The following is a 72,089-nucleotide window of genomic DNA, read 5'->3' on the forward strand; positions in this document are numbered from 1 at the left end:
GGAACCTTCTATTTGGTCGGTGGATGCCTACTAGCACTTTCTAGAATGTACTCCTAGTCCTTAACCCTCCGGGGTCTATTTAAGGAATTTTTGGCATTGTAAAAGGCAGTTCGGAGTGGAGTTTGAGAGGAGGTACTAAAAGGAGAAATTATCTCCAGATTTATGCTATTGTAAGCCCTTAGGGCATGTTTTGAAGTTTACTTTCTCTGCACTGTTTGTACTAGCTTATTTTCTTAGTTAATATAATTTTCCCTTTCTGTTGGTTCCATTCTGTTCTTGGGTCGTGTCCCCATCAAGTGGTATCAGAGCGGGTTTTCCTTAGTGTGTAGACAGAACGCCGATTGTGAGGCAGTTTGCACCAGGACTGTGTGGTTGTGGGTTCGAGTTAGAAAATGCCTCCACGAAGAGAGCGTGGTGGAAGGGCTAGAGCTATTAATCCTAAGGAGGTTAGAGCCCTCCAAAGGCAGGTGCAGGCATTGCAAGAGGAGCTTCGTAGAGGAGCAAATGTTGCCGCAGGTGACAACAGTGAGGATGACAATGAAGAACAAGCAATGGGACCAGAAGAGGAATTTGACAGGGAAGTTCTAAATCCTGTAGAGGAAAGGCTTTTTAGGGCCATTACTAAGTTTGGGAAAAGACCTACAATTGAAGTGGGTGTATTTTCAGGAAATTTGAAACCAGATGAGTTGATCGATTGGATCAATGAACTGGAAGAATACTTTGAGTATGAGGATATCAGGGACCCAGATAGGGTTAAGTTTGCAAAGGCCAAACTGAAAGGCCATGCCAAAATCTGGTGGCAAGAGGTTCAATTGGAAAGAAACAGAAGAGGAAAGGAGAAGATCACAAGATGGGATCGCATGGTGGACAAATTGAAGAAGCAGTTCATTCCTGTGGACTACGAGCTGGATCTGTTTAAGAAGATGCATGCGTTAAAGCAAGCAGGAAGATCAGTCCAAGAATATACAGAGGAGTTTTACCGACTCTTGATTAGAGCGGGACATGCAGAAGCAAATAAGGAGAAGGTTGCTTGTTATATCAGTGGGTTGCGACCTAGCATCCAGGAGGAATTAAGTCTGGTAAGAATGACCAGCGTTGAAGAGGCATACCAGTTTGCCCTACAAGTTGAAGAGAAGCTGAATAAAAGGTTTGAAGGAAGACAAAGAGGGCGTGGTCAAGGAGGAAGGGGAAGCGGTAGATCATCTGGAGGCCACAATGAAACCCAAAAGAAAAATGAAGATATGGGTACTAGCAGAAACCAGAGGAATGAGGGTTTCAACCGCTCCCATGATCAAGACTTTGGAAATCAAAGAGGAAGAGGTAGAGGACGTGGACAAGGAAGAGGAGGCTTCCATGGAACCTGTTTCCATTGCAATGAAGAAGGTCATCGTGCCTTTGAATGCCCTCAACGACAAGGAAGGACAGATAGGAGAGCTGAGGGCCAAGCTAGGGTTGCTCATGTGGATGAGGATGCACAATCATCACATTCAGAGGATGCAGAAAGAGGAGAGACCTTGGTAAATGAAAGAGTCCTACTAAGTGGTGAGAATGAACTAGGACAACGAAGGAGTTTGTTTCGTACCAGATGCAAGTGTGAGGATAAATGTTGTGACGTGATCATTGATGGTGGTAGCACTGATAACTTGGTATCAGAAGAGATGGTCTCTAAGCTGAAGCTCAAGAGGGAGAAACATCCCCAGCTCTATCAGATTTCTTGGGTAAAAGATGATCATAAGGTCTTGGTAAGTGAACAATGTTTAGTAAAATTCAAAATTGGGAATTACCATGATGAAGTTCTCTGTGATGTTATTTCGATGGATGTTTGCCATCTATTGTTGGGTAGACCATGGCAGTTTGATAGACATGCAATACATGATGGACATGCAAACACATACTCTCTGACAAAGGATGGAGTTTGCCACAAATTGAAGCCCATGAAAAAGGAAGGTGAAAAGGTATGTAGCAGTGCTAGGATTTGTCTTGTTGATGGAAGAAAGTTTTTAGATGACATGAAACATCAGCATATGTGTTATGCTTTGATTCTTAGGAAAGATAAAGAAGGTAATAGTGAAATACCATTTGAAGTTTCCGATTTACTAGGGGAATTTGGAGATATTATCTCTGATAATGTTCCAGATGGATTGCCACCAGTAAGGCAAATCAGTCATCAGATAGATCTGATTCCGAGAGCTAGTTTGCCTAACAAGGCTGCTCACAAGATGACTCCTACTAAAATAGAGGAGCTAAATAGACAGATTCAGGAGCTGTTGAGGAAGGGCTTGATTCGAGAGAGCCTGAGTCCATGTGCAGTACCTGCAGTACTTGCACCAAAGAAGGATGGAGAGTGGAGGATGTGTACAGATTCTCGAGCTATAAATAGGATAACCATCAAGTACTGGTTTCCTTTACCAAGGATGGATGATCTTATGGATTGTTTGAGTGGAGCTCAGTACTTCACAAAGATAGATCTGAAGAGTGGCTATCATCAGATACGGATTCGAGAAGGAGATGAGTGGAAAACAGCCTTCAAGACCAAGGAGGGTCTTTATGAGTGGTTAGTCATGCCCTTTGGATTGACGAACGCCCCAAGCACCTTCATGCGGCTCATGAATGAGGTACTTAAGAAGTTCTTGGGAAAATTTGTTATTGTCTATTTGGATGATATTTTAATTTTCAGCAAGACTTTGGAAGAACATTTACTGCATATTCTAGTGTCCTTGAAAGGCTAAGGGAAGAGAAATTGTTAATTAATCTAAAGAAGTGTGTCTTTGCAAAAAAAGAGTTAGTCTACTTGGGATTTGTTATATCACCTGAAGGTCTCAAAATGGATCCAGAGAAGGTAAAAGCCATCTTGGAATGGCCTACTCCAAGGACTGCTACTAAGGTAAGATCATTTCATGGTCTGGTTAGTTTTTACAAGAAGTTTATTAAGAATTTCAGTGGCATATGTGCACCCCTAACTGATACAATAAGAGGGGATAGAAAAGAGTTCAAATGGACTGCAGCAGCTACAAGAATTTTTGAATTGCTGAAGAAGAAGGTGACTGAACAGCCTGTGTTGGCACTTCCAGATTTTAAAAAAGTGTTCCAGGTGGATTGTGATGCTAGTGGTAGCGCTATTGGGGCTATATTAAGCCAAGAAGGTAAGCCTATTGCATATTTTAGTGAAAAATTAAATGATGCAAAGAAGAAGTATTATGTTTATGATAAAGAATTCTATGCAATAGTTCAGGCCTTAAAGAAATGGAAGCATTATTTATTGCCAAAGAAATTTGTTTTGTATACTGATCATCAGGCATTACAATACCTAAATAGCCAAGGTAAATTGAATCAGAGGCATATGAAGTGGTTAGAATTCTTGCAGAGTTATACATTTGTGTTGAAGCATAGAAGTGGAAAATCTAACAGGGTTGCAGATGCACTAAGTAGGAGACAGTCACTGCTTACAGTAATGCAGGTTGAAGTAGTTGGGTTTGACGAACTCAAAAATTTGTACCCCGAGGATCCTGATTTTGCTGAAGCATGGAAAGCTTGTAAAGAACCTGTTGCTGTAGATAGAACCAAGTGGTTAGACTATTTGATTCAGGATGGCATGTTGTTCAAAGGTAGTCAATTGTGCATTCCAAGGAGTTCCATGTGGGAAAATCTAATTAAGGAGAAACACAGTGGAGGAATGGCAGGACATTTTGGTCGAGATAAGACCATTTCCATTCTTAGAGAACATCATTTTTAACCTCAAATTTCACAAGATGTGAAGAAGTTCGTACAAAGTTGCCAGGTTTGTCAAGTTGCCAAGGGGTTTAGTCACAATACTGGTCTATATCAGCCATTGCCTGTTCCATCAAAGCCATGGGAGGACATAAGTATGGATTTTGTTCTTGGATTGCCAAGGACACAAAGGGGTAATGACTTAGTATTCGTGGTGGTTGATAGGTTCTCCAAAATTGCACATTTCATTCCATGCCACAAAACTCATGATGTTGTCCATATTGCAGACTTGTTTTTCAAAGAGGTGGTAAGACTACATGGTCTTCCAAGGAGTATAGTTTCTGACAGAGATACTAAATTTGTTGGGTATTTCTGGAAGACATTGTGGAAAAAGTTGAGAACAGACTTGAAATTCAATTCCACGCATCACCCACAAACTGACAATCAAACAGAAGTGGTAAACAGAAGTCTGAGCAATTTGCTGAGATGTTTAGTTGGGGATAAGCCCAAGGGATGGGATTTAATTCTACCACAGGCAGAGTTTGCTTATAATGACTCTATAAATAGGAGTACTGGAAAATCACCATTCCAAATTGTATATGAAAATAGCCCAAAGACTGCACCAAAGTTGAGGAAGATAGAACAAGGGGAGAGGACAAGTGCTGAAGCAGAAGAATTTGTTGAACATATCAAGCGTCTACATGAGGAGGTTCAAACACACATTACCAAGATGAATCAAGAATATAAAGCTAGGGCTGATCAAAGGAGAAGACATAAGGAATTCCAAGTAGGAGATTTAGTCATGGTACACTTACGAAAAGAAAGATTTCCAGCAGGTACTTACAACAAGCTGAAAATGAAAAAATTTGGCCTCTGCAAAATTTTGAAGAAACACGACTCAGGAAATGCATATGAAGTGGAGCTGCCAAATGGTATTCAGATTTCTCCCATTTTCAACATTGCAGATTTAACAAAGTATCATGATGATAGTGCAGATGAGGAGCTGGTGTTAGAGCCATGTCCAATTCCTACTTCTAAGGAGGAGATAGAAGACATTCTAGATCATCGTGTGGGTAGGAGTACCAGAAACAGGCAGTATGAAGAGTATTTGGTCAAATGGAAAGGACGGTCAATCGAGGACTCTCGACCATCCATAAAGTGATAGGGTCACTTTTCAATCTACCCTGGGTGTCTGATGCAGGAGCATCCAGAGGTATAAGAGCAATCCTGTGTCACCCAAAAAAATGTACTTAGACTTAGTTTCTGTTTCATGTCTTTACATTTTTGGATACCCATTTGGGTCAAATAAAGGTTCCAACTCTCACAGTTCCATTATCAATGTGTTTGAAAATCTCGAAAAAATAGGAGCATGCAATTTGGCCATCATTCTGATGACCTAGAAAGTGTGAATTGGCTAGATGAATGTAATTGTGATTTAGAGCATTCCAGAAAAAGAATCAGGTCAAAAGGCCCCACAGTTTGAAAGTTATTGCAATTTTTCAAATTTTGGAAACCTCCTAAGAGTGCTTCAAAGTCAGGGTAGGGGCATTAAATGACCTCGAAAAGGGCCGAAAAATGGGAGACGAGCAAAGCTTGTCCATAGGGCTATAGAGCGCTTCGAGAGCTTTCCGAAAATGTAAACAGTTAGTCAATCAGAGCTACGATTCAAAAGTTATGCCTCCCAAAAGTTCAGTTACCGTTTCTGAATTCTTCTAAATTTGCACCGACTTCTAACGCCGCTTCTGGAACCTTCTATTTGATCGGTGGATGCCTACTAGCATTTTCTAAAATGTACTCCTAATCCTTAACCCTCCGGAGTCTATTTAAGAAAATTTTTGGCATTGTAAAAAGCAGTTCGGAGTGGAGTTTGAGAAGAGGTACTAAAAGGAGAAATTATCTCCAGATTTATGCTATTGTAAGCCCTTAGGGCATGTTTTGAAATTTACTTTCTCTGCACTGTTTGTACTAGCTTATTTTCTCAGTTAATATAATTTTTTCTTTCTGTTGGTTCCATTCTGTTCTTGGGTCGTGTCCCCATCAAAAAGATAACATCGCAATCACCAAATAAATGAATAGATTCAAATAGTAACAGAAAAGAATGTAAAATTCTAAAAATCGTCGTCAAAAGCTATATATCAGATGGAATATAAAATAGACTTTCGAACCAGAAAAAAGTGGGTTATGTAGGTTGTAAACCGAAGATCTGAATCGAGCAACAAACCTTAAAATAAGAGATGAAAAGGAAAAAGGTAGAATGCATACTCGAGTGTGAGAGAGATGGTGAGAGATTATCATAATGAGAAAAGTAGATCAGGTTATTCATTTTTCTACCAAAAACGTAGATGAAAGAAAGATCAAATATGTGTACCGAAGTACAGAAGGAAACATATTATTCTTGGTGCAAGTTAATCCAACGCATTAAAAACCAAGTTAATAAATGATAGCTGAATCTAATAATCAAATATCTGCAATACTTGAAATATTGGTAAAACAATTAGCACTTGACTTAAAAATCAGAGGGGGAATGATCCACGTCAACATAACCTGTACTATAAAATTTGCAAACATCTACTCTATTTCTTTCGATATTTGCGAACTAGCAATATTGTAGAATACTTTGGAAGGAAGCTGTAGGCAACATATTGTCCAAGGCCATCGATATTATGCAACTCTCAATTATACATATGCTCCTAGAATATTTTATCCCATACACCAATTGAAATGAGAAATGTGAATGAAATGGAAACACGGCTGTCAATATTTGAATAATTATAAATAAATTGATTGCATGCCTTCCAATGACAGCAACACATCAGTCGGCACCAGCAACACATCAGTCGGCACCGAGCAAGAAAGCTTTAGGAATGTCAAGTAAATTCGAATTTTATTTCGAGTTTTGACTCGAGAAACGTATCCTAGTAAATGATAGGCACCAAACCAAAGAGGTCATTGTGTGGACAAAAGCGAGAATGCATAACAAACAAACAAATATGATAAATTAAGAACCAAGCCATATAGAAATGTGTAATGAACACGTTAGTGACATTAAATTACACCATTTCGCAATACATCCGTATCATGAAACTCCACTCGAGACGCTCATAAACGGTGTGGGAATACAAACTCAACCTCTACAACTAAAAGAAATTAGGAAGCTCGTTTAATATCCATGTTCTATAGCCGATGCAAAGCAAGATCTGATCTGTGTGGCAATCCAGCTATGCTTTCTAAACTTCTAAGACAGTTTACACATTATTTTACCATAAATCCTAATATATTAGGATTTAATGCACCGGTGACAATTACCAAGACAATTCCAGCCATATGCCAATCTGGAACAAAAATAACTCCTCAAAAAGGGCTGATCAAATTTTATTATCTTGGAAACTAGACATTTTCTCCATATGCAAATCCGGAGCGAAAAATCTCTTGAAGGGCTGATCAAATTTGACAATTTAATTGACTTAGAGAAAGACATTTTTTTCCCATGTGGTCGATGAATTTTAAACTTCTATATTGAACTTGGCCAGCCGAGAGTGCCCTGCTAACCGTTTGCAGTGGCTAGTTCTCCCTGCTATCAAATCGCAACGCTCAAGGACAAGAAAGAAAGTTCCTGTTGCCTTCCTGTAATACCAGTCAGTAGGAAGTTCATTTCTTTGCATCCTTTCCTCCACATGCTATATAACCATTCAAGATAGAATTAATTTATCAATGAGAATCGAAAACCATTGTCCACCTTATTTCCCACTGAGTAAAACATTAAGCGTACTTGGGCACAGATAATGAAAGGCAAAATAAACCTCATATTTTGTCATGACATTTTTGGTTATTCAGCAACTGCTAAACATACACTTGCGTAAGCATGTTTAATCTATCCCATAACTTTTACCTATAAAAAGAGATTGGCAAACCATTTGCTTTCTACTTAGTACTACCGAGCTAAACAAACTCTATAGAGAAGGGTACAAGACTAGGTGGAAGGGTGGGGGCGAGCAGTAATTTTTGTCAAAATTCATTTTAGTCCTTAAGATTTAATACCTCAATTTTTCAACATTACATCAAACTCAAAGGCAACTTAAATAATAAAAATGCCTTAACAGCATTAATTTAAAATCTCCACACCAGTTTTGATCTTTCTCAAAAATTGCATATGGCACATTAGTCAAACTCATCATAAGACCTCGCCCAGAACAATCCCTAACATTCTTGTACTGGATCTTGAAACACAAATTTCTCTTAACGAAGTATGGCCCAGTAGCTAGCCTATATTTTTTGTAGGGTTCACTGCCGTAATTCTGGCCTAACATAGTCTGCATCAGCTGTAACAGCAATGTCCAAAGTTGGCCGTAGTTTTGCACAACCTTCTATAGCATTGTGCACTGGATCTGAGAGGAAGTTGCTGACGAGATCTTTGTTAATGGGCAAGCCTCCATCAACAGCTACAAATGCCTAAAAAGATAACTAAAAATGTCAGCAGCACACAAATATATATACCATACCGTTAAACCAAGATGAGTAGAATGCATTCAAAAATGTAAAGAGACTGACCTGCTGAGTTAGAATATAATCAAATCGAGGCGCCCACTTTCTTGCCCCAAGCCTTGCTGTTGTTGAGCAATTGTCAACCATAAAAGAGACACCACGAGCATGCATGAAAGGATTTAAGGAGTCCACAGCCTCAATAACACTTTCATTAACAATCTCGGAGTATGAATGACCTTTCTTCTTCAGGATCTCAATCTAAGTCAGCATTCAATTCACATGGAACTTTTTGAGGTTAGATTCAAACAAGACCAGACTTATAATCAAGCTTGATTTTATTTTCATAACATCATTGACATGAATGTATTTAGAAGTCAAAGTGATTTAAAAACACAGCTTGAAGTACATTTTAAAAGAAACAAATAACCAAATAAAAAGACAATGTGCTCACAAACTTGCAACACCAACAGACGAGAAATCTACCAGACGTATGGAGAGAAGCATGTTAAAAATTGCTTAACAAGAGAACTATTTTTTAAATGACCTAAATGAACAAAATGAATAGAAGAAAGAATTCTATGCTGCCAATGCAAAGAAAGACCAAATATTTTGAGCCTACTAATGTTCAACTTGAAAACTCCAACAGATGAAACAAATCTAGCCAAGGTATGGCACTATGGAAAGAAAAGTGTTAATAACTGCTTAACAAAAAGCCAATATTTTTTTAAATGACCTAAAACAAGATGAAGAGAAGAAATAAGTTCCATGCTGCCAATGCAAGGAATGAAAGACCCAATGTTTTTTAACCTATTGATGTTCAACTAAAATTAAAAATTAACACACCAAAAAAACATGACAAGTGCATATACAGATTTTTTTAATTTAAAATACTGGGCCAGTGTAAGCAATGTAACCTTCAAAGTGGTTAGAATTAGGTGTCGAGATAGAAAATATATGACAAAAAAATGCAAGAAATGATTTACATTTCACATATGCAAGAAATTGCAGTATAGATCAGTATTAGTTCTTACCTGTGCCATCATCAATGCTACATAAACACCAGCAGTAAACGGATTAAGAGGACCCAAATCACCAGTAGGTCGAACTGCGCGCACCCGTTCACCAACTCTCCACATCCAAGTTTGATCAATTTTTCCCATTGGAAATGCTGGAAGACCATCCTTTTCCTGTCAAAGATGTAGGCAATTAGGATGCTCTTGGTCAATAAAGATATTTCTCAAGCAACTGAAATTCTTATACTTCCAATATCTCCAAAATGACCAATAACATTAATTAGGATGCAGCCAGAAATAAAAGAAGCTTACGACACATCGACGCCCAGCCATGACTACACTCCGAATCTCATTACCAGAAGCTACATCCTCATAACACTCGTACAATATTTCCATGCAAGGGTAATATGAAGCACTGTATGCTGTCTCAAATTCTTTCTTTCCTTCTTCACTAAGAGAATTGAATATAGCAAGCATTCCCTATTTGTCCAATATGAAATTACATCATAAATTCAGACAGCTTCAGTGCAACAAAATCTAAAAAGCTTATAACAAGTCTGATAGGATAGAAAAGAGCATCCAATAATCATACACTCAACTGACCAAGAACCCTAAATACTATTTCATTTTGAACATATTCAGTGAATACCTTTGTGGAAATAGTTTTTGATATGATCCCAGTTATGCCTTCCACAGTGTTTTTGTAAGCAAGTTCTTCATTCATTCCACGTTCAGTATATCTTCTGAACAAGGCTTCAACTATACCATGTACAGCTCCCAACAAAATTCCTGTAATATAAAGAGTCAAGAGAATCCTCGTGTACACCAAACAGTGCAATTTGTCTCCACTTACAAAAAGTGCCAAATCACCTTCAAATATACACTTACCACGCTCTCCAAATATATCGCTCTTGTACTCATCCTCAAGGGTAGTTACAAATGTAAATGGCGAACCTAAAGCAACTGACCAACCTAAAGCAACATCAGTTGCTCTCCCATCAACATCCTGGGTAAGCACAATATAAAAAAAAATTCAAGTCCATGACAACTCAAAACATAAATTATAAAACTGCATTTTATTCACTGCCAGTATAAACTTAAAAAGATATTTCAAACTTGAGCAAATCATTCTGTCATGAACAGAAAAGTGCTTGGGACATGTGGGACAGTCTCTCCTCCATTTTAAGTGTACACTTTATCAGAAGACACATTTTTTGTTTGCAATACTCTTAAGTACTTGGTGTTTGTGTGTTTTGGTCCTTGGACGAATATAATTGCATGCACATGAATTTCAAACGTGCATGCAAACTAATACAGCTAATAAAATATATAATTAAACAACTGTACATGCAGAATTTAAAATAAAACTGTGGAAGATTCTTATAGTGAGCATCCCCTGTATTCTTTCTTTGCCCTAATGGTGGATTGTAGAGTGTAACCGAACAAGTTACTTTTTTTTTTCCAACAGCTTTTCTCACTCATTCACATGGAATGTAAAAATCTCGTGTTCTTAGTAGCTTTTAATATTTTTCAGAAATAAGCAAAGACAATATTAGACACTAGACAATAGAGATGTAAACTAAGAACGTGTATTGCATTTCTTCAACTTATTAACTCGTGGTTTTAACTTTTCAATTACAAAGTCAGTCAAAAAAAATATGTTGGCAGTCCAAACATCCCTATTACAATAATCCATGTTGACCAAAATATCTTTTTAAAATGTGGTTACAAGGCACCAAAACAATTGTTGGTCAAGAATAAAGTTCAATAGTTTAACTGTTAACATTTATATTCAAATAAATAACACTTAATTTTAAAACTATAGTTTAAAATTTTGGTAGATGACCTACAAATTTTAATTAGATGGGGAAAAACTTTGCAAGTTTATCAAACAAAACATACTGTATACATTAACTTTTGGATATATGCTTAAAAAGCATTCATATTACTGAATTTATGTACCATATTAGTGATTTCCTTCATCAATAGATCATAAATTGAACTTGATACATTTTTTAATTTCATAGACCAATAAACAAGTTCAAAGTTCTACAACATAGAGCAAAACAAAAAGCTATCACAATAAGCACATAAATATTAATATTACTCACCTGAACAGGTTACATGACCACACCAATAGACAGCATATTTTAAAACTGGATTACAGCTTCACATTGTATGAAAATGCTGGATGTAGTGGTAATACCCTAATTAATGAGTTGAATCAGTCCGCATCTACAAGAATCCTTGATATGATTATAAATGAGAATCCTACGAAGTCTGCAAGCCTTTTGATTAATTAAACCGATCCAGAATAGTCTCTGATCAATCTTTGATATCTTTTATTGGCAATCAAGTTAAACTATCATCTTAGTCTATGGAATATTAAATATATATCCATGCTACCTACTTTTAATCAATATCACAAGTTTGGAGTTCGACAACAATAAATTTTGGATCACTAAAAAATATACAATAAAAGTCAATATATATATTTGATATTTTACTAAGTTGCCGGTTCAGATTCTGGTATGGATGCAGATTTGAGATTCGGGTTCAAAATTTGTCCAATTTTTTTGCATTGGATTTGATTTGTTTTGGGTTCGTGCATACAATATATATACATATATACACACACATATACATAAGTATACACACAAACACACACATACACTTCAACTTTTCCTGATTCTTAGAAAAAAATAATACATGAATGTGGATAACCCTGTTATCTTTGTTTGTAAGCCCTACACAGCCTTCTTTTCACCCACACACGCAGCTTTCCAAAACTTAGAAAAGTCTATATTAAAATACAATTACATACTCCATTTTAGATTTAAAAAGGTCAATGTTAATAGAAAGAGTCACAAAGACATCCCAAATTTTGGAATACGTATGGCATTTGCTGCAAACAGGTTAGCTTTTTCTAAAAGAATAGAGACACAAAGGTCAGCTCCCGTAAGCATTTGCACTGATTTTAAAAATAATAATATGGCAATATTGGCAATGCACAAGGACAATATACACAGAAAAGTCCAAAGAATGGACTATAAGACAATTTAAAACTGCTCAAAACTCTATTTTCAGACACAGAAATATACGCAATCACATTTTGGCAGTTTTGTCTACGTGTAGAATTTATGAGATGTCGTTTCAGTCAGGAATCGCAGCGGTCATAGACCTAAACAGAAATACAAATGGAATTAGAAAAGTCAAAATCACTGACATGGCAAGCAAATTCATTCCACATTTGCTCAAATTCCATCCGGGATCCTGTAGTATGGGAAAAAGTTTTGATTAAGAAAAAACAGGTTTTGATACGACCCGAAACTTTTTACAAAGAGCAAAACATATAAGCATTAAAAGTCCAAATGAAACTATGCATCAGCACCCAGAGTAGAAGCATCCAGAACCAAAGAACCCTTAACAAAAGGGCAAACAACAGAGACAGCAAAAAAATAAAAAATAAAGAAAGACGGCAAAAGAACAGCTAGAAAGTCCACAGGTCCACAGCCTGATCAGCCAAAATGTTCATTTTAACTGTAGAAGCCCTTAGCTCATCAAGCTCTTTATCTTCCATAGCCTCAAGTTTTTGCCCTTGTATGTTTACTAGGTCCTTGATCATCCCTCAGCTCCTTATTGCCATGGTCTTTTCTCCCCTGTCAGATATATTTACTCTCCTCATTACCAAGATCTCTGAGTTGAGCCACTACAAAGCAATCCCTTAAAAAGAACTACTACCCTACTTTTATTCAAGATCGCCAGCCACAAGTCAGCTTATCCAATCAACAATCTCCAAGACAAAAAAATGTATTACAGACAATATAGATCAAGACCCAAATCCATAAGAAAATTCCCAATTTGATACATCATGATGTGTGAACACACGAAGAAGCTTGCCACGTATATAACAACATATAATGATGTACTATTATGTTTCGCATACATGGATCAGAAACCAAATATAGGACCACACCAATCTTAAATAACTTCATTTGGGAAAATTAGATCGAGTTGTGAAGCTAGACATAGGATCTCCATGATGCGTATATCAGACCACATGGATCGCATAAGATAATAAGCCGATTGGACCGATTGCTACCCAAAACACAAAAAAAAATGTCCAACTGGAAATCTTCATGCATTGAATAATGTATTGAAGGACATAGGGGCATTAGATTAGGCAAAGCAATGAAGACAAGCTAGAAATATTTAAAAGTTCATTTGCAGCCACCACACATCACTTGCTTTCTTTAGGGTTTTTTCAAAGGAAAAAGTTTGCAAATCGATAGGGACAAAATATGCCAATTGCTTCATTTTGTCAGTAAGATGATTGAAGCACATGATGTAGAGACAAATGATGGTGGTGAATCAAAGTGGAATAGATAGCCCAATGCAAACATTCCTGAAGGAAAACTCATAAAACAAATTTCCTTGATGATGACTAGTGGTCCATTGTGAAGCAAAACGTTGCTGATTTTTAGATTTACTTTAAAAAATTCTAGCTTTCAAATTTCATTTAATTAATACTAATTTCAAACTTAATTTAAAAAATATGATTTTGTCTGTATTCTTATTTGGATTTGTTGTTTGCGCATTGCAGATATGTTTGCTCCATCATCTCACCTGTTGCAAATGTCATCAGATATGTTGATAAGGACTCCCCAAGTCTTGGAGAGATATATGAGACTTTGACAGCATGATTCAATAGATGAACAAAGTTAATTTGGCTAAGGATGATCCCTTGTATTTTAATTAGTGCATTAAGCCGATTGTCATGCAAAGGTGGAACACTATGAACACTCTACTTCCCATGGCAGTCTTTCCACTAAATCCAAAATGGTATGAACCCAAGCCTGAATTTGGCTAAGGATGAACGAAGTTAATTTGGCCAAGGATGATCCATTGGATCTTAATCAGTGCATTATGCCGATTGTCATGCAGAGGTGGAACACTATGAACACTCTACTTCCCATGGCAGTCTTTCCACCAAATCCAAAATGTTATGAACCCAAGCCTTCAAGGTCCCCCCTCCTTGTGATGGTGCCAAGGTGAGACATGGGTTGATGAAGGCCCTTTGAAAGCTGTGTTCACCAGAGCAATCTAGTATATTTCGTGCACAATGTGTTGGCTTCTCAAATCTTGATAGTTAAAACTTCAGCATACGAAAGGCAAAGATGGATAGGGCAATAATGGCACCAAAAATCCCTAGTAGATAGTGGCAATGGCATGACCCAAATGCAACAACGTTGAGGACACTTCTCACAAGTTGCTAGTTCTTTTGTTGTAAAGAGGAATTGATCTACACATGGCTTTACCCACTCCATCAAGATGACTAGGCTTACCTCTAAACAAGTGAAGATGTTAGTATCTGTGCATAGTGCTTTGCAACTAAGGAATTATCAAACTCCAACATATCAATGGACCCAACTTTATAGTGGAATATAAGTTTCAAAGACACCACTCAGGTTGATAAAAATGACGAACCAAAGAGATGGGTTAGGATTGCAACCTTTGAGGTTGAGGCTAATAGTGACAGTGACACTAATTTGGATGAAGATCAGGGGCAGCAGCATACCATCTTTGTTTACTTTTTTGACTATTGACTTTGAGTCTTTTGACATTATTTGTCTTACATCACTTCCTCGTTCAAGACTTTCAAATAATTGTAATAATTGTGTCGTGGGAAGTATAAAGTTAGTTACTTATGTGGACTTTGATGTTTAATTAAGAGAGTTATGATTAACATGATTATGCTTGCATGAATGAAGATTACTTAATTAATAATATTTTAATGGAAATCACATTTGTATATGAATAATGCTTAATGACGCTATTGATAATTTATTTGCTTAAACTATTATGAAAAAAATGTGAATATAGCTAATCCTTTACTAGTCAACAAATGCAAGAGAGGATCAATCCCATGAACAGAAGGGGGGCATATCATCAAAGAGAGAAGGGGCAAACATGGGGTGAAAGTTGGAAATACCTTTCGAGCAGGTTACCGTAGCTAAGTATTTTGGTCATCGAGTCCTGGGATAAAATAGATAGCCTTGGTCTTCCTTAGTCATGTCGAGTTCCTTGTCATTTTTATACTTGTCCATAATAAAAAAAGTAATGGCTCTTGATTATTAGTTGTTGATTGTTATCTTCCTCTATCCATTTAAAGGAACAACCTTGTCAATCTCACCATTCAACATTTGTTCTATTGTATATATACATAACACGTGTGTAAGTTACACACACACACAAATGTTTATATGTACATATATATGTATGTATGTATGTATGTATTTGCAACCTTTGCACGTCATGAGCTTGGTAGAATTATTTATATTATGTTTTGTTAATCAAGATGGCCTTCAAATAGTGTTGCATTTAATCATCTTCTCGTCGCCAAGATATTTTTCCTTGGGTGGCAAATTTAACTCCTCCTTGCCACCAAATAGTCAAGAAGAAGTTACTCACTCCTTTCCCCATTGCTCATGCTAAGAGAGAATTGGCTTCTTTGAAGGTCATTATGCTGCTCAGCAATACTTTTGGCAATTATCTTAGGAAATCAATATCAATTTATTATCACTCGGTGATAGCTCTAAGGGGTATTTTAAATTTGTGCTCATCACATCAACAAGGAAACTCAGGAAGTGCTTGAGACTAGAGGAATCATTTCATTACATTCACAAAAATAATCAAGAAGGTTTCTTTCTATTCTTGTAGATATAGCCACATTATGCTATCATTATCATGCATATTGCTCGATTCATTGTGATCACAAGTATTGATCTACTCTCAGTGTATACAATTGAATTAAGAGCTGAGATGCAAGCAATAAATACTACTATTGCCGAAGAATGCTCAATATATGTGCATACCAAGGTCACCAGTGGACAGGCAAACTTGGAGGTCTTTGCAACTGGTACTGGTACCAATATGACAATTTTTCAAAAACAGGAGATGGGGGTACTTGGAGATGGTGGTATTTTTTTTTAATAGTTTAAAGAGTCTAATACCAAATACAAAATTTGAAAATAGTAATACCATAAAACTAAAAGACTAAAGCAAATAATAATAGTAATGTCACATTTAGAGTCAAATATTTCAAAACTCACATAATCAAAATATTGTATCTCATTGGTCTTAATTTTTGCATTAAAATACTAAAATGAGGGCTAAAATATATAAAATTATTTAATATTATATTTTATATTTATATCAAGAGATTTCAACGAGACTTCACTTTTTGGATTAGGAGACTTTAGGAGACTTTTTCATGAAGTCTCCAACCTTTTTTGAGGTCTTTGGAGACGCAAAAAGTCTCTAAGACGAAACTTTTAGGGGGGGAGACGATGTTACATCCTAATTTTTTACCTAGTTTGAAATATAGTCGTTGAGGTTCACATGAAGTCAATTGGCAATTTAATTTGTTATAATCTAACGAAATGTTAAGATAGTTACTCGTTATGATTTCAAGTGAAGATAACATGTTAGTTGATCGTTAATCAAGAATTCATGAAATTAAGAAGATGGTTAACCGTTGTGATTATTTAAATAATTTATTATGATAATATAATTTAATGGTGTAGAATTTCCTTATAGGAAGCATGTCGGTGGGGTGGAAGCATTGTCAAAAAAGAATTAGGCAAAAGCATCACCATCATTGAGCAAATGGGTTGAGAACCTAGCGACTTGAAACAGGATACATCTGTGGGACCCGCATGAGCTATTTAAATAAATAAATTGAGAAAATAATTGGGTTGAAAATATAAAGTATCTTAAAGGATTTTAATTTATCTTTCATCATATTATTTTAATAAATATTTATATACGTGCATATAATATAAAAAAAGATTTGGCACCATTGTAATTTAATAAGGTGAAGTTTACATGTACATATAAGATTATAATAATATTCGAATTATAATAACATTTGAATTATTATAACATTCGAACTATAACCTTCCAACTCTCTTTCCTTTCTTTTATGCTTTCCTTATTTATAATCGATTAAATAGTTGGAAATTTGAATCGATTATAATATTCTAACTTTATATTATTACTTTTAATCGATTTAAATCGAATTAATGATTGGAATTCGTATAGTTTTCTTGATAACTAATAGAAGTCGAGGAGCCATGGCTAAACCTTTAAATCAAGCCATAAATCAACCACGACGGCAGCTCTCTATCTCTCTCTCAATTCTATTCCTTATTGCTACGTTTTTCCAATCCAAGCCAAGCTCAATTCTTTCTAAATCACGGTATGAGAGTCGGATTGATTAGACCCTACCTATTTTCGGATCGCATTATCATTACAAGTGGGTGGTGCATTAAACCGAGCAAGAATACTAGTTGGTGGACAGCAGGAGACCAAGGTCCAATTTAGAAACCAACAGGTTCTTGTTATTCTTCCATCTTTCCGATTTATGAATTCCGATTGCAGTAGGCTAGGTCAAGAGAGATTAATAATAAAAATGGAATCATTATATGAATACTTGTTGATGGCTTTCATGAACTCCATAACAATAGATTGTAGGTTATATTCGATCTTCTATAGCAGTCGGCTAGACTGAGAAATGTTCCTTCTTGATCAAGATCACGTTATAAGCTTTGTTGTATAATCAATGTAATTGATAATGATTTTCTTCAGAACTTTTATAGTTTTCCAAAATCATCATAAAAAGAGTTAAATAGCATCTCTTAAGGGGAGTTTTCCATATATAATAAAACTTGAAATAAAAAGTACAATAACATTGAAATTCATAGCAGCAATTCTCAACATTTATCATGATGATATTTAGTTCGACATTTACAAATTGACCACCTTTAAATTTAACCTTGTTCCTGGCAAGTGGAAGTCAAGTAACCATGGTATGGATCCATGAATTATTATGCCACTAGAAATTAGAAACAAATTCTAGAATCCTTCAAGAACGTAATCATGTAATCACAAATTGTGAAGTGTTGGATGCATGTAATTTTCTTGTATATTTGACAAAACCGGTTGTTCTGAGAATCCCAAACACTTAAGACTCACCTGGCTATAATTAGTTATGACATTTCAATGTTTATCATTTTAATATGAATTAATGTAATAGCTCATGCATGATTCTGTTTAATGTAATCTCCTACTGCCAAGCCGAGGGGTATGGTTAGATACCAAGTTGCTCGGCTGATGAGAAGATGGTCCCTGACTATTTTGGGTAGGGAGGGCCTTTCTCGTTAAAGATCGTGAGGATAAGATTGGTCCGAAGTTGGCTGGTTAAGCCCCTAACAATGTTTCACCTCTCTATAAGTTGTTAGACGTGCATCGGACAAACATAAGTCATACATTCAATTGGTTGTCGGAAACAAGTATTATCACTTTTCTAATTAATATGCAAGCTGGTAAGATTAATTGAGTTAACTCATCATTACACCTAGATGCAAGAGATAGATTCATGGATTGTTTTTCATTTATATGAATATCGAATATAATTATATTTTCTAATCTTGAGTTATTGTCACAGTTAAGTAATCGGAAGGAAAGGAATTTGAAGCCCTAATTGATTGAGTGATATAACTAGAACCGTAAATGATACAGTGGTATCAGAAGCCCTAATTGAATCCGTGGTATTGAAAGCCCTAATTGAATCAATGGTATTGGAAGCCCTAAAATATTCCAATGGTAATTGATGCCCTAATGATTACTATGGTAAGTGATGCCCTAATTTTACATAGTGGTATTTAATGATAATCGTCATTTGATTTTAAATTAACAATTTTGGATGGAAGTCATTTCATGATATTGTTGTAGAGGTATTTGTGGACTAACCCGGTTGGTTGCAGAAGCATCCCTAGTTTTGATTTCAATCTCAGTTTTCATGGTATGCGGATTTCAATTTCTGTAGTAATTTCATTTGATGGTGTTTCAAATTTTTAGTTAAGAAATTTTGTTTAACTGATTTAACTGTCAATCCCTTTCATATGAACGAAACTGATTTAACTGACTTCCTATGAAGATGAAGTGATAACTATATTTTTCTTTGAGTATGTTGGTTGTTAATTAAGACCCGAGAAACGGGATGTTACAGACGGGTCTCCCTGTAACCATGGTGCATACCTAAGAATACTTGTATCTGTGCATATGATAAATCAGCATCCAATGGAAAACAGATTTAAATGTGCATCCAATAAGAATGCATGATTGATTGTGTGTCTGTAATGTCTCCATTCATATACTATGCATAAGAAATATACTCGTCATCTATATATTCAAACAGAATGAAATCAATGTACATTTGCATATAAACAAAGAGTTCATTTTAATGAATGAGGAATTGTCTCTTTACTAAAATATAAAGGAAACATAATCTTATCAAGAGAAGAAACCCTCATTATCTAAATGATGTATAGAATTAAAGACAGTTTAATATATATACCATTTATCTATAGTCAAAGAGTAACTTGAATCAGAATCAATCGTTAAACTAAAAATAGGATCTGAAACTTACAGAGAGATAAGGTAGTCAATGCCTTATTATGTTTTTAACTAAAAGAAGAGGAAGGGGTAAATAAGAACAGCCAAGAGAATTAGGAATGCATTCACATGGCCTTGGTGAGTTAAGTACTATAATCGCCATTTAGGACAGCAAGTTCTAAGGGTCAGTAGACATAAGGAAAGTGTTAAATAGACTCTTACACAAGTTTGGACAACAATGACAACATGAAATACAGCGCTTGCATCTATAAAACCTTGGCCAAGGTGGTACTATGCAAACAGGTAGTAACTGTCAGTCACTAGAACCAATAAGGAATGTCTACCTAGAAGGTAATTCTGACAACATGAAATACAGCACTTGCATCTATAAAACCTTGGCCAAGGTGGTACTATGCAAACGGGTAGTAACTGTCAGTCACTAGAACCAATAGGGAATGTCTAGCTAGAAGGTAATTCTCATAGGTGAAGATTTCTATAGGGTGTAACTAGCTACGACAGTTGTGGGTTCTAACAATGAGTCTCAAATGGCATGAAAGACGAGATCTCATTCCTATATCCCTCATATAGGGTCGGGTCATTTCCAAAAGAAAGTTGGGTGGGAGACTATTAAAGTCGAGATTGTAAGATCAATGGATGGGAGGTAAACCCTCTAATCGTACTCTTAATCCCCTAGAAGTAGTCAAGAGCTTAAGCAGAAAAGAAAACAGTTATCAAAATCTATGGTTTATGCATTGTTAGTTAATTCAGTTAATGAATTATTTTCTTTCCGCGTTAGCGAAACAGAAATTGTTATTTTAACTCTTTTGCATCTGAAGTTAGTTATTCAAGTGATATTATATCTTTCTTTCAATAAGTTAATGAACTATTCAATTATTCTGAATTTATATTCAAACAGAAAGTGGTTATTTCTGTTAATAAGGATTAAAAGTTAAAAACTTACTTCTCATAAATTGTTCATTATTAATAATATTAATGATATTATTATTTGGTAGTTAGTTTGTATGTTACAATATCATGCATTGATGCAATGATTATTTGATATGATACTTTTAATTTTGTTAAAACTAGCAGCTGTTGGGCATTTTGGTTCCAGATTTAATGAATTATATCTGAGTATGAAGTTATTAATATATGAAATTGAAATCTTAAACCTCACTTCAAGTTTCAACTCAATAGCTGTGCATACTGTAGTCTATGATGAATGATTTTAGATTTATCAATGTTATCATATGAATATATTTGCAATTTCAGATTTCCCATCTATTTTTAATGTTCCCTATTTTTCATATACCCATCCCCACTGCAGTTCCCGCCATCCCCTTATTTCCAGAAAAAACATTAAGTCAACCCGTTTCCCTATCCCCCCTCCCAGAAACTCGGGGTAACTAAGAAAATTTTTAGTAACTAAGTTGATATAGTTTTGATATCACACAAAAAACCCATGCACAATACCATCAAAGTTTTGGATAACAAATTTTAGCTACAAATAATCTGTTTATAAAGAAAAAAGCACCTGATGAACAGCAAAACTAGAGTTTATTCCTGCACCATTGATCTCTTTGCCCTGTACATATAACCGTCTCACAGATGGGCCCATACCCTTGGGACATACAGCTATTACACTTATATCCTTCGGAAAATCAGCACCACTGGACTTCAGATGTCCAAGTAAAAACCCATGTGAAAGACCAAGAATGCTCTTTGGTTTCATAGCAGAAAATATCTGCTGATAATTGTCTGCCTGCAAAAGATCAAATCAAATAGGAAGCTTTATTTTGAATTCTGGGCATGGTCATTAATCAAACATCATTACATTGCATGTTATCTATCCCAGCAAGAGATAACGTACAAAATCTTCTACTCTAAAATGGGTAATAAGGAGTCACCTGCGCAGCATCAGATATCAATAGCAATACAAGGTCACTGCCAGATATAGTGTCAATAATCTCACCAAGTGTTCCACTCTCTTCTGAAAAGCCTGCTGCACGTGCCTCAGCAAAAGACTTGGAACCTTTCCTTAAGCCAATCTACATGCAGCAGCACCTTCCAATTTAACATCTCGGTGTACAAAAATTTGAGCGCAATAATTGCAATATAAACATCTTTGCAATGTAAATAATAGACATCAATAACCAAAACCTATAGTTCAATGTGATTTTATAATAGTGTAAACTATCATGAGTCCTATCAGATAATAAGATTGGTGAAGGTACAATCTTGTTTGTTTGGTGTAAGTACCTGAGCTGCGTAAGTTTTTATTACATAATCTAATTTCGTGTACATGAAATCCATATAATCACATAATTCAGTTGCCATCAGAGTGCTACAAAAGCCAAGAACAAAATCAGTGAGAGTTGTTGATGGGTTGGGCCCTACTATTTCTTATTCACTTATGTCGTTCTGGCAGGCTGATTATTACCCCATATTTAAGCATGTAACGAAGAGGAAACGTGAAACCTGATATGACCTTCACAAAGTCATTACAAAGACTCAAATAACCCGAAAAAGGTTCTCAGAGCAATGAAGCTAAATATGGTCCAAAGCAGAATTTATCATTAAAAAAACTAAAAATAATGAGATGTCGATAGGAATAGAGCAGCTATCAAACAAGATTTAAAAGGCCGAATACTAAGCAACTAGAAGTACCAGAACAAAATACATCGCTTTAAGTCTTATAATATACTGAAAACAGATGGCAAACATTCTTTCAAAATATTAATGGTAATGAATAAATAAAGGAAGTCTAGACTATATATTTCGAGCAGATAGATGTACAGACATAACTGAAAAGTATAAACAGACCCACTTTGGACTATCATATGTGATGACAATCAGCAGAGGCATTCCATTTGTACTCATATTCCGTAAAAATGGAATTTGACAGTTGACTGATGAAAAAGAACATCTCAAACATAATATTAAGCAACATAAAAAAAAATGTTTCAACCAATTCAAGTCTCTACAAGTAGAAGCACCCACCAATATGAAATATTGAAATTGCCAGCTCTCGCTTCTTTAGCATATTCTAGAAACAGGGCACTTCAAACAACCGTTCCCAATTAAAAGCCCTAAGAAAATACCATGAAAAGTTTGCTTTGAATAATTGAGTACATAACCACTGTTGATTAATTAGAAGATCAGTATCCCATATTAATTTATTCTAAGCACCAATAATTAACCAAAACAGCCACAATAGAGATTTGACAATCAAATTGATAGAATTGGATCACAATGATAACAAACCAGGGCATCACTACTCTAAAGAATATTGACGAATTAACATTCAAAGCAGATAAACTATGCTGCATGACTTCACTTTCTTAAAAGAATTTCATCTCCAACTCTTCTAATCCATTGTTTCCCCAATACAATCTAGATGTGTCTTGAAGGTATTGTATATTAAAACTATTGGTGTATTCAGGAAATATTAATACTTGTGACAACAATCTAAACATCAGAAGCTATTTCAATTTAGAATCTTAATTACCTTCACTTTAATGTCAGATTTTGCCTCTTCCAAAGAATCCCTCAAGTTTTGAGCCTGAGCTGGACCCTGCCATATGTTTCACACTCAGGTCATTAAATATAATTTTCCATAACCACAATATAAATGCATTCTTCTCAAAAGAAAGAAGAAATTGAACTACCACTTAATAATAATCAATTTTAGAAACTGTCTTCATGAATTGATAACATGATATGTGACAAACATTCACAGTTCTAGATCAAAATATTTAAGCTGCCAATACCAAGTAAAATTGGCCAGACATTACTCCTTTCCCTATACTTATTTGCCACCAGTAACCTCTAGACAGTAAAGTGGTCATTGTTCTTTAATTTCTGAAACCAGGTAAGCACACTGATTTGAGAGCAGTCATGTCGACTTTGCATAAATTCTAAAGAATTGCTAGGTAAAACATATTTCTTGGAAACCCTAGTTAATAGGGTAATAAAGAAAAACAAAAATTGTCGAGCAAGCTGTTGAAGCCCTCCTTGGCAAGGCTCCTCAAAGCTCAATTTCAATGGGGCAGTAAAAGGCAATACAGGTCTTGCAGGAGCTGGGTAGTCATCCATTCTCCTACAAGATCTTTGTGTGAAAGGTGGATCTTTCTTGCTTATCCATAAATCTGATATGAAGCAGAGGCTTAAGTGCTTCTTGAAAGTACAAAAATAACAAAATTAAAAAGAATTAGTACATTAAGTGGACTAAAGAGAGTATTGATGTGAAATTTCCAGATTTGGCACTTTTACTTTGCATATGTATTGGATGTGGTGCTGGTCTGGAAATGGATCCAAGACAGTCCTGGGTTCATTTAGGTTTCCATTGAATATACAACCACAAGTACTTCATGGTGCAAAACCTGATCAAACTTGTGGCCTTTCATGGTGGCACTCATGTGCATCTGGGAGGGAACTGGCATCTATTCGCATGAATTACATCATTGGCTCAATTATATGCCACTTTAGCCTCCTACACATCAGTTGTAGCCCCTGCTTGAAGTTAATTCATTGCCTAAACTTCCACGAGGCTGACTATATCCTGCACCATCCAAACAAGGCCTCCTCGCCATTCAACTACATAATCTTCTTTGTTACATCCCAAATTTTTGACGTAATTTAAATTTATCATAGCCGTTGAATTGAATGGTTTTCTTTCATAATCATGTGAATGGGGTAGTTAAATATAACCACTTTATTCTATGAAAATGGTCGTTGTCAATTATTTGTTTAACTATTTACTGATGATGGCCGTTATCCATTATTTATCATATGATGATGATAGTAGTTAACAATTACTTGGTTTCGGAATTTTGGTTAATAATTAAATTCCTTGCTAATATCTCCATCAAATGCTGTTATAAATTTATCATGGAACTTGTTATTATTGTGGAAATTGTTGCACGGGTGATTGCAAGAGAAGACGAAGGTGAGAAGCATTGCTAAACGGGATCAACGGAATGGGGTACTATCTTAGTCCATTTATCTGGTCGACAGGTATGACCTCTAACTATCTTGGTAAAGACCTAACGGCTTCTATAGCAGGGTATAATGATTTGGACAATGCATGAGCTATTAAATAAACATTAAAAACATTAATGATTTAACTTAATTAAAGTACATACCTTTAAATAGCTTATGATTGACATTATTGTTTCAGTGTAACACCTATTTATGTACATGCACATAAATATAGAAATAAAAGTAACACCATAGTATCATTTTTATACAAGATTCTATCTAATACATACATTTAAATACATGTGCAAGAAGATAAAATTATATTCCAAATAAAACATGTATATAGATATACATAATAAAGATATGACCTTGGATAAAATATATAGTATGATGCCATCTTATAAATACATCTATGTGCAAGTAGATAAATATACTATAAATTATTCTTGATTTATAACCTTCAAGATCTTTCCATATTATTTTCAATTCTTTTCTAAAAACCGAAATATTCATTTGGCATTCGATATCAAAGAATCAAGAAGACAATCTTTAAAATCGTTCATGAGTTACAGCTGGCTATTTTGGAAAGTCTTTTATTTATGGAAGCCGCGAGAAACCAAGAAGATACAAAAACATTGAGTCGCATTCCTCACGATTTTCCCTCTACATTTTTTTTGCCACAACATTCCCATCTCAATAATACCTATGTTGAAAGTCGTGATTGGTAATCATACTAAGATTGTATTCGAAATTACTTCCTTGAAGGAACTGGTTGATAGCGTCCAGCCAAGGCTCAATTACCTTCAAAACTTACCAGGTTATGTGATTGGCTTCCCATATCCAAATGATTTATAATGTGTTTTATCAGTTATTATTGCATTTGTATTTACAGCAGTAAGATATAGTTCCTTGAAATGTCGTACATCATCTTTGTTTGATCTCACCAAACAGTTTCTCATTACATCAGAACTTCCCAAGTCGAGTCAAGAACCATCGATCATGATATGTTTTTGCATCTTTATCTTACTATTGTATGATAGAATCAAATGATACTCTTTTGCAAGTCTTACATTTTCCCCGAGTCATATAAGTTGGGATGTATTGACTGATGAATCAGCAAAATGAGTTGGCTAAACTCTAAGATTTAAACACCTTGGACTCACTCGGCTGTATGGCCATGGAAGAGGTGAAGAGGTGAGAAAGAAATCTGCAAATAATATGGAAGTAAAATCAGACGTGCCATAACAAATATTATTTTAAAATAAGGAAATCATTTAATAGCTCATGCATGTTCATATTTATTGTTTCCTGTTGTCAAGTCGAGCGATGGTGATCGATTAATAGAACCCATTCAAAAACCTTGGCCAAGGTCGTTAAAGGGGCATGTTTGCCTTCATAAGATCACTTGATGTCAGTAGTGCCATTTATTCAAACACGTATGTCCATAACTATGCAGACATTCTAAACACCGAAAATGCTCAAGTGGTTGCACTAGTAGTACCCCAAGCCCAATCCTGGAATAGGGAGGGCCTTTCTTTTCAAAAGATTGTGTGGGGATGGATATTGGTCCGAGGTTGGGAGGTTAAGCCTAAGTCAATGCTTCTCCTCTTACCGAAAGTCGGGGCTTGCACAACTAGTTAAAGACTCGCCAGTTACTTCTTGTATGTTTCTTGTTTCCTTTCCCGAAATGCATTTATATTACTCTTGTAACTGATCATGTATCTACTTTACTATATGCAAGATAGGAAATCGTTATTTCGATTACTTCAATCAATCGTTATTTCAGTTATCTCAGTTGAATGGTTATCACAGTTAATCGTTAGTAGTTAAATCAGTTAAAGTCTCATGAAAAGGATTTAAGATGTTTTGTTTCAAAAGTTAGTTGAAGATAACTCTTTCATTTCTATGTGAAATCAGATATTAATTCTTCTTTATTTTGTTATGAAAATTCGTTTGTTACATATGGTATTAGAGCGTTGGGTTCGACACTAAACCTAAGGCACACTGCTTACATAAAGATCAGTAAACATGAAAAAATTTAGAGTAACTGTACAAGATGCAAGTACGCAAAACTCCTCACAAGAAAGCAAGGCATCCATCTTTTTATACTTAATTAGGAACATACCAAACTACGATACACTTGTTGTTCCATGCCTCAGGACAATAAAACCCTAAAGCAAGCTTTGCACCGAAAGAGGAAGGAAAGAGTCAGGTGTACTCCTACTAGTAAAGCAACTTATAGAAACAAACTAATTCAAAATTGGAACGTCCATCAGGCCAATCCTCTTATGCACTTCCATAGATCTTGGATGGTGCAGGATATGTTCAAGTCTGAAATTGAACTGGACACTAAAAATAAAGAAAATTCAGAATGATTGAATCTATAATGTAAACATCCTTTGAGGAGGAAATTTTTGCAAATAAGGGCTGTTGTAAATGCAGCATAGAAGTATTAAAAATTGATTAAATAAATTGGTTTATCCTTGTGTTTTATCTACTCACAATCTCTTTATCTTGTACAAATCATGTTTATAAAAAACAATATAACACAACAAATTGACATAAGATCTTGATAATTTCTAGGTAAAATCAGTAAGAAAAAAAAATGAGCAGCAATAAGAATGTTGCAGGCCATGACATGGTCCATGAAAATAACCCACAATCTTCCATTGATTTATTACTTCACATTTTGCAAGAAATGCAATTGAAGTTGGATAATATGGAAAAAAGAATGAATGAAATGGCAGCCCAGATGGGGCATGACCAAGAGGAAATGCAATCCTCGCCCCCTCTCGGAACAGAAACAAAAGTCTCTGAACATAGCAAGGAAACCCCTCAAACTTCACCTTCTCAAAACGAAAAACAGAAGAAACTCGAAATAGTAAATGACCTATCCACAGATATTAAGAAGATCAAACCACCTAAATTTTTTGGTTCTCAATCTGGAGAGGATGCAAAGGCCTAGCTAACAGAAATGGAACACTTTGAAATTAGGAATTTTTCGGAAACCTCAAAAGCAGTTTGGAGAATATACCACTTTACTGCAGAAGTTATTACATGGTGTGAAAACACCAAGGTTGAGCTAAATATTAAAACCACTGAGATTACCTGGGAGAAGTTTGTAACCATTCTTAGGAACCGTTGGTTACCCCAAACCTTCTATAACCAAAAGTTGTTGGATTTCCAAAATCTCAAGCAAGGATATATGGCCGTACATAAGTATTGGGAGAAGTTTACCCGACTAGTGAAGTATGTACCACCATACCAACAGGATAAGAACCTGGAAGTGAGGAAATTCAACATGGGATTGAATAATAGGATCAGAGGGGCAGTTGATTTCCTACTCCTCAAACTATGGAAGAAGCTCTAGAAAAGGCTGTCCCACAGAAATATAAAATCAAGAAAGATGATTCCATCCAAGATAATAAAAGAAAAACAAATTGGAATACAAAAAGTATTGTTACTAGATCTCAGAAGAAACAGTTTAACGATTATAAATTTAACAAGCCAGAAACAAAAGGGAATGGAATCAAAGATGTAAAAGTAATTTCAATACAAATAAGAATAATAAGGGCAGTGAAAAGAAGGGGCCACCTTCAGGATGCTTCACTTGTGGAGGAGATCATTATACTAATAAATGTCCTATTAAAACTAACACCAATCAACCACCACAACCGCCCCTTCCACCTCAACAACATGTATATCAGCAAATAATTCATGCAGCACTTGACAATCAACAAGCAGAGCAAGCGATAGGCCCAATCGAAACTCCGAGTAAGATCTATGGGAACCCTGTTTCTATTTTAATTGATACTGGAGCTTTTGAATGTTTTATATCACCTAAACTATTAAGTAGAATTCCAAAGAGATCTAGTTTTATGGCAAAACCATGGACAGTCGAGTATGCAAACGAGTCAAGGGCTAAGGTAGAGCAGTGTCTATTTCAAGCTCGGGTTGATTTTCCAAATTTCTCCACTGAATTGAACTTGTGTGTAGCACCTCTTGGATCTTACAATATCATTATAGGCATTAATTGGCTCAGTGAGCATAAGGCTAAGGTTGATTGTCTTGCTAGAATTGTAGATTGTTTGGATGACCAAGGCAAACCTGTAAGCATTAAAGGGGTTATACATGAAATTAAATCAAAACAGATATCTGCCATGCAACTCAAGAAATGTGGAAGAAAAGGTTGCAAGATTGTTGCAATAAAAGTTGAAGGTTTGAGAAATCCTATAAATACCACCTATGGAGATGATTACATTTTTGAAGATGGAGAAATTAGAGAAAAATTAAAGGAATCATTTGAAGAGAAGTATCATTACCTAAAGAAATATCACGATGTGTTTCCTGAAGAACTCCCTGGATTACCTCCATCCCAAGTTTTTGACTTTACCATAGATTTATTACCTAGAGTAGAACCAATTTCTCGAGCTCCACATCTGATGACCACCACAGAATTAATGGAGTTACAAATGCAATTGCAGGATATGTTAAACAAGAAACTTATTCAGCCCAGTGTTTCACCATGTAGAGCCCCAGTATTGTTTGTCAGGAAGAAGGACGAAACTATGAGGTTATGCATAGATTAGAGAATGCTCAATAAGGTCACCATCAAGAACCGATACCCACTTCCTAGAATAGACAACCTCTTTGATCAAATGGAAGGCGCTACAGTATTTTCAAAGATTGACTTGAGGTAAGGATATCACCAGCGCCATATCAAGGATGAAGGCATTCACAAGACTACATTCAAAACTAGGTATGGGCACTATGAGTTTACAATATTACCCTTCGGGTTAACCAATGCTCCAACAGCTTTCATGAATTTGATGAATAGTATATTCCAAGATTGTCTAGATAAATTTGTACTGATCTTCATAGATGACATCCTAATCTATTCGAAAAATGAAAAAGAACATCAAGAGCATCTAGAAAAAGTCTTGCAATGGCTGAAAGAACATAAACTATACGGGAAATTGTCTAAATGTGCTTTTTATCAAAAAGAAATTCAGTCTTTAGGACATATTATATGAGCACAAGGAATAGTTGTAGATCCTTCAAAAATCAACGCAATTAAGGAATGGCCTATACCTAAGAATGTGACAGAAGTTGGGAGTTTCATGGGATTGGCAGGATTCTATAAGAAGTTTGTCAAGAATTTTTCCAAGATAACTTACCCAATCACATCACTTCAAAAAAAGGGGAAAAACTTCGTATGGACTGGAAAATGTCAATCAGCTTTTGAGTATTTGAAAGAAAACTCAACTACTACACCCATACTAAGAGTACCCAATCCAAAAAAGAAATTCGTAGTCATAACGGATGCATTAAGGGAAGGAGTAGGAGGAGTACTAATGCAAGATGAGCAAGTGATTGCATATGAGTCAAGGAAATTGAAGAATTATGAACAGAATTACGGCCCCCATGATTTAGAATTGGCAGCTATAGTACATGCCCTCCAAATGTGAAGACATTACTTGAGTGGGAAACCTTTTGATCTTCGATCCAATCACCATGGTCTAAAATACAACTTTACTCAACCTAACCTTAATGCTAGACAGAGGCGATGGCTGGAATTTTTAGCAGATTATGAATTTGATATTAATTACATCAAGGGTAAGGAAAACAAGGTGGCAGATGCCTTAAGCAGAAGGAGAACCGCGATGGCTATCATAAATTTCAGATTAAAAGATCAGGTTTTGCAACATCTAGAGCATGATGAATTTGCAAAGATTAGCCAAGCTCTCATTAGAGACCCACAGTATCCTAAGTATTCGGAATTTAGGATAGAAGAGGATGGATTGTTAAAATATCATGACAGGATTTATATACCCAACAAAACTGAACTTCGAAGAATGATCCTATAGGATTCCCATTCAGCTCTATATTCAAGACATCCTGGAGTGACTAAAATGTTGTCAGATATAAAATCTCTATATTTTTGGAAAGGAATGAAAAGGGAAATAACAGATTTTGTGGCAGGATGCCTAGAATGCCAAAGAGTAAAAGCAAAACATCATTACCCAACTGGCCTTTTACACCCAAACGAGGTACCAAAATGGAAATGGTAGAGAATTTTCATGGATTTTGTACAAGGGTTACCTATGACACGAAATAGACACAACACCATTTTGGTAGTAGTGGGTAGATTGACCAAGGTTGTTCATTTCATACCAAGAAACTTAACCAATGGGGCATCAAAAATCGCTCATAAATTCATAAAGGAGATTTTTAGACTACATGGAATACCGAAGAAAATTATCTCCGACAAGGATGCTAGGATAACCTCCAGATTTTGGCAAACATTGTTTTCAGCATTAGGAACAAAACTAAATATTAGTTCAGCTTATCATTCCGAGACTAATAGTCAAACAGGAAGAGTAAACCAAGTTTTGGAGGATCTTTTAAGAGTTTACTGTATGGATCAGCAGTATTACTGGGAAATGTATCTACCCGTGGTAGAATTTGTTGGAATCGAGTAGAGGACAAGGTAATTGTTGTACCTGAAATGCTTAAGGAAATGGAAGAATAGGTAATTCAAATTCATCAAAGATTGAAAGAAGCCAACAATAGACAGAAAAGTTATGCAGATGCCAAAAGAACACCTAGAGAATTCTTAGTGGCAGAGAAGGTGCTATCAAGAGTAAAACCTCAAAAGAGTATCATCAAGTTTGGTAAGAATGCCAAGTTGGCCCAAAGGTATGTGAGAAACTTTGAAATATTGGAGATCATGAACCCTCATCTTTTCTCTAGGGCTAGAGCCCAAATTTTTATTTTCAGTTCTTTTATTATTGTAATGGTTTGGATAGATATTAATTTTAAGTTTTGTTGTGAACTTCATCAGGTACAATGAAAACATAACAAGGAGGATATGTTACATCCCAAATTTTTGACCTGATTTAAATTTATTATAGCCGTTGAATTGAATGGTTTTCTTTCATAATCATGTGAATAAGTTAGTTAAATATAACCATTGTATTCTATGAAAATGGTTGTTGTCAATTATTTGTTTAACTGTGTAATGATGATGTTCGTTATCCATTATTTATCATATGATGATGATAGTAGTTAACAGTTGCTTGGTTTTGGAATTTTGATTAATAATTAAATTTCTTGCTAATATCTTCGCTAAATGTTAGTATGGATTTATCATGGAACTTGTTATTATTGTGGATATTGTTGCACAGGTGATTGCAGGAGAAGACGAAGGGGAGAGGCATTGCTGAACGGGATCAAAGAATGGGGTACTATCTTAGTCCATTTATTAGGTTGATAGGTATGACCTCTTAACTATCTTGGTAAGGACCTAACGACTTGTATAGCATGGTACAATCATTTGGACAATGCATGAGCTATTAAATAAACATTAAAAACATAAATGATTTAACTTAATTAAAGTACGTACCTTTAAACGGCTTATGATTGACATTTCCATCATTTCAGTGTAACATCTATTTATGTACATGCACATAGATATAGAAATAAAGGTGACACCATAGTATTATTTTTATACAAGATTTTATCTAATACGGACATTTAAATACATGTACAAGAAGATAAAATAATATTCCAAATAAAACATGTATTTAGATATACGTAATAAAGATACAACCTTGGATAAAATATATAGTATGATGCCATCTTATAAATACATCTACGTGCTAGTAGATAAATATATTATAAATTATCCTTCATTTATAACCTTCAAAATCTTTCTATAATTTTTTCAATTCTTTTCTAGAAACCAAAATATGCATTTGGCATTCGATATAAAAGAATCAAGAAGACAATCTTTGAAACCATTCATGAGTTACGACCGGCTATCTTGGAAAGCCTTTTATTTATGGAAGTCGTGAGAAACCAAGAAGATACAAAAACAGTAAGTCTCATTCCTCACGATATCTCTCTGCATATTTTCCTCACAATTTTCCCTCTACATATTTTTTGCCACGATATTCCCATCTCATTAATACCTTTGTTGAAAGTCGTGATTAGTAATCTCACTGAGATTGCATTCGGAGTTGCTTCTGTGAAGGAACTGGTTGATAGTGTCCAGCCAACGCTCAATTACCTTCAAAACTTACTAGGTTATGTGGCTGGCTTCCCATATCCGAATGATCTATAATGTGTTTTATCAGTTATTACAACATTTGTATTTACAGCAATAAGATACAGTTCCTTGAACTATCATACATCATCTTTGTTTGATATCACCGGATAGTTTCCCGTTAAGTCAAAATTCCCAAGTCGAGTCAAGAACCATCGATCATGATATGTTTTTGCATCTTTATCTTACTGTTGTATGACAGAATCGAATGATACTCTTTTGCAAGTCTTAAGTTTTCCTCGAGTCATATAAGTTGTGATGTATTGAAACATGAAATATTATTACATCAGCTAAGGAATCAACAGAATTAGTTGGCTAAACTCTGAGATTTAAACACTTGGGACTCACTCGGTTGTATGGCCATGGAAGAGATGAAGAAGTGAGAAAGAGATCTGCAAATAATATGGAAGTAAAATCAGATGTGCCATAACAAATATTATTTTAAAACAAAGAAATCATTTAACAGCTCATGCATGTTCATATTTATTGTGTCCCGTTGTCAAGTCCAACATTGGTGATCGGGTAATAGAACCCATCCAAAAACTTTGGCCAAGGTCGTTAATGGGGCATGTTTGCCTTCATAAGATCTATGTCAGTAGTGTCAGTTATTCAAACACATCCGTCCATAACTATGCGGACATTCTAAACATCGGAATTGCTTGGGGGGTTGGACTAGTAATACCCCAAGCCTGATCCCGGGGTAGGTTGGGCCTTTCTTTTCAAAAGATTGTGTGGGGATGGATATGGTCCGAGGTTGGGTGGTTAAGCCTAAGTCAATGCTTCACCTCTTACCGAAAGTGGAGGCTTGCACAACTAGTTAAAGACAGGCCAGTTACTTCTTGTATGTTTCTTCTTTCCTTTCTTGAAAAGCATTTATATTACTCTTGTAACTAATCATGTATCTACTTTACTATATGCAAGATAGGAAATTGTTATTTCAATTATTTCAGTTACTTCAATTAATCATTATTTTGTGTAATATTATGAACGTGAGTTTAATAATCAAAATGCTAAATATGTGTATATATTTATTACTAAGAGGAATTTTGTCAAACAATTCTTAAACAATTTGAATATACTTCTATTCCAATATTTAAAAAAACTTCACCAGCTCTCATCACAAGTCTCGAATTTATGTTTGGGTATTTTATCGAAGGTCCACGAATATCATGTATTTCAACAATAAATATAAGTTCAAAATACAAACACCACTACTCAGAATTTTCTCTAACTCGGAACCGATGACTGTAACCATTAATAGTTTAAGGAGTTTAGACACATACATTCACCCTGAGACCTTGCATTATCACTTTCATTACTTCACAATGACAACAACAATCAACCTTTAACATAAATGAAGTGTAATATCAGTGCAGAAATTTATGTCAACACAATAAGAAGTTAAAGAATTTCAAACCCGTATTGGCATGCCGTCCCGAACAGGTATGAAGCTGGCCGAAATTCCACCACCCAGTATAGTCTCTACTGGAATTGATAGCAATGCACATAAGTGTCCACGCAAGCTGAGAGCAATCGGGCTCATGACCACCCTGCTTGCCATAATACCCTGCCAATCACATTTTTTAAACCAACCCACGACACCACAAAGTCTTACTCACGTCTTCCCAAACCGCCTGTGAAAAATCCAATGTTTGCTCTCACTGAAACCTCAGCAAATCCCGACTATGTGTAACGTATAGGGCTTCCAGCCTAAGTTGCGACTTCTAGAAATAATATCCCACGTGAGCCTATTAGAATGAAGCGTAGTTGTTCCAGATGTGCCAACCAATGAAAAATGATAACAGTGACCTCTACACAGAATTTCTTTTGGTTACTACGCTAGGTACCAAACTCTTCAATAAATTGCTTTATCATTGGAAGTTTATGTTAAAACTAGAGTCCAGAAATCCATGAGGATAACCATCAATAAAAGAGAAAACTAAAACAAAGAACACCAAAAATATCCTGGGAAAACCCTTCAAGAATGAAAGGAAAAACCCAACCACACAACACAAATATATCTTTATTGATAATGAAAATGTTCAAGTGTACAATGCCTATCACTTAATGTGATATATATAAATATGACTCTTCACATTATAACTGAAAGTCTCTTGAGATTCGTATTACTCGTATAATTAAATATGACTCTTCAAATATTCATGCCTCAATCCATGAGAATGACATGTCTTTTACATTTAATGTTACATATTAAACTTAAGTGTCCTTTTAAGCTAAAGATGACAATAACGGTAATAACGTCCAGAATTCAAGATATAAAGATCTCTATCGTAGCTACAAACTTTAACAATCCCTCTTAGCAAGAGAGAAATCTTTAGTTGGACAGTCATATAAAGCTGCAACCAAAAAAATGCCAATGATAAATTCTGATCATAATTCATGGAGTTACTCAACATGAAAACCTGTAACAATGAGCTATATTCATGGAATCACTCAACATGAAAACCTATAACAATTACTTATATTCTTCATGGAATCACTCAACATGAAAATTGTAACAATTACTTATATTCATGGAATCACTCAACATGAAAACCTGTAACAATGAGTCTCATAAAATCAGTCAACATGAAAAAATTTGTAAAACTCACAGCTAAGCCTTTATTCACGAACTCTCTCAACGTGAACTGTCATGGTATCTCTCAACATGACATCCTACTCCCATCACGGAATCTCTCAATGTAATGACATCATGGACTCTCTCAACATGATGTTCTAGTGAAAGAGTTATCACAGCTAATCTTACAGTTTCATTTATTCATACAAGAATAAAATAGACAATAACAAACTAAGACTTGATTTCAGTTAAGTCTCAAATTTAATAAATACCACAAGCATCACAAGCATCTATGAGAGTGATAGGGATTCCATAAGTACTCCCTCTTAATTATGAAGCCTCCTTCTGAAGCTAAAATCTCCTTCTAAATCTTGATGCATCCTGCAATCAAGAAGGATAAATAAAATCAACTCATCAAAAATGTTGAAGGCAAACAACAAAAACAAAAAATAATTATCTCCTAAACCCTTGGGATTTCCACATATTTAACCTTGAGAACAATCCAACACAACTACAACTCTATTCAACATGATAGTGAATGTCCTTACAAGTTCCAGAGATTAATCATACTATCATGGTCATCACATTTAGGCTTCAACTTATATTCATATAAAAACAATGAGAGCTTAATGGAATTACCCAAATAATATTTTCCAAGAAAATGATTGATCGACAAAACTAACCGACCATATACTCTTCTTGAACCAGTTTCAATACAATACATACTACATAATACAGTAACTTATGCGCCTCAAATAGTCATAACGGAAGAGTGATGTATCATGACAACAACAGTGATGAATGATCTTCTTCCATAACAAGATGACAAGATATAACCATGCAAGTGCAATCTAAATATGCATTCAAAATAATTTACCTATCACATATACAAAGTAATATAAGGCAAAGACAAAGACACATGCGGCTTAATGTTAAATAAGGGAGATGCAACACACAACAATCAACAATATAAATTGAAGCCTTCACTTCCATAACGTATTGAATAAAATTAAAAAACTCGTCGATCGAGAATGGTGGAGAGCATCCAGAACGCGTAGGTCTTGAGCAAGTAGAGCAATTCGATCCATGATGGTGTGTTTTCCTGCTCTGACCCCCTGTGATCTTCCATACCCATCAAGCAATCATGCTTGCACACCAAATCTCTGCTTTCTCAACACTTTGTTGCCTTTCACATACCAATAGTGCTTCATTTCAACAATACTATTTGGGCAGGGAGAGCTCCACCTACAGACGTATTGTTAGATAATGCTAAGAAGAATATGAGATTGAAGGAAAATTGCGAAGCTCTCTGAAGACCAAATAACAGAGCATGATAAATGCAAATCCCGACAAGGATAATGCCGATAAACCCACGTTAAGCACGTTCAAAAATCTACTACTCTCCTGCGGTCAAGCCTGCCGCCATATCGCCCCAATATCCGAGCGACAGTCTCACCAGTTTTCAATTATCCTAATCCCAAAGATAGTTGCTCATTGTTACAATCACCCTAACTTATGCTTCAATTACACTACTATCTAACATCTGTCAAAGCTTGACCCTGAAAAATACTATGACGAAAGTAAACCAAGAGACATTTGCACGATAAACACTTAACGATAGATACAACCTATGTCATTTTATGTCATCATCCACACAGTCTCAATCATTATTAAACCTTTTGTATGAAACAATAGTGTCTGATAATTAATGGTAGACAATTACAACACAACCACTACCAAGAAGCACGAAAAACTCAATGGTGTTGAATGCACGAAGATTCTTCATTATTGACGGTGACAACTATGAGAGAGCAGTTTCACCTTAATAATCTACTAATTCTCGAGAACAATGACCTTCCTATGATAAACAGCTGCTCCAAACCATACTCACGATGGCAACAATAAAATGGGTAAATGACAGATGCAACAGTGATTGAACTCAATGTAGCACAAACAAAGAACCATATAATGATAGAACAAAACAAGGCTTGCAAAGAAATCAAAAGAATGATAAAATGAAATTTCATATTTACTAATACAATCCAATAAAACACGCCATCCTGCAACTTCAAATCCAGATTTAAAAAGCTAAATTACCAAATACGAAATTTATGTTTTCACAAACTATGCGAACATGATCAAGGTAAACATTCAAAAGAAGCAGTCACAATGCACACAAAAATAAATGGCTCTGATTGTAGTGCCTGCCCCTAGGTTGCATGTTTGTCAAACTCTTTTAAGGCTAGTTTTATGTTGATGGTTAGTAGCATTGTTTTGAGACTTTCAGATATTATGTTATGGATTCAGTTAATATGTGATGAGATTTCTTAAACTCTACATTTCAGATACATATGATGATTATTTCAGTGATTTCAGTTATTGAAGATGATTAGTTAGAAGATTTATTATTATATGTGTTTTCTTATGGATACTTACCCCATACTTGCATGTGTATGGTGTGTGTGTTTGTTTCCTTTCTGTATGGCATTTCTAATGTGGTTAAGGAAGGGAGTCGTAGTCACCTGCTAATCGGAATCTACGCGATGCACCACTTCCTGCCATTGCCTGTTTAGTTTAGTATATATATATTGTACTTGTACATGCATGGTTTTTATTTTCCCTGAATTTCCAGGATGAGCGTACCCTATCACATTATCTCAATGGTAAGAGAAGGGAGATAAATTCTCAAGTCCAAATCCCAACCCTTTAAGTCATTTGTCCTAATTGGAAATTAAGACAAGTATCTAAGTTGAGTACCCTCCGAATACGTCGGATGACGTAATTTGTGATGTTAACCCTTTTAGTTTGATTTTGTGTGTGTTTTGCTATGATGGGTTTTCGTATTTTATTTTATGAGTCATTGATGTATCTTCTATTAATTAAAGCCTAATTAAAAGATTTAATTAATGGCTTAATTTAATAGAAATTAATATGATATTTTAATATTTATTTTATTTAATTAATTGAAAAATTAATAAAATAAAATAATTAAATTTGAAGATAAAAGTTATAATTTTAAAGTTGGAATGTGATAATATTTATTTAAGTTAATAAATATTTTAGCAATTAAGTTTAAAAATAAATTTAAAAGTGGAAAAGATATTAAAATTATTAAAAGATTCTAGATTTCATGTGATTAAGATATAAATATATTAAGATAAAATAAGTGGAGTTATTAAAGTTAGTGCATGAGATTTAAAATTTAATAAATGAATAAAGTAAATATTATATTAATTAATGTCCATTATTTTAATATTTGCCCACATAGGAGTTGCAAATTCTCGAGAGTTGTCATGTAGACAATACAGGAGTTTGCACTCTAAGAATGCACATGTTGTCTACACTTAGGAGTTAGCATATTATTTGAACACATGGTGTCTACAACCTTATGACTCATCTAGAAGATTGGAGAAGACTCATGCTTAGTTGTCATGCTTATCTTCTAGTTCTTTCTAGATGCATCTTTAGAGGCCTTTAAATAGAGGCTCTCCTAGTGTGTTTCAATCAAGCTTCAAAGCTTACATGCATTTGAAAAGCTCATATGCTTCTACATGCTCATATGCTTTTACAAGCACTTCTAGTCACTTGGAGGTTTCAGTTGGCTTGGATCTTGGAGGAATTGCGAATGTTGGAGAAGGAAGGGATTTTCTATGGACTTCTGAAGCATGACAAATTAGCATCAATGTCCAGGTGCACTCGTAATTTTCGCATATTCCCTTTTTACACGCTTTCTCTTCCTATCTTCATCATGTTTGCTAGATGACTGCTTGGATAATTCTTGTGATGAATGTTTAATTCAAATTTGCATGTTGATTCTCTTTTTGTGTGAAGAAATCAATAGAGAACTCAATTAGAAAACCCTAGCTTCCATTCATGAAAAAAAATTAGTTTAAAACTCGAGTTTGGGTTCGAGTTAAAATTAAATTGAGCTTTTGATTGGACAAAGATTGGATTGAAAATGGATTGGAACTTAAATGGAGGTCCTACGTTAAAATTTGAATGGTTTGTTGTAATCTTCCATTAGACTATTAGCAAATGATTATATATATATAATGATTATTATTATTATTTTGGAAAGATTGTTTTAAATCAAACAAAACCACAATTGAAATTATGGATTTAATGCAATAATAAAATTATAAGGGGAGGAATTTGCTATATTGAATTTGATATATTATAAAAAAGATAAGTTTATTACATATATATATATATATATATAAAATAAAATATGCTTAAGGCTAACAAGCTTCCATATAAATATGAAAGTATTCATTACAAATCTATGAAATCAAACATATGCATACTCGGATTAGGGAAAGTAGGATTATGGCTGAGCTTTAAGGACTCAACGATTCATAATCGCTTTAAAACTCTACTTTAAAAACTTTAATGTCATAAAGTTTTAATAGTATTCACATTATTAATTTTGTAGTAGAGGTAATAATATTCTTTCCTCAATTTGTGTCATATGCAATTATCTCTATCTCATACTCCACGCCAGATTTCCTATTCTGCACCTCATAGCCTCTAATGCGTGTCTATAACTTTTGGTCTATGGAAACCTAAAATGAAGAACAAAGTTTATAATATCATTCATAGGCGTCATCGAATTTTCTCGGTATTAAGAGTTCTATCACGTATTTGGCACACCCGTTCAATTGTGGAGTCAATTCAAAATGTTCACTCACAGGGTACCTCGTGGGTACCTGCACATCACAGAGTACCCGACGAGAGGGCGGAGGTCCAGAGGGTTGCCGTATGTCACCTCTGGCTGGACAAGCCTAAAGCACCCAGCGATCATGATTATTCATGAACTTTAAATCGCTTACAATAGCGTGGGTTTTATGAAGTTTTTAACATGGTTAATATGGTGGCGTCTGATCATAGCGCCCAATGTTATTATCGCTCAAAAACCTTTAGAAAAGCTTGCGCATGTCCTTTGGACCGCACGGCTTCAAATTAATGGCAGCACACGATTTGCTGCACTCATGTAGCAGCGATTCAAATATCGCTTAAAGCTTGCCTTTGAAAATTTTTGTGGTTTAATAAATAAGTTAAGTTGTAATATTGCACCCTACCCCCGACCACCTCTGATTGCCATGCGGCCCCTGCGTCAAGTTGCAGGCACGACCATTATACGTGTTATCAACGATTGTAATCGCTTAAAACCCTTCTTATATGCCGCACGACCTGTCACAAATGCATGGCAATGATTTAGTAATCGCTCCAAACTACGGATATATAACAAGGCTGCACTCCTTACGTTTGCCAGCAGATCTTGCATGGTTTTTAAAATGTTATTAAATTGTTAATATTTGGAATTAAGGTTTGTAAGATTTAATCAATTATATAGTTGGCGACACTAATCGCAAGATGTCACTCTGCACAAAGTATGACCACACTGTCATCACGCGCTCATAGGGTGTCACCCTACATCCCACTATCATGAGCGTCGAGTACGTAGGTACCCGCGAAAATATCATTGCACAGAGGTCTCTCGGCCACTATGACAGTCGTATGCCCCTTATCATGATTACTGCTCGGCTTATTTAGCCAGCGAATTGACAATTGTGATAAACTTTTATATTTTAAAGTATAGTTATTGTGATAAGACTGCCGCTTACACAAAAGCCGACAGACTTAGTCACACGGCAATTTTTTTTTAAAAAGATTGTTTTAACTGTTGTGATTTAAATTCCATTTGTGTATAATAGGATTCTATTAATAGTAATTTATTTTATAATAAGGGTTAATATTAATGAATGTATAATTATTATGCTATTGGATAATAAGTTAAAATGGATTTAATCAAAAATCTCAGTTATCAATTCATTGTGTTATATGTCTATATATTTATATTTTGAAGAATTTGGTAATGGTTCTAAATTAAATTAATAATTATTAAATGTTTATTAATTATTAATTTGTAATGTAAATGAGCATTAGAACTAATTTGGGTTGAGGATAAATATTCTTTAACAACATTAGTTATATTTGACATGTAGAAACTCTATTTTGATGGGCTCAGATCTATGTTTAGACTAATAATCAGATATTATTATCTTGGTAATATAATAAAGGAGCATTCCTAAGTCATAATATGACTTACTAAAGGAAGAGGAGTCTAATCACAAGGGCCTTCCCACTCGAAAAGCGATTATTGAAAATAGAATCTTCTTATTATGCATTAGTGTTATATGATTTGTTAATTAATCTAAATAAAATTAATTTAAATAAGATTAGTTATATTGGAAGAATTGTAATTAATTATTAGTTAATTTGGGTAAATGGATTTTAATTAAGATCGATTCCATAGAAATGAGATATTGACATAAGTGTGTAACAAAATTATGTACTAATGAATTATTAATAAGATTGACGGTTACCTTGTTTTAAAACAAGGAAAGATTATTTTAAATAAATGATCATCCTTGGAGTGCTCTAAGGTAATTATTAATTAAACATTCAGAAGTTGATTTGCATCGTCCAATGGTTTGATTTATGGAGGAATAATTCTGTCTCAAACGAGGGGATAAATGGGTTAACCTGTAGATTAAATGATGAATCTTATACACTTAAAATATATGGCGATAATGAAATTGAAATCCCATATTTATCCCAACTATGTAATTTTAGTAAACCAAAACATGTGTTTGCATTGTGTTTTCTCTATGCTTCTTGTTTTGGGTTTTTGGGTTGACTACTGTTGACCAATTATAGGACATCTACTAGAGGCTTGGGGGTTATGAGATGTGATGGCATGTTGATCTTATTTGGTCTCGATCTTTCTAAACCCAACCATGGTTATGTGATGGAATGCTCTATCAGATGTTTGTATTACTGATTGTTGTTGCTCATCATTTTTCTTGGGTGAAGCTAAGTTATATGTATCTGAAACACTTGACTTAACCATTTTTGAGTCATCGATCAGTTATCCTTGGATTACTTTCCAGTCGCCATGATGGAACTAAAATGTTGATTTATGATGTCATGTTGTGACATGTTTTGACTCAACCATTTTGGAGTCTTCGATCAGTACGATTTTGAGATATATTTTGGTTATTGAGAACCAATGATTATTATGATTATCAAGGAGACCTTCAGTTGCCAATAGAGAACTGTTGTGGTCATGATTATCTATGATGTTTTTTAGATGCTCATGGAGATTTGATGCTTTTATTATGGATATTTGAAGATTCTTATTGTGGATTATCTTTTGGTATTTCTTTCCAATTGCTCGTATAGGACTGGAGTGATTTTATGATTCCATGAGCTTAGGGTAAGTTATCTACTTGTAGTGTCAGGAAGTGGCTTGCAATAGGGGCCAAGGCCCTAAGTGGCTGCCAAGGTAACTCATTGTAAGTTGTTTTAATAAGTGAAAACATTTACACTAAATGGGGATTAAATGAACCTAAAAAGATAATTGTTAATGTTCTCGCCCATGCCTTGAGTACTTATACAAACTAGGATGGGAGTGGAGAGAACGCTTAGTTGTGACCTTGCATTTCATAGTATGCCTTGTCAGTATGAGAGGATACTAGTGGCTGCATGAGGATCGGTAGGGACCCGTGGAGTTGTAAGCTAACTGCCAGGGTAACTTCTACATGATATATGTGATGACACTTTCTTGCTTGCATAGTAGGTTTCCTACATGTCATTGTGTGCCTCTGGGATTAGATGTCAATTTTGTGATTGAAACTTTTGAAATAGTATACTTTTAGGATTCCTGGACTTAGAGAGTATTTTTATGCTATGTGATTTTGATATCCTGTTTGGGACTTGAGATTATCTCCTCAGCATGGTGGGAGTGGACCATTTAGGTTCCACGCGATCGGATGGTAATGTATTTCCACTCTTATCATTTGAGATTCGTTCGAGACACCGTGGCTGATGCATTCTTGGTTGGTATTTATCTTCATTCTATTCTTGGATCATTATGATAGATGATATACCTCATGATGGATGTATTTACTAGCATGTTTCTTATATTGATGATTTGCATATGTTAGATGATGTTATCTTATGTTTATTTTCTGCATATGATGTAGTATGTTTTTAGGTGTGACATTCCTACTATGTTAATACCGATGATCTTTTCGATGATTTGGAATGCTACGCACAGAGGGATGGCTAGGATCCACGATGGTCTAATGATGCTATTTACAGTTGGGAGGAACCGTGCAATTAGTTATTTATGTTTGTGATATATGGTTATCTTTTATGATGGATGTTTATATCTTTTGTGATGATGTATCATGTATGACATGGATTAATATTGGATGTGATGTTAGATGAATAGTTATGATTAGTTGTGATTCAACGTTAAGGGATCCTTAAAGAATGTAACCTGTTATGTTATGTTTATGTTTACTTTCATTTGAATTGTTGTTATTGCTTCTGCAAATGTTATGAATGGTTTTACTTTCATGTAAAAAAAAAAAATGCTACCAAACTTAGTGAAACTTTAGGTTAATTCTTTGGATCCTTTGGCGGGGCATTACACTGATACCATGTTAAAACTAGAGTCCAGAAATCCATGAAGATAACCATCAAAAAAGAGAAAACTGAAACAAAGAACACCAAAAATATCCTGGGAAAACCCTTCAAGAATGAAGGGAATAAACCAGCCACACAACACAAATATATCTTTATTGATAATGAAAATATTCAAGTGTACAATGCCTATCACTTAATGTGATATATATAACAAAAGAAAAGACTCTTCACATTATAACTGAAAGTCTCTTGAGATTCTTGTTACTCCTATAATTAAATATGACTCTTCAAATATTCATGCCTCAACGCATGAGAATGACACATGTCATTTACATTTAATGTTACAAATTAAACTTAAGTGTCCTTTTCAGCTAAAGATGACAATAACGGTAATAACATCCAAATTTCAAGAGATAAAGATCTCTATCGCAGCTACAAACTTTAACAATTCGAATACCAAGAAATCTCAAAATATGCAATGACTAACTTGCTCGGAATTCCTTACCTCCCAACAACTCACTTTACTGAAATGCTACTACCTTGCCGATTTTTCTGTACAACCTATATAGTGCTGAATAGAAGGAAGATTGGGGTGACGTCCAACTCCCTTAGAAAACTTCAAACTTGAGGGTTTTCATCCTCACAGCTCAAACCAGTCACATTTAAGCAACCAGAACTCACAATATCTTTTTCATAAATTCTTGTGTGTTCTCTAATCCCAATACAAGCTCTCATTTATAATCTCTAAGGGAAAACACAAGGAGCAAGGAATGTGGGATTAAAACTTCATTTTCGTCCTGTAGTCACTTAAAGCCACTTTATAAAGTAAATAGCTTTATAACATAACAATGACTTAATTCCAAACACTTTAATAAAGTTTTGAAGTAAATAAAATTAAACTTCCATTGTGATTGGTAGGCATCCTATTAAATAATAGCGTTAATCTATCCGAATGTGGAGCTAGATTAAACTGGCACCCAAAATACTAGTGCTGAGAAGGGGACATGACATTTTGGTTACTTCAGTTAATCATTGTTTTAGTTATGGTTATCACAGTTAACCGTTAGTAGTTAAATCAGTTAAAGTCTCATGAAAAGGATTTAAGATGTTTTGTTTCAAAAGTTAGTTGAAGAAAACTCTATCATTTCTATGTGAAATCAGATATTAGTTCTTCTTTATTTTGTTATAAAACGTTGTCTGTTACATTCTTTGTGGTCAATAATATGTTTTCCTTTACGCAAGAGCCTACAACACAATGGTAAATTGTGAGCCTCTTATCTGGGAGGTCTTGGATTCAAATTTACTCCAGGTTAATAAAAAATAATAATCAATCACAACACATAATAATAATAATAATGATTCTTGGCTTTGGCCTCTTACCGATCAAAAAATAATATGTTTTCATTTTAATATTGTGTTCGTATAAAATACTTATTTAAAATAATAACTCATTTTTAATATATTTATATATTACAAATTCAGAAATATTCTTTTATATTTATTAGCTTTTAATTTATATAGTTATTAAGAAGAATTTTATATATTATTATATATCACATTATAATATGGTATGCCATATTATAATACAGTATGCCATACCTAGCTTACTAAACATAGCATTGCAGCTACTTCTGCACCTTTTTAGGAAGAGTGATTATGTCTTAAATTAGCTTATATCAGCTTTATGCCTTTACATGTATGTTTTACTTCAACAAGCATGGACCTCCAAAGAAACAAATACATCTTTCCTGAAATATAAAGAAATAAACCTGGGGGATTTCAGCACGTACATCACTTTCTCTTGAACTTTTTATACAGTTGATTAAATTGCATAACTAGAGATGTCAAGGTGTTATTTAAAGTTACTTATAACATCTGTTGATGGATTAATGAAATTAATTATGAGAATTCTAGCAACTAATGCCTTGTGTATGGATAAGTGGGTACAGTAAGAAGATTGTCCAACTACCTTTGTGTGCTCAAGCGGATGCAGGAAAATTGTTCACCTTCAGAAAGGGGAAGGATAGTGTCATTAGCGAAAGGGGTGCAGACATGAAAGGAGGCCAAAGTTGATATGTGTGTGTATCAAATTTAACTTATAATTTCAATGGACATGTGTAATTGAACTCGATTCAACCAATTTTATTATCTTCATTTAATAACCTATTCAAATACACACACATACATACATGTATTAGATATGTATACTGTTGCTCTTGGAATTCTTCAATATAATTTTGTGTGTGTTTATAAATGTGTATGTATGTATACATATATGCATATCTATATTCATATCAAAGTAATTATTAAATCAAGAATTTAAATTTGAATGCTAACAGTGGCATATTATGCAACTGCTTCTTAATAGAACTCTCAATTGAATGGTGCCGAAGCCTAATCACATAGCATAGTGGATCATACATAAAAGGTTAGGCTCATATATGCATGTTGCTTCATAATATTACAAGATGTAGTTACACTTTCTAGAATAGCTCTCTTTGAATTCTTCAAAGAGCCCTTTTGATTTTGGGAAGTTTTTATGAAGTTCAAAAAGATTAATCATTCTCCTCTAAAACACTCTGGAAATCAATTTATGGCAATCTTTCAAAGGGTGTGAATGAAAGAGGGGGAATGGTCAAACTAGTGGGAATGCATCATCTGTTTTAGGGGAGAAAATAGCAAGTGGTATCAGTTTATATGGTATCTACAATCAAAAACATATAATTAGGAGACTGAGGCAGCAAGAGCTTCAAGATCTCGACTTACCTAAAAGTATTGATGGTAATACATACACGGCATCATGAATCTAGAAGGGGTTCTTTTTTCTATGCTCTCTTGTCAAGAATTTTTTTGTCAAAATAACCATTATCACTATCACAGAGCACAACGTGATAGATTAATACAGGAATCAGAGTTCACTGGGGAGGGGTACATTTGAGGAAGCTATCTATTATCAATCTTGTCAGTCTAATCAGACTTGTCAATTCTCATTCAATAATTTATTCTTAATTTGAATCTCACAAATTGGTGCTATATTATATTTGACATGCAATTGAATGATCATACACATAATAAGGTAGTAAGTTAGTAATGCATCAATTTGCATTGAATGTTTGTTGTTGAATCAAAAAGAGTAATGCATAATCAACTATCAATTTGCATTGCTTGTTTATTGTTGAATCAGAAGTGTAATTCATAACCAAGTATCAAGCTGCATAGCTTATCGGCTGTAAAGAAATTGATAAGAATAACTCCTGGATTCAAAAACTTATCTTGCATTCACATTACAGTTATTCATGATGACTTCTATATCTTGATCTCAAAAGAAAATGCTGACACTTTGTCTTAGAAACATATATCGAGCTGTAAAAGAACAGAATAATGAAAAGAAAGTAAAAGCCAAAGTAAATTCTTTCCATGTAAATTGCATTCTATGCATTATTATGAAATCTTAGAACGAGCAAAGTGCTGCTCCAAACACACACACACACACACACACACACATCATATTACTTACGACAATATTCTTTGTTGCTGTACTTACACCAATTATGGTGTTCGTATGATTCAGATCGGTTGATCATTATTCTCACAATTAGCCAATAAAAGGCTTGATAGCCTAGATATCATGTCAACAAAAGATACAATAAACATAAAATATATTCTGATTTTAAGCAGCAATTAGTCTATAGCTCCCTTCGTCTTCAAATATGTAGTGTCACAATTTTAAAAATTTGTAGGTAAAGAGGCCACCAAGTTCAAACCCCTCTTGGGCCACTGTCCATGCAAAAATTGTGCCTTTGTTGGGGCACTGCACTCATAGGTTTTAACAAGTGTGGGGATGCGGTCCCCCATTTGTGAACTTAATGGTTCATAGCTTAGCCTCAAAATCATTTCACATGGAGTCAAAGGGCATGCCATGTCAGCATCACCAGTCACATTAAAAAGTTTACTAGACACTAATTTATTTATTTTTAAACTATAGCAACCTTGGGAAGTTGACTGTTAATGTTTCTATACCAAGGCTAAAATAAGCAACAAAGGTCAAATTATTAACACGGAGACAATTTATCCTGGGAAAACCCTCCACTTGAGGGCAAAAAACCCAGCCATGTGAAAAAAAATCATTTATTGAATAATAACAAAAAATTAGATACAATGCTCAAAACACATGCTGAGACTTAAAGATAAACTCCAACAATATTCAACTGCATCTATAACAAAGAAGAGGCATTTCGATATGCCATAACAATGACTCTTCAACTTCAAACCTTTCCAATCTTGACGCAGGTGCCTAATAGTATTCATATCTCCACACACAGACCCTTCACATCTCCAAGCGGTGGACCCCTCAATATATCCTCAAAGGTCTTTTAACATCAAACATACTCAAATGCAACGCTTAAAACTGTTGAAGATAAAGTCAACCAACGAAGGTATCATATCAGGTATTAAAAAATCTCTTACAGCTACAATACTTTAACTCTCCCCCTTAACAAAGGAGATTTTTTTTCAAATTATCATGTCGTGGAGTCTCTCAACATGATAGTTACAATGGCTACACACATAATGAAAAAACCAAAAAATTATCAAGGATCATCATGGATTCTCTCAACATGATGTTCACCATGGGCACTGCCATGAGTGAAATAAACACAAGTTCACATCACAGAGTCACTCAAACTGATGTTGTCATCTCAATGTTACATTTACCATGGCTACTCCAGAGGGCGAATAAACAAAAAACTAAGTAATCGAGTCTCACACATGACTTCGACTACGGCTACTCACAGAGGGTGGATTCACCATAGCTACTCACAGAGGGTGGAACAAGAGCTTTCACCTCAAACTTCTCTTGCGAAGAAGAATGCTTAACAAGGGATTGTACCTCAAACCTCTCCTTCACGGAGAACTCATTAAGAAGGGATTGCACCTCAAACTTCTCCCTACAAGGAACTCATTAAACAAGGGATTACACCTCGAACTTCTCCCTCACAAGGAACTCACTAAATAAGGGATACTTCTCCCTCATAGGGAACTCATCAAACAAGGGATCGCACCTCAAACTTCTCCCTCCTCATTTAAGGTTGTCTGTGATGGATAGTTAAACTCCCTCTAAATGGACACTCCTCTCAGCACAGGCAACATTCTCGTTGCTTTGATTATCACAGCAAATAGAGTTGATTCCAATGTTGACCAAATAATGAGCTTTTGAGGTCACACTGCTTCTTGTGCTTGTTGATCTTATATAAAGAACATGACATTCTCCCTCTATTTGATGAAGGGTGCTCCCCTTAATATCATAAACACATAACAGAAACAAAGAAACAACAGCAAATGCAAGAACAAAATATGGACTTCTTATTATTGCCACAATTGCGGAATTACAAAATTCACAATTACAATATGCTAACCCACATGGGCGCCTTCATTACAGTAATCTTCAAGACAAAGCCGCGAACTACCACCTAGAGTTGTCATAGACAATGTTCAGGCATTTCTTAAGTAGGCAATTTTATGCCGCCCAGGAAGGTTCTAGACATTCAAACTTAATACCTAGGGCCAATAGACCCTAACAATACATATAAAGTCGGCCAAATACATTTTTGACATTTATTTTGGACGTTTTGGTCAACCCAACTTCGGAAGACCATAACTCTCGAACCATTGCTCCGATTGGCTATTATAACCACTTTTTGGAAACCACGACTCTTAATCTACAAAATTGGATACGCGCAATCACCCATCTGTCAAGTTTTCGAACCTCATCTGAGCACTCTAAGGCCTCCAATGGTGAGCCTGAAGTTTATTTACCAAAATTGCAAACCAAAAATCCGCAATAAATCCATAAATACACATGATATGGCACTAAGCTTCAACTGATAGGCTAACATATCCAAGATGAATATCCACCTTTGAAATTAGAACACTCCGAGCTCATATGACAAACTTACTCAAAATAGCAAGTTCCTAGAAATAGTAACCCCCTTGTCTACTAGTCCTTATTAAAATAGAAAAGGCTGAAAATAAAAATATTTTTGGATGATGCAAGATTGCTCTTACAATCAAGATGCCCCTACATCACTATTGCTCAAACTTCCTCGAAATCTCGTTTCCTCCTCTTCAAAGAAACTAATCGATTTGACAAACCATAGAATCTTCCTCTTTAATGAAAATATGTGACACCAATTCAGTACCATGGCAGCAAGCAGTGTCCCATGCCATTTCTACAGCTCACATGACTTTGCATGTTATCTCTCATCATCTCATTGCTTTCTAATTTGTCTTGGAAGCATTTTTAGAGAGATTAGTTAAAGGTCATAGAATCAAGCTATCCTGAAGAGAAATGTAATGCTAAAAATGCACAGGATTCACTATAGCTTGCATGAATTTGCATGTTATCTCTCATCATCTCATTGCTTTCTGATTTGTCTTGGAAGCAATTTTAGAGAGATTAGTAAAGGTTCATAGAATCAAGCTATCCTGAAGAGAAATGTAATGCTAAAAGCGTACAAGATTCACTGTATGCATTCACAACAACAAAATTTCATGGACATCATTCAAGGATATGAAGTACTTATCTCTTTATAGTCGAATCTGTCTTTTAAGATTCGCAAGCAGGTTACACAACCCCTGTGCAAGCCAGGCACAACACAGCCTGTAGCTCCGAGTGCTTTGAACAATAAACCCCTTGTTTATACAGTCAAATTTGATAAAAGCACTGAGGTTCAATCTGAATATTTTCAAACCCTTCCTACTCCTCAGCCACCCTACTGTTGTTGACTATTTTGTCAAGCCCTTGTATCATATTTCACACACCACAAACTTTGTCTCCACAGATTGCATCACACTGCCCTCCACCACCAATCAGCCCAGCCAATACTTATTATTCATCGAGTCTTCAATACATATAGAACTCCCAAAACACTACCATATATCTCGACATCATAATAAATGTCTCACTCTGCACACTTAGAAAATACAAATAAACTGAAATAAATGATACTCCAATCAAGCACTCAGAACTTCCACAGCAACACCAGCGATTGAACAAAAACATTTAATGCAGAAACAAAACAGTCTGTTTGTTCATAGCAAAATGAATACTGCTTCTAACTCCATATACAAGATGTTTGCTTAAACCTGCTCTGATACAATGTTAATGCTTCTTACCAGGGTTAAAATAAGTAGCGAAAGGTCAAATAGTGAAATAAAAATTTAAAGATTTGATTTTGTAGTTTAGAGATTCAATGTGGATTCTTTCTACACTATTAGCTGAATGACAGAAGGATATTTTCCTTGAATTCCCTTTTAAATCATTTATTTTAAATAAAAACTTGGGAATTGCAAATGCAAAGTAGCATTTATTTGAAAGCAGAATGATAATTTCCAAACAGTGAGGTTATTAATGTGGCCATTAAAATCTAGTCAGTATTCCTCATACATTGCAGTTTTCTAAATGACTTTTCTTGTGTTGTCAAACACACGTGCCCATTGCAAATGAGGACCCTGACTTTTTAGCTTTGGCAATCAGAAGTCACTAGTCTTAAGTCTTAGTTAGCCAACATTTAGAGTCTTGAGGGGCTGATGAGGAGGGAATTTAGGAAAGCCTGTTTGAATTGCAAGTCAAAGCCTTGTTGTGAGTAAGAAGTTGTTAGGTGCAAGTCATTCTTTGAAGTCTGATCTGAAAAGGGTAAAATCGTGAAATCGGAAAAAAGCTTGTAAGCGTTGAATCCAGATTTAACATTTTTGGCTCTCAAACTGAAGTCAATTATTGATGTTCAATTGGCAAGACAAGGGAGATGCTTAACAATTAGGAGGATCTAAATGTCTCCTTCAAACCTAACCTGATTATATATCAAATTGCAACTCTCAAGCAGCAAGCACACAGATTACAGTCAAAAAGTCGTGGCATTGATTTGAGTGAGGAGGTAAAAGATTGAAACCAATGAAAATCTGGGTGACGTGCATGAAATTGTTGAGCACGTAACAAAGTTTGGAGATGAATTGACATGAAGCTCAAGACGGGCCAAGCTTTTGTCTTGCATTGACTCGGCGCCCAAGAGGCCTTTCATTTCCACTCATCATCTTGACATGAAGCCCAACCCATGTGTATTCCGCTTAAACTTTGAATAGAACCCCAACAAGCATTGATTTCTCATTAAGTTTAACATTAATCCCAACCAAAAGAAGAATTCTGCCCAGCCTTGGGAAAATCAGAATCAGATTTGAGGACATTGGCATTGTCACAATGAAATTAGAGCAAGCAGCAAATGAAATAGATCTCCACATCATGTCATACAAAACCTAGAAAATTTGGAGTCAAATACAAACACTTGAGCCCAAATGAGGGCTATATTCCACCAAACTTGACCTTGAGCCAAAGAAGCCCTCAATTTCCACCTCAATGATTATGTGGCCCAAGTGACCCCTTTTCTGCTCTATGTCCAAGTTGAGGCCAAGGACCACTAAATTTTCACATAAGTTGGCACCCAATGATGTGTTAAAATCCGATCAAGTTTAAAAGGCTTTAAAAACTTTGAAACTAAGACAAGATGATTGGGTTGCCAAATAAGATGAATTATTGATTAGAGAGCTTAAAAAGATGAAGTTGCTTGCTAATGGAAGTTGACAAATGCTAGCAACAACAAAAATTTGAAAACAAATCGCAGCAGGACGATCTGCCAAACTAATCCAAAACTGAAATGCCAAGAAACAAGTGAAAACATGGAGAAATTGAGCCCAAGGAAGGGGAAAATTTCAACCAAGGCTTGAATGTCGCCCACACGACTACAAATTTGCACCTTAAAGTGAGAGGATCAACCGAAGGAAACTTCAGTTTTCCACCTAGATTTGGTATCGACACCAAAGACAAGGTCATTTTCCACCAAAGATGTGGTATTTGAGGCCCACGAAACCCTTGAAATCCGCTCAACACTTAAATTGGAGCCCAAACAACAATCAAATTTCAACCAAGCCTTAAATTGAGCACAATTTCATTCAAATTTCCACCAACAATCAAGATCATGCCCAAACACATGGCAAAATCTGATCAAGTAAAGTATGAGCCCAAGGATAAGGTAATTTCCACAAATGCAAGCCCAAAAAGCTATGAAATATGTGTGGTACGCCCGAGAAGGCTATGAAATCCCTATGGTAAGCCCAAAAAGGGGGTTATTCCCTCCCATGAACAATTGCAATTCAATTTCATTAAAACTCTTATTGTAGTCAGGTCAATCCTCAGTATTCATCAAATTGCAATTGAATAAACAAATATGTTGAGGTCGGCCTTCATGAAGAATAACTATATGCAATCCAAATTTAATCCTTAGTTAAGTCAGCCCTATTGCTAAAGGTGATGTCTTTCACACTTAACGCCTATATAAGTGGAGAGAAGCACCTCACTTCAAAACATAGTGTAGTTCGATAAATACCAATTTAGAGCCGAAAAACAAGAGGAAGGCAGATCTCAACCAAGACAAATGCAAAATACAACAAAATGAATAAGAACTAAAGGGTAGAATTGAAGACTTTTGTGAATTCAAAAGTAAGAGCAAATCAAACAAGAAGAAATCATACTTGAGGTTGATCAAAATCAAGAATTAGGGGTTGCAAACAAGAATAAATCTTTGACCTCTAGTCAAATACAAGTGATGACCCTTTCATACTTTGCCCTTGAATTTACCTTCGCCCACCCTGTGGTCCCAAACCCAGCTCAATTCACAACTATTAACTTGAAGCCAAAATTAACAACTTGATGGATTGACAATTAATACCTTGAATAATATTCAAATGCTTTTATATATTATTCTAAATTAAATTTATGAAATTATATGTATTACTGAATGAATTTCAAATTGTTTGTTAATGACAATATAAAATTGATACTTGAATGCTTGATTTTTGAATGGTTGATGTTTGAATGTTTGGGATTTAAATGGTTGATATTTGAATGATGAGGGAATTGGGCTTTTGTTGCTTGCTAGACTGTTATGCTTGAATAAATTGTTGAGTTAATTTGTTTGCTTGATGGATGGATTGACAAGTAATGATGTATTGATATTTTCTTGGAAAGAGTTGCACCCTTTCTCACACTATCACTACTTTTGAAACAATTATTTGATTTAATTGCAATGTCACATAATGTTTTATACCTAATTGATTGATGATTTGATAATTTATTCAATGATTATCTCAATGAAATAGTTTGCTCATTATATCCATTACTTGAAGGAGTTACCACCTTACAAGTAAAGAGTCACCACACTTCATTTTTGTTTTTGAGACTAATAACTAATTTTCAAATTGATCTTCTTCATTTCTAATTTATGATTTATTTATTCCTTCCTTGATGATCTCCCGAGGAGATGATCCCTTTTTACCTCATTCTTAAGGAAGTCGCAACCTTTCATGACTCCTACCCTCTGAAAGAATCACAACTATGCACCCTTAGTTGTTGTCTTTTGAAAATAGCCAACAATTTGAATCAACACCGAGCACTAATATAAGTCATGTTAGAATGAACACTATTGTTTTGAAAAATATGTGTTTTAAATTAAACATATTCGTTCAAAAGTGAGTTTGAATGAAAGTGCATGACTCCATTCAAACCCCCTTCAAACAAACATCCTTATTAAGTATGTCTCCACCTTTTCCGCAGATATTTTGGCCTTCTCAACCCAAGTTGAAGGTTGGAAAGAAATCATCTAGTTAGACCAAATCACACGATAGCAGTCCTCAAAATGAGCTTTCCAACAACTATAATTATAATACAATTTGAGTTTATTATAAATAAAAAATCAGTTTTAGAAAACATAGGTTTTTCACCAAAAACCACTTCTCTATCTACAAATGGAAAAATAGTAAGCTAATTTTAAACATACTGAAAATATTTCAACACATTAGGTATTGATGCCTTTGTTCCAGCATTTTTAAAAAATGAATTCAAATGAGTACTAGTGTCCCATAATTCGCAGCAAGTCATATGAGTTTAGGTGGGTCGTGGGCCGGGCAATTGCTGGTGGGCTTTCCTGACCTATGACCATGACTCAACGGGTCATGAGCCATGACCCACATGACTTAGGCGAGCCAGATAATGCAATGACTCCTTCAGTCCGACAGTCATGATCCACAAATATTGCAGAAAGAGGTGTTCAGTCTTAAAGCTACAATATTTTATAGTATTATACTTACTCTGATATGCCAAAGAAAGAAGTTGCAATGCTTTTATGTAAGCCCCCAACTTCAACAGTATATGATGAATGCAGTAAAGTTGCATCAATCACTAAGTTATGGCTATTGCAAGATGCAAGGCATATCCCAACAAATAATGCATCACAAGTTCAATCAACTACAATACAGTAGAGATTATCTTAGTATTATTTTGTATGCTGATTTAAATAATATTTTCACATGATTTTCTACTCCTAAGCAAGGATCTTGTATTTTATATATGTATATGTGTGTGTGTGTGTATATACATATATATGTGTGTGTGTGTGTGTGTGTGTGTGTGTGTGTGTGTATATATATTCCTTGCCTGTACTTATAAGATGGATGTATGTGATCAAATTAACTTCTATTTAATAATGTTATAATGTCTTTAAGCTTTATTCAATAATGGGTGATGAAACAAGCTTTAAATAATTAAAAATCTCTCAATTTCAAGGGTTTTTTCATTTGGCCAAGTCATAGCCGAGTAACTACGATACATACAGAACAAGTTATGCTCTACAAAATCCACCTATGTCCAAATAATAAATAGTTGACTTCTAAACTTAATTAACAAAATATTTAACAAACTACTCTGAAACCAAACGATCTCTCTTTTATACCTTAATTCTTCCAAATAGTCACAACTCTTTATTTCATGCCTTTTGATCACTCACTATACTTGACTAAATTTGAATTTTATATTTTTACTTCTATTATTTATTCATTTACTTACTGATTTATTTATTTATTTATTTTAAATTATTATTATTTTAATCCAACCCCATTTCAAAAAGGGACATTGCATATTCCTGGTACTAAGCTTACGAGAAATTTAACCAACTTAAAACCTAGATTTGCAGCGATACCTGCGTAAATGTAAACCTCCCTAGCAGAACTAATTAAGATCAGGCAGACTACCATTGAACTAAGCTCGCCTTGGTACTACTTTAACATGAAACACAACAAAAAAATAGATCATCCTCACCACTGAATAGAAAATAATGTAGCATCCAAAAATCCAAAACTAAATATGAAGCTACTCGGAAATGATGCTACGAACTGATAATGCCGATCACTTAGGAATGTTATCAGTATAATGCACTTGTTCATCTACATGATAGATATTCGAACCATTTCTAGTGATATGTGAGCCAAGCGCGCCTACTACAAACCCAAAATGCTTTGAATCTGGGTACTGTTATTCTTTGAAAAATCGTATTTCCAACCTACTACTTCAAAAAAAGCTACTAATAAGATTCAGTGCCTAAGAACTCAAAAGCAAAAACTGGACAGAGATCAATCAGAAAATGATGAATAAGTTACCTGAGAACCCCAACCAATGACTCCAATCTGCTTGATGCCCCTGAAAGCCTCGGGAAGCAACTCAAACAGATCTCTGCCTCCTCTCACAATAAACTGCACACCTTAAAAAGAAGCATCTCAGCAAAACACAAGTTGAATATCAGAATGAAAAGAACAAAAACTGTCCTACATCTCTGTTAAAGTGAAACACCCGAGGCTATGAAGAGAAAGGGAAAAAAAACGCCTCTTCCCTCCCACTACCACACAAAAACACAAAACAAAAAAAACCTCGTCTTGGCCAGCAAGAGTAATCTTTTCTTTGGTAAAAACGTTGGTCTGGAAATCAAGAGAGGAGACAGTTGTGGCGACTGGGTTGGCTGCGACCATGCAGATAGGCGACCTAACCATCCTCCATGAAGACGCAGCCCGCATCGTTCCCTTCCAGCTCAAGCATTTTGAAGAAGAAGAAAACCCCACCTTAACAAAAGATGAACTAATGCCTTTTCTCTCCACGTCCGCGTTCACAAGTCCATTGCCGATATTCTGAACGATGCCTGACGCAGGAGTGGAAATCGCGGCCGCCATTGCAGTTGTGGCTATGGATAATCTGATTTAGCGAGGGTTTATTCAACAGATGCTGTGTGGAGACAAACATTCAAGTATGACTCTCCACTTGAACCTTTAGCCATAAAGAGAAACGCGTCTTAGTGAAATTGAAGTTGATAAGAACGGCCCACTTGCATTTAGGTCATTGTTGACCTGTTATGTGTGCAACATATAGCCGGCCATTGGAGACTATGCTATTGGCTATGTGCAATATTTGGAGTGGCTTCCAAATTTTCAACAACATAAGATTGAGAAACAAGAGCTCTAGTTGAGCTCAAGTCCCTACCTTATAAAGAAGGGGAATAATTGGAGGGGGTAATATGAGGACTTATAAGTGCAATAGATTGTAGAATAGGTGGGGTCAATTGATGAAATGTTTAGCGTTGTATTTAGTGCATCACACAAGTTGAAAATTAAATGCTTTGACAAGAGTCTATACAAGATATTTCCATATTTTAAAACTAGGAGCTACTGATGTAATCGGTGTACAATTGATCAAACAAAAATAAAATAAAAAGTACTTTTCAGTTCAAAGAGCAAAATAAAAAATACACATTGCATGAGCAATTGTTATGTATATTGAGAAAAAAAAACATTGTCAATGTAAAATGCCTAATATTTTATTAAAATAATAAAAATTTATTTTAAAAATAAAAATAAGAATTTAAGAAAAAATTAATACATGAGAAATTAATAATTTCATTAAACTATTTCAAGTTTTTTAATGTGGTTACAATTTTATTTTATTTTTTAACAAAAATTTAAAAAATAATTACATTATCGTATTGTTTTTTAACATGAAAATGATAATGCATATTCTTATTTTTATATTATAATATCATTTTTATTAATATTACTAAAAAAATTTCCCTTTTGCGACCTCATTATTGGTAATTTTCTTGTCATGGTCCAAGGTTCCGCGGTTTTCAGATCTATTTGGAAGGCTTCGGACAATGTTAGGAAATTCATCACTAACAAGGATTTTCATTGTAATAATCAACTCCATGGTGAAAGATCCATTTGGTGGAATCTTCACCTAAATAGTAAACCTTTGGCCCTCACCCAAGGGTGTTCTGCCAGACTGTGGGCTAAGAAAGGTATTAAACAATTCATAGATCTCTTTGAGCATAATCAAATCACTCTTTGGGATGAGCTTAAAAATAAATATGATATCTTTGACTCCCATAAAAGAACTTATAACATGATTGTGCAAGTTGTTAATGGTCTTCCCACTATGTGCCATGTTGATTCTCAGAGGCACCTTAAATGTAACTGGCCTGGTGGAGTTGTCACGAATCTGCTTTAAGGCCAAGAATATATACAAAATTCTTGATTGTAATACGAATATTATTGATCATGTCAATGTTGTTTGGTACTCTTCTTATGATGTTGATATTTGGAAAAAATACTTTGATATCTTGTGGAAGAATTCTGTTGAGCCTAAAATTAGATGGTTAGTCATGTTGGACAAGCTACCTGTTAAGAGAGATTTCTCTAATTCTGGTATTTGTAATTTATACAGAGTTCCTGAAACTAGTAGACATATTCTTTTATATTGTACTTTTGCTAAAGAAATATGGAGTATGTTTGGCATTGTTTATCCTATTGATGTTAATATTCTTGATATTATCACTGGTCATATTAATGGCCTTCCTAAAGATACCAAATTATTTTAGAATATATTGTCGTCTAACATTTTTTGGCAGATCTGGAAGTGCAGGAACGAGGAAAGGTACCAAGGTAGGTCGAGGGATCTTACTAAGTTTTTTTGAAAACTCACTTATTTTAAAATTTCTTTGTAGGTGCAGGCTACTATGAAGATTGAGCGGGACAAGATGAGAAGGTTCTTTCATGATGGGCATGTTGGTTTTTTTTTACTATGAGTTGAAGCATGGATAGCAATGGCGTAGAACCCTAGATGATCTGCAAGCTTTTGAGCTAGCTTGCATTAGGCTGAACAGAGAAATCAGTAAGAAAGTGAATACTACAAAAGGAGATTTATTCAGGCTAATGTAGATTCATGAACATAAAAGCGTCGTTTGGATGGAGGGTCCCTTAGGTTGGACTGCTTGGTTGGTCAATTACTATGATGTTCTTAGTTAGATAGTCCTTCTTCTTCTCTTTTTTGTTATGTTGTACAGCTAATTTTGTTCTTCCTTGGTGAGGCTTGGCCTCTGAGAAGAACCTCCTTATAGCAATATCGTGAGAATGCTCGAAATAACAAAATACAAAGTGATAGCAGAACTCAGAATAAATCTACTGATCGCAGGCCACTTCGAGGGGGTAACCTCCTTTGAGCAAGCTCAATACAATAAATTCGTCCGTGCCCATCAAGGGCCTCAACCTATTCTTATATACTGGGTACGATCTAGAAAAGTAATACTACCTATGCATGTGGGATAATAAAATAAACTCACGGGACGACTTACAAAGCATATGCGTCCAACAACTCTACTCTAACAAAATAAACAGAAGGAACACACAGGTTCCTAACATCCCCTCTCCCTTAGAAAAAAGCTTTGTTCTCAAAGCTTAAGGTGTGGAAATTGTTGTTGAATCTGAAGAAGGGGTTCCCAGGTAGCATCCTCTGGTTGCATGCCATGCCACTGAATCAAGACCTCAAAGATGGAGCGAGAGCGAAGCTGGCGAGTGCGCTGGTCAATGATTGCCACCGGCTCCAGGATAATGGATCCTTCCGTATCCATTTCAGGGAGAGTAGTTTGTGCTCTGACAGTGGTACCCAGAACTTTCTTTAGACAAGAAACATGAAAGACTGGATGAATGCGGGAAGAAGGAGGAAGTTCCAGTTTATAAGCAACTGAACCAATCTTCTGCAGAACCTGATAAGGCCCATAAAATTTTGGGGCCAGCTTATGACGCCCTTTCAGCTTTAGGGAGGATTGTTTGTATGGCTGTAGACGAAGAAAAACCATATCCCCAACTTGAAATGAGCGCTCAGAACGGTGTTGATCTGCTTGTTGTTTCATCCGATTACGGGCCATGTGAAGATTATCCTGTAAGGTACGAAGAATCTGATCCCTGCTGCGGAGAACTATGTCAACTGCCTGGACTGGTGAGCTGTTGGGAGTGTAGGGAAGGAGCACTGGAGGTGCCTGACCATAGACTGCTTCATATGGAGTCATTTTAGAGGCAGTGTGGTAAGAGGTATTGTACCACCATTCAGCTAAAGGGAGCCACTTGGCCCACTGATGTTGTTGTTCGGAAGTGAAGCAACGAAGATAAGTTTCCAAGCATTTATTGACAATTTCCGTTTGACCATCAGTTTGTGGGTGATAGCCCGAACTCATCTTCAGTTTGGTGCCAGTTTTCTGAAACAGTTCAGTCCAAAAATGACTGGTAAAAGTTGCATCACGATCAGAGACAATGGAAGAAGGGAGTCCATGAAGACGAAATATCTGGTCCATGAAGATTTGTGCAACAGAGGAGGCAGTATAGGGGTGGCTGAGGGCACAAAAATGACTATATTTCGAGAGACGATCAACCACAACCAAGATCACTGTCTTGCCACCGGATTTAGGAAGCCCTTCAATGAAATCCATAGAAATATCAGTCCAAATCCGTGTAGGGATGGGCAATGGTTCGAGCAAGCCAGGAAGGAGGGTCGTTTCACCCTTGTGGCGTTGGCAAGTATCACATTCAGCCACCATCTGTTGAATCGTCTGTTTCATTCCTTTCCAAAAGAAGTTTCTCCTTGCTCGCTCATAAGTTTTGAGGAAGCCTGAGTGCCCTGCTGAAGGAGAAGCATGGAGTTCATAAAAAATAGCCTGATGTAGAGCTGGGTTCTGAGGAAGCACTAGCCGACCCTTGTATCGAAGAGAAGCACCATCCCAAGAGTAATGTGGTATAGCAGAAGGATTATTGGCTAGCTGGTGAATGATTTGAGATAAAGAAGAGTCACTGTCATAGCCCTGCTGAACAGACTCTAACCAGTTGGGAATGGGCTTAGAAATAGCGGAAAGGGAAGCTTGATTATCAAATGTGCGAGAAAGAGCATCTGCCACAATATTCTCCTTACCCTTCTTGTAGGTGATCTCATAATCATACCCCATGAGTTTGCTGACCCATTTCTGTTGTGTAGGAGAGGATACCCGTTGTTCCAGGAAGTATTTCAGACTTTGGTGATCGATTCTGATGCAAAAATGACTCCCTAAGAGGTATGGCCGCCACTTCTGTACAGCATGCAAAATAGCCATCATTTCTTTTTCATAAGTAGAGAGGGCTAGATTCTTACCAGAGAGGGCTTTGCTAGTGAACGCAATAGGATGGTCATCTTGCAGGAGAACAGCACCCAATCCAGTGCCGCAAGCATCACTCTCAATAGTGAAGGGTTTGGAAAAATCTGGCATCGCGAGAACAGGTGTACTGCACATAGCCTGTTTCAGTTGTTCAAATGCAGTCTCAGCAACAGGGGTCCAGGAGAAGGCATCCTTTTTTAACAGAGCTGTCAATGGTGCTGCAATTTTCCCGTAATCTTTGACAAACTTGCGGTAGTAGCCAGTCAACCCCAAAAAACCCCGAAGGCTCTTGAGAGTTTTAGGATGCGGCCAAGTTTTCATGGCATCTATTTTTGTAGGATCCACCCGCACTCCATGGTGTGCAACAATATGCCCGAGATACTCCACTTCCTCCTGGCCAAACACACATTTAGATAGTTTTGCACAGAGTTGATGATCAGAGAGAAGTTGCAAGACAAGCTCCAGATGATGGAGATGCTCAGCCCAAGTTTTGCTATATATGAGGATATCATCAAAGAAGACTAGAATGAATTTTCGGAGGTATGGTCGAAATATGTTATTCATCACTGCCTGAAATGTTGAAGGAGCATTCGTGAGGCCAAAGGGCATGACTAAAAATTCATAGTGACCATCATGTGTGCGGAAGGCAGTTTTAGGTATATCCTCCTCATTAACCCGAATTTGATGATACCCAGAACGAAGATCTAACTTGGAGAAAAAATGAGCCCCATGAAGTTCATCAAGAAGTTCATCAACAACTGGAATGGGAAACTTGTCCTTTATAGTGAGATGATTAAGTGCTCGGAAATCAATGCAGAGTCGCCATGACCCATCTTTTTTGCGAACAAGCAGAACTGGAGAAGAAAAGGAACTGGTACTAGGGCGAATAATACCTTGCTTCAGTAAGTCACGGACAAGTATCTCGATTTCGGTCTTCTGATGAAATGGGTAGCGGTAGGGCCTGATGTTGGGCGGAACACTGCCAGGAAGGAGCTGAATACGGTGGTCCTCTGGACGAGAAGGAGGTAATCCCACAGGTTCAGCAAATATACCAGAATACTTGTCCAAAATGTGTTGGAGATCGGCAGGAGTGCTAGAGACTGCTGATGGCTGCATCTGAATGGAATGGAGCTGAGCGATGACACCATGTGAATTCTTCTTAAGAAGTTTTTCCATACGGTGTGAACTGATGATGCTGAGAGACCCTGGTTGTAAGCCTTTCAAAGTGTGTTGGTGCCCCTCGGCTGAAAACTGCATCCAAAGTTCAGCAAAATCCCAGAGAATGGGGCCAAGAGTGCGTAACCATTGGGCACCCAAAACCACATCACAGCCACCTAAGGGTAAGGCAAACATGTCAGAGCGCATGTTATAATCTCCAATAGAGAGACGCACATTGCGACATTTCCCTTTACAAGGTAAAGTGCCCCCATTGGCAATCATGACTTCAAAGCTAGAGCAGGGATGGATAAAGCAATCAGCCTGTTTGGCTATTCGTGGATCAATGAAGTTATGAGTGCTACCAGAATCAATGAGTATAGTAAGAGGGATCTTCTTGAAGAAACCCTGGACCCGCATGGTTTGTGGAGTAGTGACTCCTGCCAAAGCATGGACAGATATCTCTGGTGGAGCTTCTGGGGAAGGAGGTTCAGGCTGGTGAGGCTCAACCTCAGCATCCACTGTTTCCTGAGCATCTACATATTCTTCCAGTTCCGGTGGAGAATCCACATCCAAGAGATAGAGCTTTTGCTGAACACATCTATGGCCCCGAGACCATTTCTCATCACAATTATAACAAAGCCCTTTGTCTCGCCTAACTCGCATCTCTGTTTCAGACAAGTGCTTGATCGGAGTAGTTCTGGGAGCTGGTATGACTGGAGGGTTGTGAGAACCTGTATTTCTGAATGGAACAAAATTAGATCTGGAGCGTTGTAGAGCACTAATCTTGTCTTCCGCTAACTTAGCCAACCCAAGGGCTTCCATCATTGTAGTAGGTCGAAACATTTTGACTTCTGAGCGAAGTGCATCCTTCAGACCACTGACAAAACAACTACGGAAGAATTCATCAGACAAGCCCTCTGTGTGATTAGCTAATTTTTCAAACTCTGTTTGGTATTCTCTTACAGTGCCTGTTTGACGCAGTTTAGTGAGTGCTCCTGTGAAATCATCAAAGGAACTAGGGCCAAAGCGCTCCAAAATGAGGGTGCACAATTCGCTCCACGTTGGGCCTACATTAGCCTTGATGTACCAACGGAACCATTGAAGAGCTTCATGTTCCAAATGAAAAGATGCAAGGGAGACTTTGTGGTTATCCAAAGTATTATGCAAGCTGAAATACTGCTCTGCCCTATAGATCCATCCAGTCGGATCAGAACCATCGAAGCGTGGAAAATCAAGCTTTGGTCCACGGAAATTGCCAGAAGAGGACCCAGTATCTCCTGAATGGTTTCGGCTCATGGCTGACTGCTGAAAGTTAAGACCCAGAATTTTGTCATCCAGATCTTGAAGTCTGGTTTTGAGGGATGCAATTTCCTCTTCCATGATTTTTGCTCCTGTACGCGTAACAACCATAAAACAAGGTTTTTTTTTTTTTTTTTTTTTGAAATGGGTAGAAGATGAGAAACAAAAACTTTTTTAGTTACGGCAAACTTGGATTTGGGTAAAACTCATATAGGAAATGGGTGTTCGACGGGTGGTGGGAGACTATCTGGGGACAAGGGAAAAAGAAAAATGAGGGTTTCAAGGGTAGCGAGGCGAAATGAGGCGAACAGTCCAAGAGGGATAAGGGAGCAAAATGAGGAATTGAATCTTGTGGCTCAGTTTGGTGGCGATTGGATGAGAGGTGAAAAAGATAGGGCAAACCCTAAAATTAGATAAATGAGGGATTTAGGGCTTTGATATGTAAAATTTGGGGTTGGGTCGCCAAGGAAGGAAGTATGCGAAATGATATTGCAGACGTTCTGCGGAAGTATGAGTAGAAACAGAAAGCAAACAAGGAAGCTACGACTAAAAAACAGAAAAATTTTTACTTCGACTTAGAAAAATTCACTCACAGACAGAACAACTGAAAAGAGTTATTGCAATAACAAGAGATATTAGAAGTGAGAGGAACCTGAAGGCCACGACAGAAAAAAATTTGATGTAATTTCCACCCAGCGAGCCCAAGAGAGTGCTCTGATACCAGATGAGAAGAACCTCCTTATAGCAATATCGTGAGAATGCTCGAAATAACAAAATACAAAGTGATAGCAGAACTCAGAATAAATCTACTGATCGCAGGCCACTTCGAGGGGGTAACCTCCTTTGAGCAAGCTCAATACAATAAATTCGTCCGTGCCCATCAAGGGCCTCAACCTATTCTTATATACTGGGTACGATCTAGAAAAGTAATACTACCTATGCATGTGGGATAATAAAATAAACTCACGGGACGACTTACAAAGCATATGCGTCCAACAACTCTACTCTAACAAAATAAACAGAAGGAACACACAGGTTCCTAACAGCCTCCTTGTTGACTTTCGTGGTGGTACTTTGGTTGCTTTGTATTTTCTAAAACTCTTATATCTAATAGAAAAAATATTACTAAAAAATTTAAAAACAAAACACATAAATAACTATTACAAAATTAGATACTATTAATATTACAAGAAACGATAAAAGTAAAATCAATTACTTTTTTGAAATATATCTTCACTATAATAAATCTAACCATAAAATATTCCAAATCTCAAAAAGTGTCCAAATAAAAAATTAAACTAATATTTTACTTCCCAAAAGTAAAATGTTTTATTTTCTGCTAAGAGTTGCCTGCCAACAAAATTTTATGCGAGGGAAATTAATAGGAACTAATAATTTTTTAGTATGTTGTGAGGTCCAAGGAAATAGTGTAAAGTTGATGTGACAGTAAGGAAGGGCTTTGTATTTATATGAGCAACAAGGTTGCATTGCATTTAATGTTTTGGCAGTCTTTTTCCACCTATTTCCAATCTCCAAAAATCTAATTTTTCCCTAAGAAATTACTAGCTAGCCAATCACAAATAAGAATTTTGTGTCTGAAAAATGAATTTAAAAATACATAGATTTATAACTTTAGTCTTTTTGTACCTAAAGTCTAAAATGAAATGGCAGGGGGGGCCAAAAGAAAACATCAGTGCCCTACCTTATTTATAAAGCAGGGACTAACAATTTGTGTTATAAGGTCCTTTTTTTCCAAATAATTTTATATTTTCCTTACTTTTGCTATTTTTCTAATTGACAAAGAAATTAAGTAAACTAAATTATTTTTTAACTATTTCTAATAATATATCTATGTGTATAATATATACCACTTTTACAACAAAAAAAAATCAATAAATTTCAAGTTTTCCAATAGTAAAACATTATTTATGAATAGTAAGTATTTTCTTGAAATGTAATTGATATTTAATGTTGATTTTGAAATAAAAATATTATTATATAATTGGGTAAATTCTAAAATGCAAGAGAATGAGTCTACATCCCTTATTGTAACTTTCAAATAATTTCACACTTCTCAACTATAAATTATAAATAATTTGATATTTGTTTTCAATTGTAACTTTGAATTTAAAAACTATTTTCAGTTTGTTATTTAATAAATAGGAAAATATTTGAAACTTACAACTAGATTCACATTCTCTTTGTCTTAAATTTGACGTTTAATCATTTCATAACTTTTATTTAAGTTGAAATATCCGTCTTGTCCAAAATTTAGAATTAGGAAAATTTGTTACTTGAAAAATAAAATATTATTAGTTTTTAAATATTTTAAGAATTAACTTTATACTTCAAAATTTAAGTTGTATTTTCAGATTGCCCAAATGCATTGTAGCATTGAAGGAGAATAAAAGGCATAGACAACATTCTCTTTGTCTTAAATTTGATTTATAATCATTTCATAACTTTTATTTAAGAAATCAAATTTGAAATATGTGTCATGTTCAAAATTTAGAATTAGAAAAATTTGTTATTTGAAAAGATTAATATTATTAGTTTTTAAATATTTTTAGAATTAGTTATATTAAACCATGTATAGGGTGAAAATCTAATCAGTATTTAATCTTGTTAAATTTAAAATCATCAACATGTGTGTATTAATTGAGAGGGATATGAACAATTATATCTATCAATAAATCAAAAACCAAAAAGGGGATGACTCCACAGCATGACGATAAGTCATAGCTTCACTTGAAGGAGGTTTAGTGTTTGAATTCAAATGGTGAATTTGTGTAGAAATTATGGTGAGGTTGTTAAAAAGTTGTGATGTGTACCTACCCATGCAATACGTTGGTGGTTGTCGGTGATGATGTGCCTTGGTTGGAGGAGCTAGCGTGAATGGTGAAAGTGTATTCTGCCACATGTAAATGTGTCATCGTGTTGAAGTGATGATGGGAGTCCCCAACTTGGTTTGCTTGTAAGCGACGCTACCAAGTGTGCACAGGTAAAAAGTGGAGATGGAGTGATAAGATGTTTCATGTTCTTCGAGGGCCATTGTCAATTGCTCGGGAGTCATAAGGAGTACATTGGCAGTTATTTTGGGAGTCATAAGGAGTGATAGGATTAAAAAGGTATTCTGAGTGATAAGTTAATGGAGTAATAAGGTGAGGTTGTATGGAGAGATAAGGTGGTTTGTATGATTAGGGGTCGGAGTGATAAGGATTTGAGGAGATATAAGGTTTCTCGCATGGGGGGTGGCAGGGGACGACAAGAATAGAATGTTGACAAAAAAATGAGGATGAGGTCCCTCAAGAATGTGGCCTCACTAGTTCAAAGCTCCAATCAAAAGTGATTACCGACCAAAAAAAAAAATCAAAGATAAAAAAAGTTGTGAATAACTATTCACTAATCCATTACATTTTGTTTAAAGTAACTACAAGCCACTACATGACACTTAGGGTTCGTTTGGCATTCAGAATACGAGTGGAATAGGCATATGTAAATTCTTAAAACTTCAAATTCTCTGTTTGGATGCACCAAATTGGAATTGTGAATAGGAATATGTATTCCAATTTTGGCCCAAAAATGAGCATTTACAATTCCACCTAAATTGGTGGAACTGGAATACATTGCAATTTTATTTATTTTAGAAAACATAAATTTTTGGGTCTGTGAGTTCCCCATCAAATTATAGTTGAACCAAACAAAGAATAAAAATGTGTATCCCTATTTTCTATTCCAGAATAACAATTCCTATTCCCGTAGCTAAACGAGCCTTTATTGTTTTGGATTATTAAATTGAACAATTAAAAGCAAATATTTGTCTTGTTGATTGGTCAATAGTTATTTTAGGTTAATTATATTGTAGTTATTAGTGAAAATTTGATATTCTGACTTATTTATTTTTAACAATAAAATTGTACTTGTAATCTAAGTTATAATCATAATCTTATTATAACTTTCTTATTGATATTTTTTGTCAAAATCATTTTTTTATTACTACCCTTATAGCATAAAAATGTGTTAGTCATGTTTTGAAATTGTATTTCATTATTTGTTTATTCAAAGGAAGAAGTTTGGGTTTAATACTTTTGATGTCATTATTAATATTAATTTATCTTTTCTACAAGTATGTGTAATATTTTAGTCATGTGAATTGAGTAGTGAATGGTGTTTCTCCTTGTTGATTTTATTTAGATAATGTGTTGACTTTTATAGTTGTAATAGCTATATTACAAATTGGTTATTTTGATAGTTAATGAGAGCATGTGTATATTACTTCGAGCAAATATCCAGTATCAACATATGGTTGGTTGTAGGGTCTCAAAATTGAGAATATTTTGTACATGGCATGGCTAGAAACAAGTAAGTAAAGTTTCTATTAGAGTAATGAAGTTTTTTTCTTGTTAATTAAATCATATTGATTTAATTATTAAGTCATTTATTATCTCTAGTTTACTTAAGCTAAACTTTGGGCATGTAATAATTAATTCTTATATTAAGAATTCATTAATTATTATAATGCAACTTAGGTTAGTTACATGTTAGGATTTTGATCTCCTTTTATAAGGATTGATCTTTTTGTAATTCATTCATTCACTTTTGATAATAGCAATCTCTCTTTTTGCTCATCGAGAATGTCTCATCTAAGGATATGGGAATTCCAACCTCCATAGCTTTTGCTTCTCTCTTTTTGTGACAAGTGTTTGCATGCAGGTGATTCTTGGGAGTTGTGGGGTTGATCTTTCATCAACTTCAACGTGGTCTTAGAGCTTTATAGCTTCTACATGCTTCAGTGGTGTTTTTCATGGTCACCTTTTGTTCCCTATCTTTTGGGACATTCCCTAGTTTGGAGGCTTCTTTAGTCCTTCACTAGTTCTTTTCAACATTAGTTCCATCTCTTTTTGGAGTAGGGTTTTTCCCATGTGGTTTTCTCTATTTCTCCTCTTTTCAGAGATTTAGTTGTGCTTGGGTACATCATCAGACTTTGTTATTGGGATCCAAATTTACTTTTAGTAGTAGTTTATAGGTTTTTAGCTACTCCCTAAGTTTATCTTAAGGGTGGGTGTTAGAGTATAAAATTTTTCTTATTAATTAAATCATATTGACTTAATTATTAAGTCACGTGTTATCTCTAGTTTACTTCAGCTAAGATTTGGGCATATAATAATTAATTATTTTATTAATTATTATCATGCAACCTAGGTTAGTTACATATTAGGGCTTTAATCTCCTTTTATAAGGATTGATCTCTTTGTAATTCATTCATTCACTTTTGATAATAGCAATCTCTCTGTTTGCTCATCAAGAATGTCTCACCTATGGATCTGAGAGTTGCAACCTCCATAGCTTTTACTTCTCTCTTTCTGTGATAGGTGTTTGCATGCAGGTGATTCTTGGGAGTTGTGGGGTTGATCTTTCATCAACTTCAACAATTTCAAATGCAACAAATTATTATAATAACCTAATCAATTAATTAAAATTAAGTTATTCATAATTTTGATTAACAAAAACTATATAAGTCTATCATATCATCAAATCCTAATGAAAAAGAGAAAATAATGATAAAACAAGATTGAAGTATGACCCTTGTTGACAAAAATGGGAATAAAATGGTTCCCTCACATAATAGATCACCAACTAATCCATCATAAGCCTTGATTTCTCTTTGTTTTTTATTAGATAAATTGGTTTTACAAGGATCCTGAAACCCGAGAGTTAATACAAATCAAGCTGAAAATAAACGTTAGAAGCCCAACCACAAAAGAAACAAGTCTAAAGGATGAAGTAGCACAAGGCCTAACCAAATAAACAAAGGCCAAAGAAAAGGCCAAACCAAAAATACAAAACGAAATAGCCAAAAGCTAGAATGAAAAGCTAGCCAAAAAGGAAAATAGCAGGAACTACTCCTTGATCTTTCTTTCCAGCTCCTGCATGACCTGTGCAGCCTCCTGTGCCATCTTGTTCTCCTCGACCTCCTGCTAGTGAGTCCTGAGATCTTCTTGGTCCAAAGTAGAAAAGGTGAAACTAGTGGTATTGTCTTCATCAGATTTGGCTTTACCCTTGTCTTTTCCTTCCACATCCCCCTACATGCCTCCATCTTTAAGCCACTCAGTTATAGATAAAATGTTGTTATTGATCAAGTTGAGCAATGAGATCGTTTGGCTTGACAGATTGTGATTATAATTTTCTAGATTGTGGATCCTCCTTTCCGCCAGGCTATGCCTATCATCATAATTTGTCCCTTTCTCTAGGCCCTTAAGATTCTTGGCTCCTTCCATTTGAACCACCTTCTCCTTAACCTCCTCTAGCTTGTGAAAAAGCCACTTGATTGACCCGAAATTATCAACCATGTTGTTGTGGGCATTGTTCAAGAGGTTCATCCCAGATTCCCTAGCATTATCAGACATAGCCACTATCGCAGGGTTAATGAGCTCTTCAAGACACGGTTCCTCCTAATTGTCCACCAGGATCTGGGGGTTCATCACTTCCCTGAAAATACCCATTTTTGAGGTCCTCACATTAAAATTTCTCCATGCTTTCCTCTTATCTTTGGCTAGCACCTCCCCACACTTAGCACCAAAACTATCCTGAGTTTGCACCTTCGGATGGGCCTGGGGATGGATAGGGGAGAGAGGGATCGGGGAAGAGTCCAGGTCTTGTTGCAACCTCTCATCCTCCGTGCCCACCCTCTTGTGTTTCTTCCCACCCTGGGAATCCATTTTTTCTTCCTGCCTTTCCTTTTCCTCATCTTCAGACTTCATCGCCTCCTCTTCATCATAGGTGTCCTGTTCCTCCTGCCTTTCCTTTTCCTCATCTTCAGACTCCATCACCTCCTCTTCATCACAGGTGTCCTATTCCTCCTTCTTAGTCTTCTTCTGACCATGATCTCTAGGGCTAATTCTTCTAGGGATGATGGGGGAGGGAGATTTCTTAACATTTGGCGAAGCTTTTTTATCCACGAAGGTAAGCCCTCCTTCCTTAAAACTAATGCTTTGAATATCATCCGAGTCAGAGGAACAACTAGAGCTATCGATTTCCTCATTCCTAGCCTGCGACAGGATGTTACTAATCATCTAAGCCTTAATGTGCTCATAGATGAGCAATAACAACGCCTCATGCAGAGCATGGTTAACAAAGGGTTTCTTTTTTAAGCTTGGCATCGCCTTGCTCATAGAATTCAACAAATAGAAAGGGAAAGAAACTTTGCTATCATGAAAAAAATGATTTAGAAGAACAAAATGGTGGGTGCAAATATGATCAAACCTAGGGTCAAGAGTTATGTACTCAATGACAAAGCGTAGAACATACCTCCAAATCTTCATTATAGACTCTGGATCATAAAACGTATCACTTTTTTTCAGGGCATTCAGCTCCTTAGGATTGTCAGCAAAGTCCTTCACAGCACTGGTCGAAAGCTTTTTATCCCTAAAGAACTTAAAGCCCACCATTGGAATCTCAATCACAGTCGAGATCACCTCCTTCGTTATCAAAAAAGCTATCCCATTCACCTTGACTCTACCAGCCTTCCACAAATTGACCATGCTGTCAGTCACATTTTGGTTGTAGCCATGCAACTTTGAGATATACCTTGAAATCTCGCCCTAAACCAGCTACTCCCAAACTTTCTCCTTGCTTTTCCATTTCTCCATTTTTCCTACTGATTCTTTTCTGCACCTTTCTCCCACCATTTCGTTATTTTGCTCTCCCACAATTCTCATAAGCACAACTCTCTGAAACCTCACCACCTGATAGGGTTCTTCGTGTTTTTGAGGGCAGTTGAAGAAATAGTTCTTGTCTTTGCTCAAATTACGAATGCAACAAAAGACCCATGAAGTGTGTCAAATAAAATGTAATAATTCACACTTCTTGCATTTACCAACGCAGCCTTTATGAGTTGTAACCTTTCCCCATAAGCCTTTCCTATTCATAATAGCAGTTTGATCTCCTTCATACTCCCTTGGATCTTATCCAGCTCGATCAGACTCTTAACATTCATCGAAAAACTCTTTCCCAGTTGCCAGGTCATTTTTTGGTTGGATTGGACACCATTATTTGCAAACCAATCTGCCACCGAGTTAGCTTCCTGGAAAACATGAGTGACATGGACTCTTTCAAATTTAGCAAGAGTCTCACGTGTCTCATTAATAAGATTTGCAATCGACCAAGAATAATGAGATTTTCCATTTAAACTTTTAATAATATTATTCGAGTCCCCTTCAAGCCATAAATTGGTAACTCCAACTTCAAAAGCCAGTTTCACCACATGACAGGTTGGACTTGCTTCCGCGAAGTGATTAGTTTGGAATCCAAGCGAGAGAGAGAAGGCTGCAACTCCATCCCGAAATTCATTCCTTATAATGCCTCCACATCCTGAGGAGCTAGGATTTCCCTTCGAGGCCCCAAAAATTGGCTTTATGCCATCCTTCTTGGGG

At 35.6% G+C, this 72,089-nt stretch overlaps 1 protein-coding gene across 1 annotated transcript; it reads right to left on the bottom strand.

Moving 5' to 3' along the window:
* Positions 1–7,707: 7,707 nt before the first annotated feature.
* Positions 7,708–57,027, bottom strand: LOC149530237 (ketol-acid reductoisomerase). The gene is made up of 11 exons (XM_089811107.1): positions 56,627–57,027; positions 56,360–56,452; positions 23,170–23,235; positions 21,569–21,709; positions 21,196–21,423; positions 10,092–10,209; positions 9,853–9,992; positions 9,516–9,683; positions 9,222–9,377; positions 8,257–8,448; positions 7,708–8,157 (listed from the first exon to the last, which is right to left on the bottom strand). The coding sequence occupies exons 1-11, from the start codon at positions 56,921–56,923 to the stop codon at positions 7,990–7,992; spliced, it is 1,767 nt and encodes a 588-aa protein (XP_089667233.1). The 5' UTR covers positions 56,924–57,027; the 3' UTR covers positions 7,708–7,989.
* Positions 57,028–72,089: the final 15,062 nt, after the last annotated feature.

This window comes from Cupressus sempervirens, chromosome 11, assembly GCF_028749045.1.
Source record: "Cupressus sempervirens isolate cs-2001-9-10 chromosome 11, ASM2874904v1, whole genome shotgun sequence".
Classification (NCBI taxonomy): domain Eukaryota; kingdom Viridiplantae; phylum Streptophyta; class Pinopsida; order Cupressales; family Cupressaceae; genus Cupressus; species Cupressus sempervirens.

Excerpts from the sequence above, each read along its gene's own strand:
- LOC149530237 (XM_089811107.1), bottom strand. The coding sequence starts at position 56,923 with ATGGCGGCCGCGATTTCCACTCCTGCGTCAGGCATCGTTCAGAATATC. Across the intron at positions 21,710-23,169 it reads AATCTGACATTAAAGTGAAG|ATTGGCTTAAGGAAAGGTTC; the intron begins GTAATTAAGATT and ends TGCTGCATGTAG. Across the intron at positions 10,210-21,195 it reads CTAGTTTTGCTGTTCATCAG|GATGTTGATGGGAGAGCAAC; the intron begins GTGCTTTTTTCT and ends GTGCTTACCCAG.